The following is a 70,678-nucleotide window of genomic DNA, read 5'->3' as shown; positions in this document are numbered from 1 at the left end:
GAAAGATTGAGAAAGCAAGAGAGCAGGAAGCAGAGGCGGGAGAAAATCGTCAGCTTGCGCGCACCTCAGTGCCACCACGATCGCGGGGATGGTTGTAACGGCAGCGGTCCCTGAAGCCGCAGGCGCCCGTGCAGAGGTAGTAGCCACAGTCCGCCTCGCTAGGCCGCTCCGGTATCCGTGCGTCCGCCTCCTGCCCTGCCCCCAGCTCCCCGTCCTCCCCTTCCCCACCGCCGTCCAGCCCCCGCCTAAGCACCGGCCCTGCAAAAAACGGGAAGCCACCAGAGATCCGCGCGGCCGTACGCCCAGCCGGAGATCTGAACGAAACAAAAAAATGTTAAGCAGGCAGCACCTTCGAGGCCGGTGCCCGGGCTTGCAGTGCCACCCTCTCCTCCTGCTGCTACAGCGGCGACGGCGTGCGGCGGCTCCATGGCGTCGTGGCGTCGCGGCGTCGCGGGGGCGGGGAGGGAACAGAGAAGCTCGGCGATCGGTCAGGCGATCAGAGTGGGAGGAGGAGATCGGGGGGCCTGGGGCGGTAGAGAGAGAAGAGAGAGAAAGGGGGAGGGAGAAGGAGTGGCGGCGGCTTGGGAGAGGGAGCAGGGTAGTGGCGGCTAGGGTTGGGGGCATGGCCGGTTTCATGGGCCCTGGTGGGCCGGCTAGATTAGGTTAGGTTATTTTTGTCGGCGTTTCGAGACCGGGGGGTCCCTCGGGCCGACGAGTGAGTGTCGCCGCGTGCCCCAGCCCAGATGGGTCGAGCGCGTGGGCGAGCGCGAAGGGGGGAAGGAGCGAGGCGTCCGGCGTCCGGCGTGAGAGAGGTGGGAATCCCGCGGCCTTCGTGTTCGTCCCGCGCCCAGGTCGGGTGCGCTTGCAGTAGGGGGTTACAAGCGTCCACGCGGGAGAGGGAAGCGAGCGGCCCCAAGAGAGCGCCTGTCCCGTCCTCGTCCCCGCGCGGCCAACCTTCTCTAAGAGGGCCCTGGTCCTTCCTTTTATAGGTGTAAGGAGAGGATCCAGGTGTACAATGGTGGTGTAGCAGAGTGCTACGTGTCTAGCGGGGGAGAGCTAGCGCCCTAAGTACATGCCGATGTGGCAGCCGGAGAGATTTTGGCACCCAGCTGGTGTGATGTCGTGGCCGTCGGAGGAGCGACAGAGCCTGGCGGAGGGACAGCTGTCGGAGCGGTTGAGTCCTTGCTGACGTCCTCCTGCTTCCGTAAGAGAGCTGAGAGCCGCCGTCGTCACAGAGCATGCGGGGCGCCATCATTGCCTATCTGGCGGAGCTAGCCAGATGGGACACCGGTCTTGTTCTCTGCGGCCCGAGTCAGCGCGGGGTAGGGTGATGATGGCGCTTCCTGTTGACGTGGCTGGCCTGCGCCCTAGGTTGGGCGACGTGGAGGCTCCTCCGAAGCCGAGGTCGAGTCAGTCTTCCATGGCCGAGGCCGAGCCCGAGCCTCTGGGTAGGGCGAGGCGGAGGTCGTTCGGCAGAGGCCAGGGCGGAGTCCGAGCCCTGGGGTCGGGCGAAGCGGAGTTCGTCGTCTTCCGGGGCTGAGCCCGAGTCCGAGCCCTGGGTCGGGCGGAGCGGAGTTCGTCGTCTTCCGGGGCTGAGCCCGAGTCCGAGCCCTGGGTCGGGCGGAGCGGAGTTCGTCGTCTTCTGGGGCTGAGCCCGAGTCCGAGCCCTGGGTCGGGCGGAGCGGAGTTCGCCGTCTTCCGGGACCTAGCCCGAGTCTGAGCCCTGGGTCGGGCGGAGCGGAGTTCGCCGTCTTCCGGGACTTAGCCCGAGTCCGAGCCCTGGGTCGGGCGGAGCGGAGTTCGCCGTCTTCCGGGACCTAGCCCGAGTCCGAGCCCTGGGTCGGGCGGAGCGGAGTTCGCCGTCTTCCGGGACCTAGCCCGAGTCCGAGCCCTGGGTCGGGCGGAGCGGAGCTTCCTATGGTGCCTTTGGCAGGGCCTGACTACCTGTCAGTCTCACTCTGTCAAGTGGCACTGCAGTCGGAGTGGCGCAGGCGGCGCTGTCCTTTTATCAGGCCGGTCAGTGGAGCGGCGAAGTGACGACGGTCACTTCGGCTCTGCCGGGGGGTGTGTGTCAGGATAAAGGTGTCAGGCCACCTTTGCGTTAAATGCTCCTGCGATTCGGTCGGTCAGTGCGGCGATTTAGTCAGGGTTGCTTCTTAGCGAAGGCAGGGCCTCGGGCGAGCCGGAGATGTGTCCGCCGTTGGAGGGGGGCCTCGGGCGAGACGGAAATCCTCCGTGGTCGGCTGCCCTTGTCCGAGGCTAGGCTCGGGCGAGGCATGATCGAGTCGCTCGAATGGACTGATCCCTGACTTAATCGCACCCATCAGGCCTTTGCAGCTTTATGCTGATGGGGGTTACCAGCTGAGAATTAGGAGTCTTGAGGGTACCCCTAATTATGGTCCCCGACAGTAGCCCCCGAGCCTCGAAGGGAGTGTTAGCACTCGCTTGGAGGCTTTCGTCGCACTTTTTTGCAAGGGGACCAGCCTTTCTCGGTTGCATTTTGTTCCGGTGGGTGCGCGCGAGCGCACCCGCCGGGTGTAGCCCCCGAGGCCTCGAAGGAGTGGTTTCACTCCTCCGAGGTCTTAATGCCTTGCGTAACGCTTCGGCCGGTCTGGTTGTTCCCTCATGCGAACTGGCCGTAGCCCGGGTGTACGGTCGGGGCCCAAGTTCTCGGGCTGGTACGTTGACGCTGTCAACGGTTCGGCCGGAGCCGGGTTTGCGAGAGCAGCCCCCGAGCCTCCGCACAGGGCGAGAGGGCGATCAGGGACAGACTCGGCTTTTTTACATACGCCCCTGCGTCGCCTTTCCACAAGGAGGAGGGGGGAAAGCGCCATGTTACCCTCGATGGGCGCCGAACATGGTGTCTCCGGTGAGCTGCAAGCGGGTAATCCGAGTGGACGTCCGTGCCCCGTTCGTTAGGGGTCGGCTAGGGGCCCAGAGGCACGCCCAAAAGTACCTGCGAGTGATCTGCCGGACCCGGTCCCCTAGCGACGGGGTCCGAGGGCTCGATGCCTCCCTCTGATGGGATTCCATTACAAGATCGCTCCCGCTGGTCTCGGAAATGTCCTAGGGTACCTCGGGAGCGCAGCCCGAGCCTTGGTTATGTATCGAACGTACCCCTGGTCATCCCTCGCTCGGCGTCTGAGGCGGCTGTGAACCCTTCGGGGGCCAGCCTTCGAACCCCTGATCAGTAATGGGCGCGGAGCCCGAGTAGCCTGAGGCGGCCGTGGAGCCCTTCGGGGGGCCAGCCTTCGAACCTCTGACCAGTAGTGGGTGTAGGGCCCACGCGATCTGAGGCGGCTGTTGAAACCCTTCGGGGGGCCAGCCTTCGAACCTCTGATCAGTAAGGAGGCTCAGAGCCTGGTTCCTTCACGGGGAAGGATCTTTTTCGAGGCATCCCCCTTTCCCGGTCCCTGTTGCAAGAGATAGAGAAAGAGGAAAAAAGGAAAAGGATACGAAATCGAACGACGCGGCGTACCTTTTTTGGCGCGGTTATTACGGCGAAGGCGAAGCGTCGCCCGCTTCTCCTGCCAGAAGCGCCGCCTGTCCCGCCGCGGAGTTAATGCGACGGGGCGAGTGGTTGGCGGGGCGGTCGTCGCGCGTGCGCGAGCCGTTCGAGGAATGGATCACGGACGCGTTGTCTTCACGCCGTGAGAGGGGGTTCTCCTGCTGCCCCGGATGGGACGTGAGCTAGGCTGACGACGTGACCGCTGCTCCCGCCCGCCTGCCACCGTCATTACTGCCGGCCCATTTTTGACCGCATTGACCGCCGTGCTAGGCTGGCGCTGCTGGGTCGTGCGCTGGGTCACCTCGAGTCGCGGTATTGGTTCCGCAATCGAGGAGGCGAGGTGGTGGCGCAAGTGGCGGTGCAGTTGCTTGCATGAAGCATCCGGCGCGCCGGTTGCATGACGCGTGGGCCTGGGCCTCCAGGCTAGGCGCGTTGGGAGTCGGAGAAGCGCGTCCACTTGGCGCGGTTGCATGCCGCCTGCATGGCTGCCTGCCTCTTTCGCCCGTTGGTCTGGGCAAAAGTGGAGGGTCACTTGTAACCGCTGGGCGGTCGTGTGTGCCGCGCGCGGCGGTTTGGCTTCCTCTGCTCTGAGCTGGTTTGTATGACATGCGGGACCCAGCCCCCGCGCCGCAGGGGAGGGCCTTGGAGCGTGTTGGAGAAGACTCAGCCCGTGACGGTTGGGGGCGCAAGTAGGGAGAGTTGCCTTTAAAAGGAGGGCGACCCCTTTCGGAAGGCGACCATGTCTTCTCGCTCCCTTATGCATCGCGTCTCTCCACCTTCCAAGCCCCCGGATGGGGGATACCCGCCGTCTTTTCGCCTCATCGTTGGAGGAACGCAACTCCATGGGAGTTGGTACCTTTCAGCCATCGTTCGGCTTCAAGGATTTTCATCATGCAGCCCGGCTGCACCCCTCCACCGGCGGTCACCCAAGATGGTGACCTCCAGCTTGATGGTGGGGGAAAGCGAGCCGGGCTGCGGCCTCTGCCCCTCCCTCAGCCTCAAGGATTTTCATCACCAGGGCTGGGGAGGGGAGTGTGCCGAGTTGGGGTCGGCCCCTGCGTGGGCGGCGGCCCGCTCCTTCACTCAGTGATCGGAGGGAAGGGCGGTCGTCGTCCGTGGCGCCGGCAGCTGCACCGTGCCTGGCTCTCGGACGCGAGTGGCTTCGGAGCCGCTCGTGGCGCCGGCGTCTGCCACGGCAGCTGGAAGAGGTTCTCCCACCGACGAGATAGCCAAGGCTGGCCACGGACCGACCTCCAACTCTACGGCCTTCTGCCCGTCCTTGCCTCACAAGTTTGGGCATGGGCGGGGGCCTCCTAGCAGCAGCATCCGCCCTGAGGTCAGTGTTGCCGCTGTTCGGCCCCCCGGAGCAGAAGTTGTCATCGTCGCCGCTGCAGGAGCGGGTGACGGCGCACCGTTCGTCGGTCTTCTGTTGCTCCACAGGCCCACCCCTATCGAGTGGGGTTGTTCGTACCTGCGGAGGGGGAACCGGAGTTTCGTTTGTAATGGCACTTTGAATGACAGTGTTTTTGTTCCTTATGGCTGTCGAGGCCTGAACATGTATGTAATTTTGGCACGGAGCCGTGTTTTTTCCTCATTTTCGAGCACTAAGACTTGCCTGTTGATTATCTGAACCGCTTCACCAAGCATGAGTCGCCCTGTGTCAAGGTGACGAGTGAGGTATCCGTATCCCGGAGGCGTAGGAGTCCCTCGGCTCGGTCGACCTTGTTGTTTGAGGCTCCTCTAGCTTAGTTAAAGGGTCCCCTTGGCCACTCTTCGACGAGCCGAGGCCAGGGATAGCGATATCAGCATGAACAGAGGCGGAGTTGGCTCGAAAATGAAAACCTGGTTGGCCGGAGCCTAGCCGGGTTGTCCGTTAGCGGGACCGACGCCGGAGTTGACCAGCCGAGGCCTCGGGTCGGGCTGGCGCCCTTGGAAGATGGTTGGCCGAGGCCCCAGAGGTGACCGGCCGAGCCGCCTGCTCGAGCCGGATTCCCGGAGAAGACCCTGGTGGCGATGGCCCGGGCGTGGTGATGACGTCGTCCTTCAGAGTGGAGGTCTTCGGACCGCGTCGCCGTCCGAGGCTAGGTCGAACCTCGCCGAAGTTGTCGTCGATGCCGAGGGTGCTGCTGCCCCCTTCCAGCGTCAATACCCGAGCCTGCAGGATCAGATTGTCTTGTAGCGTGTGCCTTCTGCGGCCGCCGAGGCCAGAACACACACCCTCGCTGCGTTGTAAAGCTGCGTCTCCTTTCCTCTTGTTTCGAGTATCTGGACTTTTTTGTCGGTAACAGGGATGTTTGTGCGAGCGAGAGTTGCTTCTCTCGGAAGGTGATGAGTGAGGTATCCGTATCCCGGAGGCGTGGGAGTCCCTCGGCTCGGTCGGCCTTGCCGCTTACGCGCACTTTCACCCGTCCATGAGGCCCTGTCACCGACTCAGTCGAGAAGGCTCGAAGGATCGCTTCGGCAGAAGAGCTTCCGAACGTGAAGACTTGTCCGGTCCGCGGAATCACTTTATCCGAACGCGAGTTACTTATCGCAGAAGGTGATGAGTGAGGTATCCGTATCCCGGAGGCGTAGGAGTCCCTCGGCTCGGTCAGCCTTGGCTGCTTACGTGTACTCCGTCGTTTTCAGGATCCACTTTTCGAAGTAGTCAGAAAGCACGAAAGATATTCTGGCAGAAGAGATCTTTTCTCGAGGAAAATTTCAACGCAGAGGGGGTTCCCCCCCTTTTAGCCCCCGAGGGAGGGTCAGGCTTTGTCGAGGCGAGGCCGACCCTTCCTTGATGACTAAACTTTGCGTGGGTGCGAGGTATATGAACAACTTGAAAATATCTTAAGGGTAGAAGCGACGTAGCTGTTGGATGTTCCAAGCGTTGTCGTAGACCTCGCCTTGACTGTTGGCCAGCTTGTACGTTCCGGGCTTCAGAACTTTGGCGATGACGAATGGCCCCTCCCAGGGGGGCGTGAGCTTGTGCCTCCCTCGGGCGTCTTGCCGCAGCCGAAGCACCAGGTCGCCCACCTGGAGGTCTCGGGGCCGGACCCCTCGGGCGTGGTAGCGTCGCAGGGACTGCTGGTACCGCGCCGAGTGTAGTAAGGCCTTGTCCCGAGCCTCTTCCAGCTGGTCCAGCGAGTCTTCTCGGCTAGCTTGGTTGCTTTGATCGCTGTAGGCCCTCGTCCTCGGGGAGCCGTATTCCAGGTCAGTGGGCAAGACGGCCTCGGCCCCGTAGACCAGGAAGAACAGCGTGAAACCCGTGGCTCGGCTCGGCGTTGTCCTCAGGCTCCAGACCACCGAGGGGAGTTCCTTCATCCATCGCTTGCCGAACTTGTTGAGGTCGTTGTAAATCCGAGGCTTGAGCCCTTGTAGAATCATGTCGTTGGCACGCTCTACTTGCCCATTCGACATGGGATGAGCCACGGCGGCCCAGTCCACCCGGATGTGGTGATCCTCGCAGAAGTCCAAGAATTTTCTGCCGGTCAACTGGGTACCGTTGTCGGTGATGATGGAGTTCGGGACCCCGAAGCGATGGATGATGTTGGTGAAAAATGTCACCGCCTGCTCGGACCTGATGCTGTTCAGAGGTCGGACCTCGACCCACTTGGAGAATTTGTCGATGGCGACCAGCAGGTGCGTGTAGCCCCCGGGCGCCTTCTGCAAGGGGCCGACAAGGTCCAGACCCCACACAGCAAAGGGCCAGGTGATGGGTATCGTCTGCAGAGCCTGAGCGGGCAGGTGGGTCTGCTTCGCATAGAATTGGCACCCTTCACAGGTGTGGACAATTCTAGTGGCGTCAGCCACCGCCGTTGGCCAGTAGAAGCCTTGCCGGAAAGCATTCCCGACAAGGGCTCGAGGCGCTGCGTGATGGCCGCAAGCCCCCGAGTGTATCTCTTGCAGGAGTTCCTGACCTTCGGCGATGGAGATGCATCGCTGGAGGATGCCCGAGGGGCTGCAGTGGTAGAGCTCCTTCTCATCGCCCAGCAAGACGAACGACTTGGCGCGTCGCGCTACCCGCCGAGCCTCGGCTCGGTCGAGGGGTAGCTCTCCTTGGCGGAGATATTGTAGGTACGGGGTCTGCCAATTCCGATCAGGCGTGGCCCCGCTCCGCTCCTCCTCGATGTGCAGTGCCTCGCCCTCGGAGGCCGAGGGTACCTCGGGCTGAACCGAGGGCGCCTCGGGCCGAGCTGAGGGTGCCTCGGGCTGTGCCGAGGATACCTCGGGCTGGACCGAGGGCGCCTCAGACTCGGGCGAGTCATCGATCTTGACGGAGGGTTGATGCAGATCCCAGGAGAAGACGTCCGGGGGAACCGTTGTTCGCCCCGAGGCTATTTTTGCCAGCTCGTCCGCAGTCTCGTTGTAGCGCCGAGCGATGTGGTTAAGCTCGAGCCCGTAGAACTTGTCTTCCAGGCGCCGAACCTCATCGCAATAGGCCTCCATCTTCGGGTCGCGGCAGTGGGAGTTCTTCATGACTTGGTCGATGACGAGCTGCGAGTCACCGCGGGCGTTGAGGCGCCTGACCCCTAGCTCGATGGCGATCCGCAACCCGTTGACCAGAGCCTCGTACTCAGCCACATTGTTGGACGCCGGGAAATGGAGGCGTAGCACATAGCGTAGGTGTTTCCCGAGGGGCGAGATGAAGAGTAGGCCCGCGCCGGCTCCCGTCTTCATCAGCGACCCGTCGAAAAACATGGTCCAGAGCTCTGGTTGGATCGGAGCCGTCGGTAGCTGGGTGTCGACCCATTCGGCTATGAAGTCCGCCAATACCTGGGAATTGATGGCCTTCCGAGGGCGAACGAGATTGTCTCGCCCATGATTTCCACCGCCCACTTTGCAATCCTGCCCGAGGCCTCTCGGCACTGGATGATCTCCCCCAGGGGAAGGATGACACCACAGTTACCGGATGAGACTCGAAGTAGTGTCGCAACTTCCGCCTCGTCAGGATCACTGCATACAGCAGCTTCTGAACTTGTGGGTAGCGGATCTTGGTCTCGGACAGTACCTCGCTGACGAAGTAAACTGGCCTCTGAACGGGCAATGCATGCCCCTCTTCTTGCCTCTCGACCACAATCGCGGCGCTAACCACCTGAGTGGTCGCGGCGACGTAGACCAAGAGGGCTTCTCCGTCAGCTGGAGGCACCAAGATAGGCGCCTTTGTGAGGAGCGCCTTCAGGTTCCCGAGAGCTTCCTCGGCCTCAGGGGTCCAAGCGAAGCACTCGGCCTTCCTTAAGAGGCGGTACAGAGGCAGGCCTCTTTCGCCGAGGCGTGAGATGAAGCGGCTCAGTGCCGCGAGACATCCCATGACCCTCTGTACGCCTTTTAAGTCCTTGATGGGCCCCATGCTGGTGATGGCTGCGATCTTCTCTGGGTTAGCTTCGATGCCCCGCTCGGAGACGATGAACCCTAAGAGCATGCCCCGGGGGACCCCGAAGACACACTTCTCGGGATTGAGCTTGACGCCTTTCGCTCTGAGACATCGGAATGTCACTTCAAGGTCAGAGAGGAGGTCGGAAGCTTTCCTTGTCTTGACTACGATGTCATCGACGTAGGCCTCGACCGTGCGACCGATGTGTTCGCCGAACACATGGTTCATGCACCGTTGATACGTCGCGCCCGCATTCCTCAAACCGAACGGCATGGTGACATAGCAGTACATGCCGAAGGGCGTGATGAAAGAAGTCGCGAGCTGGTCGGACTCTTTCATCCTGATTTGGTGATACCCTGAGTAGGCGTCGAGGAAAGACAGGGTTTCGCACCCAGCAGTGGAATCCACGATTTGATCGATGCGAGGCAGAGGGTAGGGAACCTTCGGACATGCTTTGTTGAGACCAGTGTAGTCTACACACATCCGCCATTTCCCCCTTTCTTTCTCACAAGCACAGGGTTGGCAAGCCATTCGGGATGGAATACCTCTTTGATGAACCCGGCTGCCGTTAGCTTGTGGATCTCCTCGCCTATCACTCTGTGCTTCTCGTCGAATCGGCGCAGAGGCTGCTTGACGGGTCGGGATCCGGCCCGGATATCCAACGAGTGCTTGGCGACATCCCTTGGTATGTCGGGCATGTCCGAGGGACTCCACGCGAAGACGTCGGCGTTCGCGCGGAGAAAGTCGACGAGCACTGCTTCCTATTTGGGGTCGAGCCCGGAACCGATCCGGATCTGCCTGGAGGCGTCGCCACTAGGGTCGAGGGGGACGGCCTTGACCGTCTCCACTGGCTCGAAGTTGCTGGCATGGCGCTTCACGTCTGGCACCTCTTTGGAGAGGCTTTCCAGGTCGGCGATGAGGGCCTCGGACTCGGCGAGGGCCTCGGCGTACTCCACGCACTCCACGTCGCATTCGAACGCGTGTTTGTACGTGGGGCCGACGGTGATGACCCCGTTGGGGCCCGGCATCTTGAGCTTCAGGTAGGTGTAGTTGGGGACGGCCATAAACTTCGCGTAGCATGGCCTCCCTAGCACCGCGTGGTAGGTTCCTCGGAACCCGACCACCTTGAACGTCAGAGTCTCCCTTCGGAAGTTGGAGGGCGTTCCGAAGCAGACGGGAAGGTTGAGTCGTCCGAGGGGCTGGACGCGCTTCCCGGGAATGATCCCGTGGAAGGGCGCAGCGCCTGCTCGGACGGAGGACAGATCGACGCGCAGGAGCCTGAGGGTCTCGGCGTAGATGATGTTGAGGCAGCTGCCCCCGTCCATAAGGACCTTGGTGAGCTTGACGTCGCCGACGACGGGGTCGACGACGAGCGGGTATTTCCCCGGGCTCGGCACGTGGTCGGGGTGGTCAGCTTGGTCGAAGGTGATGGCCTTGTCGGACCAGTCTAGGTAGACTGGCGCCGCCACCTTCACCGAGCAGACCTCCCGGCGCTCTTGCTTGCGATGCCGAGCCGAGGCATTCGCCGCATGCCCTCCGTAGATCATGAAGCAGTCGCGGACCTCGGGGAACTCTCCTGCTTGGTGATCTTCCTTCTTGTCGTCGTCGTGGGCCCTGCCACCCTCCGCGGGTGGCCCGGCCCTGTGGAAGTGGCGCCGAAGCATGACGCACTCCTCAAGGGTGTGCTTGACGGGCCCCTGATGATAGGGGCACGACTCCTTGAGCATCTTGTCGAAGAGGTTAGCACCTCCGGGGGGCTTCCGAGGGTTCTTGTACTCGGCGGCGGCGACAAGGTCCGCGTCGGCGGCGTCGCGTTTCGCTTGCGACTTCTTCTTGCCTTTCTTATTGGCGCCGCGCGGAGTAGACGCCTTGGGAGCATCTTCCGATGGGCGGCCCTGGGGCTGCTTGTCCTTTCGGAAGATAGCCTCGACCGCCTCCTGGCCAGAGGCGAACTTGGTGGCGATGTCCATCAGCTCGCTCGCCCTGGTGGGGGTCTTGCGACCCAACTTACTCACCAGGTCGTGGCAGGTGGTGCCGGCAAGGAACGCGTCGATGACATCCGAGTCGGTGATATTGGGCAGCTCGGTGCGCTGCTTCGAGAATCGCCGGATGTAGTCCCGGAGAGACTCTCCCGGCTGCTGCCGGCAGCTTCGGAGGTCCCAGGAATTCCCGGGGCGCACGTACGTGCCCTGGAAATTGCCGGCGAAGGCTTGGACCAGGTCATCCCAGTTGGAGATCTGCCCCGGAGGCAGGTGCTCCAACCAGGCGCGAGCGGTGTCGGAGAGGAACAGGGGGAGGTTGCGGATGACGAGGTTGTCGTTGTCCGTTCCACCCAGTTGGCAGGCCAGGCGATAGTCCGCGAGCCACAGTTCCGGTCTCGTTTCCCCCGAGTACTTTGTGATTGTAGTCGGGGGTCGGAACCGGGTCGGGAACGGCGCCCGTCGGATGGCCCGGCTGAAGGCCTGCGGACCGGGTGGTTTGGGCGAGGGACTCCGATCCTCCCCGCTGTTGTAGCGTCCCCCACGCCTGGGGTGGTAGCCTCGGCGCACCCTCTCGTCGAGGTGGGCCTGACGGTCGCGATGATGGTGCTCGTTGCTGAGGTGGCCCGGGGCTGCAGGCGCGGTGTTGCGCGTGCGCCTGGTGTAGACCGAGGCTTCCCGCATGAATCGGGAAGTCGCGACATGAGGTTCCGAGGGGTATCCCTGCCTTCGGGAGGCAGAGCTCTCGGCCCGTCGGACCACAGCGCCTTCCAGGAGATTCTTGAGCTCTCCCTGGATTCGCCGACCCTCGGTGGTTGATGGCTCCGGCATCGCGCGGAGAAGCATCGCTGCTGCAGCCAGGTTCTGACCGACCCCACTGGATGCGGGTGGCGGCCTGACCCTAACGCCGTTGGCGACGCGGTGCTGGAGACCCTGGGGCAGGTGACGTATTTCTCCGGCCGGGGGTTGGCCCGCCCATGCCTGCCCGACGTCCCGGCGGATCGGCTCAAGCGCTCATGCTCCCTCGTCGAGCCTGGCCTGCGCCCCTCGGACTTGCTCGAGCTGTGGGTCGTAACCCCCCGCCGGAACGGGGACCACAGCTAGCTCCCGTGGGATGTCAGCGCGAGGCACCGGCCTAGGGAGATCACCGCCCTCCGGCATGCCGAGATGATTGCCTTCGGAGGGATCCCCTAGATCGACGTGGAAACATTCACGGCTTGGGCCGCAGTCCTCGTCGTCGAGGCTGCGGCTACCGTCGGAACAGTCGGAGAGGCAGTAGTCACATGCGGTCATGAAGTCCCGCATGGCACTGGGGTTGCCAAATCCAGAGAAATCCCAACAGATGTTGGGGTCGTCGTCTTCCTCAGACCCAGAGGGCCCGTAGGTCGAGACGTCTGTCAGCCGGTCCCAAGGCGACCGCATGCGAAACCCCAGAGGGTTTGATCTCGCCTTTACGAGAGAACCCGCCAAAGCAAGGTCGCTAGGCGGGTTGTGGCTGAGTCCAAATGACGTAGGATGGGAATCGGTCGGTACCTTTCGGTCGACGAGCGGCGAAATAGTCATGTCGGGGACTGATTGCACCGTCGTCTCAGGTACGAGGGCGACGTCCCGCAAGCTCTCCGCGAGCGCACTGGCGTCGTCCGCTTGCTTGGGACTGGCGTGTCGCGGGGAGACGGCGCTCGCCTTCGTCTCAAACGCGAGGTCGACGCCCGACGCGCCCCCCGTTGGGGCGCTGGGGACGTCGACTCGCTCGACAGCCGACGAGGCGCGGCCTCCCGCTTGGCCTTGGTTGCCCCGCCTCCTCCTCCGTTGGCGGGGGAGAGGACGGGGCGAGCTCGAATGTTGTTCTTCCACCATGCGGGGAAGACGTCGTCGATTCCGCCGCCGGCGGGCAGGCTGTCGGCCGCCATTGTCGTTGTCGCGCGGCGGTGGAAGGAGTATCATGTCGTAGCTGCCGTCGAAGGACATGAACTCAAGACTCCCGAAACGGAGCACCGTCCCGGGTCGGAGAGGTTGCTGGAGACTGCCCATCTGGAGCTTGACGGGAAGCTGTTCGTCAACACGCAGCAAGCCCCTACCTGGCGCGCCAACTGTCGGCGTTTCGAGACCGGGGGGTCCCTCGGGCCGACGAGTGAGTGTCGCCGCGTGCCCCAGCCCAGATGGGTCGAGCGCGTGGGCGAGCGCGAAGGGGGGAAGGAGCGAGGCGGCCGGCGTCCGGCGTGAGAGAGGTGGGAATCCCGCGGCCTTCGTGTTCGTCCCGCGCCCAGGTCGGGTGCGCTTGCAGTAGGGGGTTACAAGCGTCCACGCGGGAGAGGGAAGCGAGCGGCCCCAAGAGAGCGCCTGTCCCGTCCTCGTCCCCGCGCGGCCAACCTTCTCTAAGAGGGCCCTGGTCCTTCCTTTTATAGGCGTAAGGAGAGGATCCAGGTGTACAATGGGGGTGTAGCAGAGTGCTACGTGTCTAGCGGGGGAGAGCTAGCGCCCTAAGTACATGCCGATGTGGCAGCCGGAGAGATTTTGGCACCCAGCTGGTGTGATGTCGTGGCCGTCGGAGGAGCGACGGAGCCTGGCGGAGGGACAGCTGTCGGAGCGGTTGAGTCCTTGTTGACGTCCTCCTGCTTCCGTAAGAGAGCTGAGAGCCGCCGTCGTCACAGAGCATGCGGGGCGCCATCATTGCCTATCTGGCGGAGCTAGCCAGATGGGACACCGGTCTTGTTCTCTGCGGCCCGGGTCAGCGCGGGGTAGGGTGATGATGGCGCTTCCTGTTGACGTGGCTGACCTGCGCCCTAGGTTGGGCGACGTGGAGGCTCCTCCGAAGCCGAGGTCGAGTCAGTCTTCCATGGCCGAGGCCGAGCCCGAGCCTCTGGGTAGGGCGAGGCGGAGGTCGTTCGGCAGAGGCCAGGGCGGAGTCCGAGCCCTGGGGTCGGGCGAAGCGGAGTTCGTCGTCTTCCGGGGCTGAGCCCGAGTCCGAGCCCTGGGTCGGGCGGAGCGGAGTTCGTCGTCTTCCGGGGCTGAGCCCGAGTCCGAGCCCTGGGTCGGGCGGAGCGGAGTTTGTCGTCTTCTGGGGCTGAGCCCGAGTCCGAGCCCTGGGTCGGGCGGAGCGGAGTTCGCCGTCTTCCGGGACCTAGCCCGAGTCCGAGCCCTGGGTCGGGCGGAGCGGAGTTCGCTGTCTTCCGGGACTTAGCCCGAGTCCGAGCCCTGGGTCGGGCGGAGCGGAGTTCGCCGTCTTCCGGGACCTAGCCCGAGTCCGAGCCCTGGGTCGGGCGGAGCGGAGCTTCCTATGGTGCCTTTGGCAGGGCCTGACTACCTGTCAGTCTCACTCTGTCAAGTGGCACTGTAGTCGGAGTGGCGCAGGCGGCGCTGTCCTTTTGTCAGGCCGGTCAGTGGAGCGGCGAAGTGACGGCGGTCACTTCGGCTCTGCCGGGGGGCGTGTGTCAGGATAAAGGTGTCAGGCCACCTTTGCGTTAAATGCTCCTGCGATTCGGTCGGTCGGTGCGGCGATTTAGTCAGGGTTGCTTCTTAGCGAAGGCAGGGCCTCGTGCGAGCCGGAGATGTGTCCGCAGTTGGAGGGGGGCCTCGGGCGAGACGGAAATCCTCCGGGGTCGGCTGCCCTTGTCCGAGGCTAGGCTCGGGCGAGGCATGATCGAGTCGCTCGAATGGACTGATCCCTGACTTAATCGCACCCATCAGGCCTTTGCAGCTTTATGCTGATGGGGGTTACCAGCTAAGAATTAGGAGTCTTGAGGGTACCCCTAATTATGGTCCCCGACAATTTTTTATTTCTTTTCTAATTCCTCTCTAATTTCAAAATATAATTTTAAATAACCATAAAATTTATAACAATTAACTAAAAACTATTTATAAATAAAATATTTATTTTTGGGACTAATAATTATATTATTAATTTACTAGGATTTTTATTGAACAAGAAATGTTTATTAAATATCCAAAAAATCAATTATAAGCAATCAAAAATCATTCCAAAGGTAAATAAATAACAAGCACTTTTTTTAAAATTACTCAAAAATTCAAAAAAAGCTAGAAAATTGTTCACCCCTTATTTATAAACCTTTGTCTCCCTAGAAAAACATTCACTTGTGATCCATGATTTATCCATACTCTTTATGTAGGATTTGAAACGACTTTCAACTCGAATCTAATATCATATAAGCACAAAGAACATAATTGCTTACTATAGTCATGTCCATACATAAACAAATCATGAAATAAACATACAAGCAATATAAAAAAGAAATAAATCACCACGCAATTTAGCGATCAATGTTTACTTGTTTTAATTAATTTTTAGTCACTAACATCTATAGGTACGTTCAGGCTATAAGATTTGATAGTTATCCTTGCTCTATAGCGACCCACCGCTAGTCTCCGACGACATCTATAGCGACCAACCATAAGTTGTTAAATTTCTAAACTTTTAGCGACCAACCGACCGTTGCTACAAAAAGATTTAGCGACTGACCGTCGGTCCCTAACCTTTAGCAACCAACAGTTGGTACCTAATAAGGGTCGCTAAAGATCAACCGTCATGTAGTGCCTTTAGAAGCTTATGAAGATTCTTCATCCCAACATGGGCTAGTCGGCGGTGCCAGAGCCAACCCATGTTAGTCTTAGCAATTAAGCAAGTGTCGAGTTCAGCTCTATCAAAATCTACTAAGTATAGCTGACCCTCTAACACTCCCTTAAATGCTACTGAATCATCACTTCTTCTAAAGACAGTGACACCTACATCAGTAAATAGACAGTTGTAGCCCATTTGACACAATTGGGAAACGAAAAGCAAGTTATAATCTAAAGAATCTACAAGAAAAACATTGGAAATAGAATGGTCAGGAGATATAGCAATTTTACCCAATCCTTTGACCAAACCTTGATTTCCATCCCCGAATGTGATAGCTCGTTGGGGATCTTGGTTTTTCTCGTAGGAGGAGAACATCTTCTTCTCCCCTGTCATGTGGATTGTGCACCCGCTATCGATGATCCAACTTGAGCCCCCGGATGCATAACCCTACAAAACAAGTTTAGTTCTTGGTTTTAGGTACTGTTGGAGACTTGTTCTCAAATGCTCTGAAATAAGAACAAGGCAACATAAAATGTTAAATGTTAACGTCCTTCGTCCACGAAACATTATTCCCTTGAGGATAATGTACCTTGGACGAAGGTTAATGAGAATATGATTACGAAGGTTAAGCCTTCGTAATTGGATTTTGATAAATTGTATAAGATAACATAAAATAAAGGGTATCAAAAGTAAATAAATCATAAACGAATCATATTATATTTATTTACTATAGCGAATCATTGAATACAGTTATACCTCTGCCTTGGCAAAGATTGATTCCGGAATGATGCGATTGCAATTACCAGAATGCGTGAACAGTAAAGGAATACTGTTCACTATTTATAGGCACAGGACACAGCCTGTGAGGAATTACAATTATGCCCCTCATAAAAGTTTACAACATTGACTCAGACCTTTATGGACTAAAAGGTCATTCTATCTTTAAGTCGGTTTGTAATACCGAAGCTTCATGAAGAGGAACCTTCGGCCATCTCATACAAACAGCTTCAGCCGTAAACCGCTTCTTCCTAGAAGACCTTCGGCGACGAAGCATAGACCCAACAGTAGCCCCTTTCGCGGTGCTAGATCGTTTTTCGTAACGAGCTTGATCCGTGAAAAAAGTCTCTTAAGCTTCGGGGAGCCGAAGGTCCAAAAAACACCTTCCCTGAGCTCGTTGTCGAGAAACGATTCAGTTTCCCAGCGCGTAGCGGTCCCACCTTGCAGAGTTACTGTTTGGTCTCTGCGGTCCACCACGCAGCGAGTGCGAGCGGGTGTCCGCCTGGTGTAAAAATCCTGGCGCTTCGCCTTCTTACCTGCAGTACTATATAAACAGACGAGTAGGTGTGAAGTTACCACAGCATTCATTGCTATTTGCACTGTTCTGCTGCCAAAATTTTTAACCATCGCCGAAGCTTGACTCTCGGAATCGAACGAAGCTCCAGCTTGAATTCTGCTTCGTCAGAAGAAAAAACTTCGGAAGAAAAAAGTATTTAATTTCCACAAATTCAGAATTAAATGGCCAGAGTGCGTTCTACCGCTAGGGTTGAGCGTGAGGGGGCGAAGCTGAAGGTTCGGAGACTGTTCCTATCTCCGAAGCAATGCGACAATCCGGGCTGGTAACTTCGGAAAAGATCCCCAGTACTGATGCAGAACAAGCAATTGCCGAAGCAGAAGAAGAAGATATTGAGGAAACTGATCTCGAAGACGATTATCGTATTGCCATGCCAAGCAAGCCCAGCCACTTGGACTTCGGAAAGTCTACTGTTTCGAAGGCTGATCTCTCCAAAATGGTAAAGTCGGGCTTTTTTAATGAAAATCAGAAGAAGCTATTACGCTTCGGGGGAGAAGAGACTACCCCAAAGCCGGAGAAGGATGAAATTGTCATTTTCAAGAGCTTTCTAAAGGCTGGATTAAGATTCCCCTTACATGGGATTATTGCAGAGGTACTGAAGAGGTTTGGTATCTACTTTCATCAGTTGACTCCTAACGCTATCGTTAGGCTTAGCGTTTATATCTGGGCCCTCCGAAGCCAAGCGGTGGAGCCGTTTGCGGACAGCTTTTGCCGAGTTCATGAGCTGCACTATCAGACGAAGGCTAGAAAGGATGGATTGCATGACAATTTTGGTTGATATAATTTTGCTTATCGGAAAACCACAAAGTTTCCTGTAATCAGCTACCGAAGCAAATGGGCAGCAGGCTGGAAGTCGGAGTGGTTCTATGTCAAGGTTGATGACGACAAGGAGAAGCTTGTGCAAAGTCCACTTGAACTAATCTTCGGAGAAACCCGCCCCCATTGCAACATGACACCAGAAGGTCCAACTCAAAAAGCAATGAATGAATTCAGAATTATTGCAGAGCATATCAGTACAAGAGACCTGGTTCAGGAGTTTTTGGCTTTCAAGGTTTTTCCTAGTTTAAAAGAATGGGAAATGCCGAAGCTAAAGGGGGAAAAGAAAGAAGGTGAACTTGTGCGTTTACCTTACTATTTCAAGTTTAAGAAATACTTTAAAACACCTTGCCAAGAGTGGCTGGATACAATTGAAGTAATGTGTAATGAAATACTTGGCAACTACTCCAAAAAAGAAGATCAATTGATGACTGCAGCCTTCGGCACCCGTCCGAAGCGAAGATTGAACCGAGTGCTGGACGCCCTGGGTTTCGAATACCCTGACTATGAAAATCTGAACAAAGGTGTCGGGGGCCAGAAGAGGAAAAGGATAACTGAAGCCTTAAATGAAGATGAGAAAGATCCATCAAAGAAGAAAATTCCGAAGAAGAGGAAAGCGTCTTCTCCGAAGCAAAAAATGTCCGACGAAGAAGAAACCCCCGCATCACCCTCTGCCGCTGACGTGGAGGAAATTCTGAAGGTAATGACTGAATCCCTGCCTGCGAAGCTAAGTCCATTGGGGCCTCAACTGACAAAGTTTTTTCAGAAGGAAAAGGAGCCCGAAAAATCGAAGAAAACAACTAGAGCAAAGAGACAAAGAATTATTACTGTGACAGAGGTCATTGACAAGACACCACCAAGAGCTTCAGCTCAGAAGACACCAGCGGCTGAGGAAAAAACAAATATTGAAATCACACCTTCGGAGGTCGCGGCTGCCGAAGCTGCCTCAGTTGAAGATTTGAACCTGGAAAGCACAATCGAAGACATCGACAAAATGCTGCTAGACATGGCCACAGAAGAGGCTACCACTGCCGCCGAAGAGGCTATGGCCGCAGTGCCGGGGAAAGAAAAGGAAATTGTTGACGAAGCTTCGGAGGACGAAGCCTTCATGTTTCAAAATTTAGTTGGAGAAAAATTGTCAAAACCCGAAATAGAAGAGCTTAAAGAGTATGCCAAATCTTGCGGGTACAAACCAGGAGCACTCCTCTTCGGAGGTATTGATGATGAAAAATTAGATTGTATCCGAAACCAAACTGGAGCCAAAGTTATCGGTACTCTGTCAAAGAGTATCGGTTTTCCGAAGCTAGAAACGGACATTAGCCGCTACCGACGACAACATATCGTTGGTAGTTTATTTTATTCCAATTTCAAGGTGAACTACTTTTCCCTTAACTTTTATTGTTTTTAATAATGAAAACATGTCTAACGAAGGTTGTTTTCGTGCAGAGTATGCTGTTGAGCAAAGCCTTGAAAATGCAGCAAGATTTTGAAGACAAAAAACACGAAGTTTTAATTGAAAATTTAGAAAGCAAAATAAAGGAGCAATCAGCTGCTATCGAGAAGAAGAACTTTGAGCTCCAGGCAACTGAAGGTTTATTGGCAGAAGCTGAAGCAAAAATAACAGAACTGAACACGAAGCTTCTCCGCCAATCTGAGCAGTTTGAACAAGAAAAGCAAGAACTTAATACAAAACTTGAAGCCGAAGCTCAACAAAATTCAGATTTGAAAAAACTATTGGCGGGCCTTCAAGAAAAATGTTTGGAATTTGGCAGCAAATGCATTCAACGACTAAGAAAAATTTTCCACTCAGTTGGAGCCAGCAGTGAGAAATTCACTCCCTCAGCTGAAGATTTATCGAAGACCTTCGAACATATTGAAGGTGAAATTGACGAGCTCGACGAAGTTATAGCTGGGCATGGTGACTTCTGTGCCTGGGTAGCTTCTCGGGGCACTGCTGCAGCTTTCCTAAAAGCTGGCTGCGATCATGGAAAGATTGTCAATAGGCCCAATTTCACTTTATCACCATCAATCCTAGATGACATTCCTGATCTCGCCCGAAGTATTTCCAATAGATTTGTAAAAATGATATGGACAAAAGGCGGGCGAGAGAAGGCTGGAGACGAAGCTCGGAGTCATCTTGAACCAGTAAGAAATCATACCTTGTGCTTACCTCTTCCTTCAAGCTCAATTTTGACTTACAACAACTTAATTCATGTAGGATGACGAAGCCGAAGTCGATGATTGAAAAGAATGACGCCGAAGCTAAAATCCCCCGAAGATTAAGTAGGAGTAGACTGTAGACAGACTCAGGAAACTTTTGAGATAACTTTTGTAAATGTAAATAAACTTGTCTTTAATGAGTTCTGTTCATACCTTGTATCATGCTCTTACCCTTCCATTAATGTATGTGAAGTGCTTTGTTGTGGACGAAATTATCTTTTTTGAGCCGAAGGCGAAAAAACACCTTCCCTTCTTTTCGTACACAGCGAAGCATAGAAAACAACATTTCCCTTTCTTCCGAAGCTCTCCTTTTTGTACGCGAAGAAGCTCTTCTCTTATGCCGAAGCAACCACTTATGCCATGATGATGATTATCCTACATATGCCTGGATGAATGTTTATGAATGCAAATGCTATGATGTAATGTGATGTGCGAATGAATGTCCAAACACATATCCGAAGCCATACTGTCAGCCATTATTTTCTTAGAAACAATCACACATCAGCTCTGCATTCCCTTAGGAACGTCTTTGGAGCTTCTTCGCCTTTTACTTTCGGCGTAATCAGCGTTGACTTTTCGCTGTAAGCTCTGCATTCCCTTAGGAACGACTTTGGAGCTTCTTCGCCTTTTACTTTTGGCGGAATCAGCGTTGACTTTTCGCTGTAAGCTCTGCATTCTCTTAGGAACGACTTTGGAGCTTCTTCGCTTTTTACTTTTCGGCACTCGATGGTGCGTTCTCAGCTTTTACATTTACATTCTTTGGGGGATTTTGCTCTTATAGAACTAAAAAGGAAATTACATATGATGGCCCCATTAAAAACCTTTCTCCCCCTTTAGAAAGGAAAAGGGTGCCATGAAAAAGAAAAAACATAGAAAGTTACATCAAGTTACACATAATATCGCCGAAGCTCATCCGCATTCCAAGATCTAGGAATGTCGATGTCGTCCATATCCTTCAATCTGTATGAACCGGGTCTTGACGAAGATGCTACTAAGAAAGGTCCCTCCCATTTCAACTGCAACTTGCCCACTGTGTCTGGGTTGGCCACTCTCCGAAGCACCAAATGTCCTGGTTCAATATTCTTTAGCCGAACCTTTCTATCTCGCCATTTGATTGTTTCGGCTTGATATTTGTTGATATTCTCCACAGCTTGAAGCCTGATTCCTTCTAAAGCATCTTTTTCCACAGAACAAACATCTTCAGAACCTGATTCTGCCGAAGCTACTACTCTTATTGATCCAGTTTTAGCCTCCTCCGGAGTTATTGCTTCGTCACCAAACAATAGTTTGAATGGAGTAAAGCCTGTTGACCTTGATATTGTTGTGTTGTGGCTCCATACCACTTTGATTAATTGATCTGGCCACTTTTCCCTAGGTTGATTGAAGATTAACTTCATTATTCCTGTCATTATAATGCCATTGGCTCTTTCAACGAGTCCATTTGACTCCGGATGCCTGACTGATGCAAAATGGATCTTCGTACCAATTTGATCACAGAAATCTCTGAAAGCTTCGGAGTCGAACTGTGTTCCATTATCTACAGTGATGGCCTTTGGTACCCCGAAACGACAAACAATATTCTGCCAGAAAAACTTTTGGACGGTGGCCGAAGTTATTGTGGCTAAAGGCTTTGCCTCAATCCATTTAGAAAAATATTCCACAGCCACTACAACGTATCTTAAGTTCCCTTGGGCCGGTGGTAATGGACCTAACAAGTCAAGGCCCCACCTTTGCAATGGCCAGATGGGTTGTATGAGCTGTGTTAAGGACGAAGGTTGTTTTTGATCTCTTGCACATTTCTGACAACCTTCGCACTTTTGAACTAATTCCGCTGCATCCGAAGCTGCCTTCGGCCAATAAAACCCTTGGCGGAAAACTTTTCCAAGTAACAGCCTAGATCCAATGTGAGATCCACACAGGCCTGCATGTATTTCTTTCATCAACTCTATACCTTCGGTTCTAGATAAACACTTGAGTAGCGGAGCACAAACTCCATGCTTGTACAACTCCCCTTCTATCATGACATATGGACGAGCTCTTGCCTCTATCCTCCTGTTATAAGTTTCGTCATCTGAAAGGAATTTACCCTAAAGGTAGGAGATGATCTCGGTTCTCCAATCTTCGCTATAAACAGGAGATATATTGAGGACTGCTCTTTCAAGAAGTTCCACCGAAGGTGCTTTTATTGTTTCGAAGAACACATCCGAAGGTAAGGGCAGCCCCTGTGCCGCTGACTTAGCTAGCAAATCAGCATGCTCATTTTGCCCTCGAGGGATATTTTTGACAGAAAATCCTTCAAAGGAAGCTTCGACCCTTCGAACCATGTCCAGATATTTTTCAAGCTTCGGATCTTTAGCCTTGCAACTCTTGTCGATATGACCCGAAACAACCTGGGAATCAGTTTTAAGAATGGCCCTTCTGATTCCCATTGCTTTTAGCTTCCGAAGACCCAAAAGCAGGGCTTCGTACTCGGTAATATTGTTTGTACAACTGAAATCGAGTCTTGCCGCATAACAAGTTTTAACTTTGGATGGCGAGACCAACACAGCAGCTGCTCCTGCCCCGAAGGTTCCCCAAGACCCATCGCAAAACACTGTCCATACTTCGGCATCTTTATTTGTTTCTTCATCCTGAGCCCCTGGCGTCCAGTCAGCAATGAAATCTGCTAACGCCTGGGACTGGATCGAAGATCTATGCACATAATCAATGCAAAATTCATTGAGCTCTGCAGCCCATTTTCCAATCCGCCCAGTAGCTTCTCTATTTCTCATAATATCCTTCAACGGCTGCGAAGAAGGAACAACTATGTTGTATGCTTGAAAGTAATGCCGAAGCTTCCTGGATGCCATCAAAACAGCATATAACACCTTCTCTAATTCTGTATAGTTTTTCTTTGATATACTAAGAACTTCAGATACAAAATACACTGGGACCTGCTTCTTGACTTGGCCATCAAGCTTCTCCTGGACAAGTGTTGCACTTACCGCTGAGTGCGAAGCTGCCACATATAATAACAAAGGAGCCCCTGGCGTTGGTGGAGTTAATGTTGTTAAATCTATCAGATATTGCTTCAGTTCCTCGAAGGCTTTCTGTTGGCTTGGTCCCCATTGAAAGACTTCGGCTGATTTCAGCACTTCGAAGAATGGTAAATTTCTTTCTGCTGATCTTGATATAAATCTATTAAGAGATGCCAACCTCCCTGTTAATCTTTGGGCCCCCTTTTTTGTAGTTGGTGGTTCCATTCGAAGTATAGCTTCAATTTTACTTGGATTGGCTTCAATTCCCTTTGTTGAAACCAAGCATCCAAGAAATTTCCCCTTCTTTACTCCGAAGACACATTTTTCTGGATTCAACTTTAAGCCAGCTTGTCTGAAACTGGCGAAGGTCTCCTGCAAATCAGCAATATGATTTTCCTGTTTCGTGCTTTTTACAATGATGTCATCAACATAAGTTAGCACATTTTTGCCTATCTGAGACTGGAGAACCTTCGCAGCCATTCTGCTGAAACTTCCTCCAGCGTTTTTGAGCCCCTCAGGCATCCGAAGATAGCAATATGTGCCACTTGGGGTTATGAAGCTAGTCTTTGGCTCATCTTCCTTCTTCATCCAGATTTGGTGGTAGCCTGAGTAACAGTCTAGCAAACTCATGAGCTCTGAAGAAGCTGCTGCATCAACTAAAGAGTCTATCCTTGGCAATGGGAATTCGTCCTTCGGACAAGCCTTGTTGAGATCTGTAAAATTGATACACATTCGCCACTTGCCATTGGCCTTTTTTACCATAACAGTGTTAGCTAGCCATTCTGGGTACTTTACTTCTCTGATAACTCCTGCACTGAGGAGTCTTTTGACTTCATTACGAGCACCTTCGGCCTTATCATCAGACATTTTCCGAAGCCTCTGCTTTCTGGGTCTGAAGGATGGGTCAACATTGAGCGAGTGTTCAATAACATCCCTATTAACTCCGCAGAGATCATTGGCTGACCATGCAAAAACATCTTTGTTGTTGAACAAAAACCTTATCAAGGTTTTCTCCTGTTCTTCGGATAATTGAGAGCCCAACAGCACCTTCTGCTCTGCTATGTCTTCACATAAGAGCATGGGCTTCGGCTGATCTGCTGAAGCTGCTTTCTCCCTTCTGAATTTGTACTATTCACAAACTTCAGCTCCATCTATGTTATGGATTGCTTTTGAGTCAGTCCAGTTTCCTTCGGCCCTTCTGGCAGCTTCCTGACTTCCATGAATAGCGATGGGTCCTTGATTCGAAGGTATCTTCATGCAAAGATAAGCAGGATGAAGAATTGCTTCGAAAGCATTGAGGGTACCACGACCAATAATTGCATTGTAAGGGTATTCCATGTCAACAATGTCAAACACAACTTGCTCAGTTCTAGTGTTGTTGATGAACCCGAAGGTCACTGACATGGTGATCTTGCCCAGTGCTACAATCTGTCTTCCTCCGAAGCCACAGAGAGGATGTGTAGCATCATGAATCTTATCTTCTGGCTCTTGCATTTGTCTGAAGGCCTTAGCAAATATGATATCAGCTGCACTGCCTGTGTCAACCAAGACATTGTGAACCAGAAATCCTTTGATAACACAAGAGATAACCATGGCATCGTTGTGTGGGTAATCCTTGAGTTGAAGGTCCTCTTGGGAGAAGGTAATAGGAATGTGAGACCATCTTGACTTGATGAAGGGTCCCTGCACCCCAACATGTTGTACCCTTCTCTGCGCTTCCTTCTTCTGTTTCTTGTTGGCTGGCTCTGAACATGAACCGCCTGTTATCGGGAGTAGCAGCTTCGGAGCCGAAGCAGCTCCAGCTTGATCGTTGAACGAAGCCATCAGCTCAAAAAAAGTGGAAGTGAGTTCACCGGAGGTGGGCGCCAATGTTGGAGACTTGTTCTCAAATGCTCTGAAATAAGAACAAGGCAACATAAAATGTTAAATGTTAACGTCCTTCGTCCACGAAACATTATTCCCTTGAGGATAATGTACCTTGGACGAAGGTTAATGAGAATATGATTACGAAGGTTAAGCCTTCGTAATTGGATTTTGATAAATTGTATAAGATAACATAAAATAAAGGGTATCAAAAGTAAATAAATCATAAACGAATCATATTATATTTATTTACTATAGCGAATCATTGAATACAGTTATACCTCTGCCTTGGCAAAGATTGATTCCGGAATGATGCGATTGCAATTACCAGAATGCGTGAACAGTAAAGGAATACTGTTCACTATTTATAGGCACAGGACACAGCCTGTGAGGAATTACAATTATGCCCCTCATAAAAGTTTACAACATTAACTCAGACCTTTATGGACTAAAAGGTCATTCTATCTTTAAGTCGGTTTGTAATACCGAAGCTTCATGAAGAGGAACCTTCGGCCATCTCATACAAACAGCTTCAGCCGTAAACTGCTTCTTCCTAGAAGACCTTCGGCGACGAAGCATAGACCCAACAGGTACCCAAACGGTTTTGGGTCCTTTAGCATTAGAGACAAGAACTTTGGGTACCCAAACACAAGTCTTGGAGCTCTTGTGTTTGCCCCCAATATACTTGGCAACTACCTTGCCTGATTTGTTTGTTAGCACATAAGAAGCATCAAAAGTTTTAAATGAAATGCTATGATCATTTGATGCACTAGGAGTCTTCTTCTTAGGCAATTTTGCATGGGTTGATTGCCTAGAGCTAGATGTCTCACCCTTATACATAAAAGCATGATTAGGGCCAGAGTGAGACTTCCTAGAATGAATTCTCCTAATTTTGCTCTCGGGATAACCGGCAGGGTACAAAATGTAACCCTCGTTATCCTGAGGCATGGGAACCTTGCCCTTTACAAAGTTGGACAATTTCTTAGGAGGGGCATTAAGTTTGACATTGTCTCCCTTTTGGAAGCCAATGCCATCCTTGATGCTAGGGCGTCTCCCACCATAAAGCATGCTTCTAGCAAATTTAAATTTCTCATTTTCTAAGTCATGCTCATTAATTTTAGCATTAAGTTGAGCTATGTGATCATTTTGTTGTTTAATTAAAGCCATATGATCATGAATAGCATCAATGTTAATATCTCTACATCTAGTACAAATGGAAGTATGTTCAATGGTATATGTAGAGGGTTTGCAAGATTTTAATTCTACAACCTTAGCATGTAATATATCATTTTCACTTCTAAGGTTAGAAATAGTAACACCGCACAGTCCGGTGTGCACCGGACACTGTCCGGTGATTCACCGGACAGTCCGGTGAATTATAGCGGAGCGGATTCCCGAAGCTGGCGAGTTCAGAGTTGCTCTCCCTTGGGGCACCGGACACTGTCCGGTGGTGCACCAGACAGTCCGGTGAATTATAGCGGAGCTCCTCTGAAAATTCCCGAAGGTGAAGAGTTGGGCGTCGAGTTCCCTGGTGCACCGGACACTGTCCGGTGGCACACCGGACAGTCTGGTGCGCCAGACCAGGGCACACTTCGGTTATCCCTTGCTCTCTTTGTTGAACCCTTTTCTTGGTCTTTTTATTGGCTTTTTGTGAACCTTTGGCACCTGTAGAACTTATAGACTAGAGCAAACTAGTTAGTCCAATTATTTGTGTTGGGCAATTCAACCACCAAAATCAATTAGGAAATAGGTGTAAGCCTAATTCCCTTTCAGTTACACACAGAGACAGGCTCACTCAGACACTCACAAGTTCATACAAGCTCTCAAGCAATACATCACACAGTGGAGTAGGGTGTTACGCTCTGGCGACCCGAACCACTCTAAATCCTTGTGTGTTCTTGTGTTCTTCCCACTTTTCCAACTAACAAGCAAAACGCTTAGGCCCCTCCTCATCTTAGGATCTAGGGCGGGTGCACTCCGCCACCCGGCCCGAGATTTGCTCTCTGACACATTCCTTGTCAAAAATGATTACAAAAAGGGAAACTAGTGCTTGTGTTACTAATGACATATCTCTTGAGCTTACTTATGAAAATCTACGAAAAAGTAAGTGCAAGCCACAAGCCTCAAGGGTTACTCTTCACCCAAAGGAAGAAAGGAAAAAGCAAAGGTATGGAAACTCATCTTCTTAATCAAATATAGTTCCCATCAATGGTCATTTACTCTAAATTATCATATTCTACCTATGAAGAATAGATTCCTTATTGGACTTAAGTCAGCTAGCTGTGCATTCAATCTCAATCTCATTCTCATAAATGCACTTGTCCATTAGAATCTAATTCATGCCTTTGCTATATTTGTTCTCATATTGATATGCTTTTAAGTTGTGATAATAAAATCAATATGAAGAAGTAAATTTCCTATGATTGATCAAAATGTTTTAAAAGGTGCATATTCCTCATTTCTAATGATGTGCACTAATGATAAGGATTTTACTTCATGTCTGTGTGACGTATGGATGATGAATTGTTTATATTTCTTATCTAAGGAAATCATCATTCATCATATACTCTCTTGTGCTATTAACATCTCTCTTGAGTATTTTCAATAAGTTTGGAAGGAAAAAGAGACAACTATAAAGGGAGGACACTCAAATGAAAGAGAAAGACATCAAGAACAACAACACCTATTTGGACAATAAGGTCTTCACAACAATCAATGGTGTGGTTGTAAGCATTCTAAATCTTTTTTCATTGTGAGAATACTAGGCATAAGTTATTTATTGCAAATCTTATAAGCCTTGATCAAGATGAATAATGTTTCTCCCTATTTGTCTTTAAAAGTGAGTGCATCTGTCCAATTCTTTCAAACTTTGATGCATATCTTCAGGGGGAGCCTATTTTTATATCTTGATTATCTTAAGACTAATTCTTCATATTAGTAATCTCACATAGTCTCAAGTATGAGAATAAGTTTCTCATGAAGTATGCTTCTACATTTCAATCCATCTTGGTAAAGTAATATCACCTTTATCAAGGATTGTAACTTTCAATGTTAAAGTAGCATATTTACTGGATTCTCCTGTTTTAAGCTTGTTTGATAATATAATGCCTATGTTGTTCTTTTGATCGCATCTGTTGTTTGTTTGATCATTGAATAACTTCAATTAACACTTATGTTTCTTAGTGCCTCATATAATTTCAATCGATATCTCTCTTGATGTGCACTAAGTTAAAAGGAGAATTCATGATACATTTATGCAATTTGTGATCTACTTGATATATAATAACAATGACTTAGAAAAGGATCACTAGTTGTAGAACTCTCTCTTGTGCAAAATATTTCCATACATTGTCTTGTATATAGGTCTTAAGTAACTAAGACTAAAGACAAAGCACAATGAAGAGAGCATCTCTATGTGAAGGTACAAAAAGGGTAAAACTACTTCCTCTCATTTACACATGTACCTAAATCTTCTATACATTCCTTGCATATCTTGTATAAAAGGAAGAGAAAGCATGTCTATGCATATCCCTGCTTCATACCTAGTTTAACCTCTCAAAAATTTCATTCATGCATTTATGCATTTTTGCTAAAACTAGGTGAAGTGATTTTATTGTCAAAGAGCTTAAAGCTTAACCTTGTAACGAGGATAAGGTACCTTTGTATCAAAGGTGGAAGGTCCTTAAGTCTCTTTGAAATCCTTAAGGGTAGTTGCTTAAAATGTTTCCAACATGCTTTCATAAGTGCATAGTCTGTCATGAGCATCACACTTTTATTATGACACATTCACTTCACAGTTTCTATGATATAGATATGTTCTCATTAACCTAATTATGTACACTTGGCATTTAAGGCCAAAATATGTATTCATTTCAAGGCACATATTCAGAGGGAGCAATCTATATTATATAGAACTGTTTGCGCTTAATTGACATATCCTTTTAACCATGTCTCTTTCCCTTGGTACATTTGCATATTTTCTATCTCTCTTGTGCCAAGGCTAAGACTAATATGTTTTCATGAGTATCTTGTGTATTAAGTCTTAGATTGAAAGGGAAATGGAGTATTCGACAAAGACATCGCTTCCACTCTACACCATCGGTATTATCTATCCTTTGCCGGTATTCCGCCATCTCTCAAAATTGGTATAATCTTCACTCATATTCATTTGTACCATTGGGGAGAAAGTAAAAAGGGCTCATATTTCACTCACAAAGTCTCCGTTTTTGGCGATTCATGCCAAAGGGGGAGAAAGTATTAGCCCAAAGCAAAAGGACCGCACCACCACCACCACCACCAATTTCAAAAATTGCTTAAATGAAGTCTTTCATTTTGTATTAAAGAAGTTTTTCAATTGGTATCTTATCCTTGATATAATTTAAAATTAGTATGACCTCTTTCAAAATTAATATCTAAAACCCTCTTGAACACTAAGAGGAGAATTTCATTGAGGGAGAGTTTTGTTTAGTCAAAGGAAAAGCATTTGAAACAGGGGGAGAAAATTTCAAATCTTGAAAATGCTTCTCGAAATCTTATTCATTTACCTTTGACTATTTGCAAAAGGACTCTGAAAAGAATTTCCAAAAGATTTTGCAAAAACAAAACAAGTGGTGCAAGCGTGGTCCAAAATGTTAAAATGAAGAAAGCAATTCATGCATATCCTATGAAAATATAAATTGGTTTAATTCCAAGCAACCTTTGCACTTGCCTTATGCAAACTAGTTCAATTATGCACTTATATATTTGCTTTGGTTTGTGTTGGCATCAATCACCAAAAAGGGGGAGATTGAAAGGGAAATAGGGTCAAACCTTTTCCTAAATAATTTTGGTGGTTGAATTGCCCAACACAAATAATTAGACTAACTAGTTTGCTCTAGATTATACATTCTACAGGTGCCAAAGGTTCAACACAAACCAGCAAAAAGAACAAGTTAGGCTTCAAAAGAAAGGAGCAAAAAGGAAACCGAAGTGCTCCCTGGTCTGGCGCACCGGACTGTCCGGTGGACCACCAAACAGTGTCCGGTGCACCAGAGGTCGTACACTCCAAACTCTTCAGCTTCGGGTTTTCAGGCGCAGCTTCGCTATAATTCATCGGACTGTCCGGTGTGCCACAGGACTGTCCGGTGCACCAGCGGAGCAACGGCTACCTGCGCACAACGGTCGACTCTGACAGATGAATAGTGCAGCACAGTGTCGCGACAGAAGTCAGAGCAGCAGGTCAGAGGGGCACCGGACTGTCCGGTTCCACATGAGGACAAAGCCTCCAACGGTCGACCAGCTCCAAGCCCTAACGACAGGGTGACGTGGCGGCGCACCAGACACTGTCTGGTGCGCCTATCGCCAGCGGCCTTCTCCAACGGCTACAATTTGTTTGGTGGCTATAAATACCACCCCAACCAGCCACTTCAAGGTGAGAGAGTCCAAGCAACATTCCAAGTCATATAGTTGACATATCCAAGCCCTCCCAACCACCTCTATTCATTGATCCATCCTATACACAAGATTTAGACCACTACAACCCACACAAGTGCCACAAAAGAGAGAGCAAGCAAAAGAAAGCTTCTCGTGTGAGTTTAGCAATAGTGCCTTGTGAGATTCATCGAGAGAAAGTGTGTGCTACATATTGTGATCATTCGTGCGTGGAGTTTTGACTCCTATTGAACTTCCTCCAAAGTTTTGGAGGCTTGTAAAGCTAGCAAGAGACACCTAAGAGTGTCGTGATCCTTGCGGGGTCTTAAGTGATCCTTGAGAACAAGAAGAGCTCGCCGGTCTTGGTGATCGGTGGAGAGAGGGAAAGGGTTGAAAGAGACTCGTCCTTAGTGGACTCCTCAATGGGGACTAGGCCTTCAAGGACCGAACCTCGATAAAACAAATCACCCGTGTCTCTTGTGTTTATTGCTTGTGATTTGTTTGTTCTCTCCCTCTCTAAGTTCTCTTGCGCTACCCTTTGCTAATATTATTTTGTGTTGCTTCAAGTTAAATTCTCATTTAGAGAAGCAACTCTTTGCAAGAAAGAACTTGTGTTTAACCTCTTCTTATCTAAGCTCTCTTCCATTATTCTCCACTAACATTTCTAGTAGTATTGCTATTGATTAAATTCCGCACTCTATAAAAACAATACTCGTTGCAAGCAAATGACTTAGTTTTTATTCTACGATAATTGTGAATCTTGTTCTAACCACTAATCAAGGGATCTAGTTTGGATTTAGAATTATAATTTTCAGGTTTCGCCTATCCACCCCCCCCCTCTAGGCGACTTTCAGGAACCCCCTTACTCCCACTGCCTTTCTTGTTCATGTAGTGTGTCTGCCATGCAAACTCTCATGTTTCAAAGCTAGTCGAGCGTCCATAGCCACCATTTTAGGAATTGCATCTCCACCCCAACCTTCAACTCGTGTTTGAGACCCAAAACAAATCGTGTCACCAAGAATGTCTCACTCATAGCCTTGTCAAACAACCTGATGTTGTAGACAAGTTTCTCAAATTGTGTCTTATATTCAAACATTGTCCCTGTCTGCCTTAGTGTTAACAATTCCAACATCTTGTCTGAATGTGTAGTCAGATCAAATTCATTCAGAATCTCCAACTTGAACTGAAACCAATCTACGAACCTGACAGAATCTCAAAATGATTGGTACCAACGAGCAGCAGGACCCTTAAGATGGAGAGAGACAATGCTTACTCTGAACTCCTCTGGAATCTGATACAGCAAGAATTAGGCTTCACAACTGTCTATCCATCCCTAGCTTCTTCCCCTTCAAATATCGTAAAATCCCACCTAGGTAGTCAAGTCCTTCGGTGATGGTGATCTGAATCTGTTCCTCTTCTATTAACTTCTTCTTGTCCCAATCTTGCCTCCTCACCTGACGAATGGTTCCTCGAACCTCCGATCGGATGAGACCCATGAGGGGCGGTCTGGGATGTCTGGAAACTGGGTGTTATTGCCTGTGGATGAGCTCCCATCATCCCGTCACCAGTTCCTCCCCTCTACGCGACGCTTCCTCATCGGTTTGCATTCGCCACCACATTTGACAGTCGTGCTTGATCCTGGGATAGCTATGCCAGAGGCTTCATGGAGAGATTCATTTTTGTTGGGCACTGGTTTTCTGTGATATCTGGTGGATTATCACCAGCAATCACCGGAGAGAAGAGATAAGAAGGGAAAAGAACACAGGCAAAGAGAAGCAGACAGAGGTCTGGATATTTGGTTTTTGTTCTTCAATGCCTTCTTCATTTCAGACATTTGCCTCTTATACGCGTGGCCAACTCGCCTGCGAATACACGACCACATTACGACCTAATACCAGAGATTAACAAAGTCTAACAACTGAGATTACAAGGCCAAATCCGGCCCAACAGGATCCACTAAAACCAAACCTTGTTAGTAAACCTCTCCCACCGCCTCCTCAGTCATCTGCGGCGATGTTTGTCTGATCCTGATGCAGTACCGATGTGACAATTTCTTCCTCGTGGTTCTCTCCCATCCGACCATCCGTGAGTACACGCTACACACGTGCTCATGAAAACACCATGCGTCTAGGGTTCGCAGACGGCCGCTGAAAACTATGTGTGGTTTTAGTACTTGAGATAACTAATGGACTAATGTCTATTCTCTCCATCCCATATTAAAATTTGTTGTAATTAATTAATAGGTTCTTCGTGTATGTGTTTTATGTGTGTTTAGATTCATCCTCATCCATTTGAATATAAACATAAAAATTAAGAACTAAAATGAATATTGTTTAAGGATAGAGGGGTACTTGAATATTGTGAATGCGTTTGATTAAGTTCGCATCTAGGATTGAGTAAGATGACAACCACATTTGGTCACAAAAGATATTCAAGCGCTCGACATGTAAAGACAACAATAGAAAGGATCGTTGTAGTAGTCGTTAAAGTGCAAGCTAAGAGTGTGTTTGTTTCCCTCCTAAATTATATAAATTGGATTATATTGAAAAGGTAGGAGGATAAAATATCACTTTGGAACTATAAATAAATTGAAATAAGTTAGTGTTGGGTAGCTTATATCAGCTTATTTGTTATCCAAAATGATATTTTACTCACCTACCCTTCTATCATAATCCAACTTATATAATTTAGGAGGGAAACAAACATGGCATAAGAGTATAGATGGCCGATAAGCACACGGCCCGCGAGCCCGGCACGAAGCCCACTATTTGGACCCAATCCGAGCCCGACACGGTTCGGTTCTATACGGGGTCGGGCCTAGCCCGGCACGGAAGGCGTGTCGGGCTCGTTCCGAGTTTTGGGCCCGCCGGGCTAGCCCAAGCATGAATCGTTTCTAAACGGACTAGGACTCGCCCCGTTTAACAAGGCAAACATACAAAATAGCTCTATTTTTTATTTAATGTCTATCGTTTATTTGTGAAATGTGTATTATTTGTAATATATGTTATTTTATTTAGTTATATCCTTCAATTATGATTTATAAATATGTTCAATTTTTTATGGTGATATAATTTTAAGCTTGATTTATGCGTTGGTGGGCTCGAGCAGGCACGGTGAATATTTTCGAGTCGGGCTTAAGGGGCAGAGTCGGTCCGGTTAGGCCTATCCCGTGCTGGGCTCGTTCGACGAGTTGAACCCGTCGGGCAGCCCGGATAATCAGACCTAATCGTGTTGTGCTTCAACGGGTTCGGGTCGGGCCAGGCAGCCCGTTTGGACATCTCTGCCTAAAGAGGTCATTCAATACGGATAGTTTCATACGCATCTCCCATCTATGCACCATCCGTCGAGGCTACACCACTTCGACGGTCTACACACCTTCGTGTCTCTATTTACCTTCCAGAAGGACAGTCTCCGGCATAGCAGAGAACCGCCTCACCAGCACCACATCCACTTGTTCCGCGAGAGGGACGAGTTTGAGGTACAAGTACAACAAATCCAGGACGACCGCTGGCGAAGGACATGTTATGGGGCCTGTTTGATTCGGCTTTTTTCTGAGAAGCTTTTCTGAAAAGCTGGCTGTGGGGAAAAGCTGGCTGTGGGGAGAAGCTTATGGTTAGAATCCGGGTGTTTGAATACGCAGATTATGAGATTATAGATTCTGATTGAAAAAAGGAAACAGATAAATACACACAAGCAACACATCATTACGGGCCTGTTTGGTTCGGCTTTTTTAGGTGCTTGGCCGACCGGATTATTAGATATCATAGCACTAACTTATAATGTAGTTAACACTTTATGATATATGAAAATACTTTAACTTAATTTAATGCATTACAGTACAACACGTCCTTCAGATGATACAATTCTAATATAAAACATTTTTACTTCCATAATTATTCAAAAACGCCATACAAAAACCAAATTATTACGTAATTTCACAAATAACGACGCATGCAACCTCGTAATTATCAATGATCCTATACTATATGTCAATTATCATGCTAATGATGTTTACAAAACAAAACAAATAAATTATGAATATGAATAAATAAACATGACTCGGGTAACTATGATGAGCACGCATGGCAAACAGGAGACGAGCAGTCAGCTTCCCTGAGACGCGCCTTGTTACCTGCTTCCGCGGTGGAGTTCAAATTCAGCGTCCACGAGAAGCGCCTTGTCTCAGAAGCAGCACGACAATCCGAGCGTTTGGTTGAGATAAGCAGCTTTTGATCGCCATAATCCGCAAAAAACAGATCCAAACGGGGCCATGATCTACTATGGCAGCTGCATTACCTTAAATTTTAAAATTAAAACAATGCATGCTTGACGCAGTGGTTGACTTGTTGTCCACCGAACGATCTTCAGCTATTGGATCTAGGGCTGAACATTCGGTCTACTAGAGTAATTTAGTTGATTAATCGGGTTTGTGAAATTTCAGAGTTCTGGAAAATGAGATCAGATCCCTGCATGGCGCTCAGTTGGCCATGGGGGAGGGAGGCCCAAAGACGATCAAAGCGATTGCCCTCCAGCTCCAAACAAACCCTTGTGGCTCACAGCACAGGCTGCTGATACCAGTAATAATCAGCTACACATGAGCGAAAAGTTGTAGAAACAATTGTTAGGAATGTCTGGTACAATGAAATGCCACTTCAAAACTAGCTCAAAATAGAAGGGCAGACAACATAAAGCAGAAAGGAACTGAATCTACTTTCTGATTTCCGATAACCTGATGTATGATACAACTCACCCTATACAGAGGCATAAACAACCAGCCAAGCCTCGTCGCCGCAAGGCAAACTGGAAGGTGAAACGTGTAAAACAATCCTCTTTTCCCTATAAATATGAGGCATGTATGAATAGAGCATCTCTACATCTGCAACGATGCAAAAAAATTGTGGCCAACACGGAAGACAGTTGCTGGCCCAGCCATTATGAAAATGGGCAGGAGAACTATCTTCAGATCAGCGAACCGTATCGCGCTATTCAAACGAACTGCGGCGTTCCCGGTAGAATGAGATAGGTATGTATGTCAGAAAATGATCTCCTTCAAAATCAGAAGGACTATCATGATGAAGATTAGAATGACAAGGACAGTGGCACACATCACCATGCCCCCTTTCTTCTGGGTCCTCTCAGCCTGCAGAACAGACGAACCAATATATTATTCGACTGCAAGCTTCTTGTACTGATGCAGCCAACTATTTTTTTCTCCATTTCAAGAAACGCTATTGAATTCTGCAAGCACACATGGCCTCCATGGAACCTCTAACATAATGTATATAGCTAACAGTAACAATCGAATGCAGAGATAGAGAGATCGTAAAGGCATAAGAAAGTGCCTGCGGACTGCGGTAAACAGTAAACTGGAGGGTCGGTTCAACATTTACTGCCCCAGTCGCGGGAAGTGTCATATTTTACAGACATGGAAATAAACAGGGTGTTATGTTTACTTGTTTAGTGACAATCAGGATATTTAGAGGTAAAGTACAAGCTAAAAAGGTGAAATGTTTGAATCGCATGATTTCACCAATGAAAAAGAAAAGTGTACCCTGAAGGCATATAACAAAAGACCAAATCATGCTACTCAAAAAAGCAATCAAGCACCATACAGCTTGGAGTCCTATCAGCAGCATAAAAGATTGGTTCACCATTACTAAAGGTCCACTCTACAGAAATGTGTATAGCGGGAACATTACTACCAGTGAGGGTAAATATGGTTTGAGAATGAAACCTTTTGCAATTGTTTGTAACCCTCCTCAACTGAAGCTGCAACATTCTGTATGTTGTAGTCTATCCGATCGATGATGGTTCCCTGTTTGAAGTAAGAAATCAAGAGTCTGGTCCCAACTAGTCATCTGAAACCAATATTGACAATCAATCAGGGTTTCATATACCTGATCAATCACGAGAACTGAAAGATCCTTCATGATCTGTGCAAGTTCGTTGACTGATTCAACAACCTTCAAGCCACAAACATACAACAATAATAAACAGACTTCAGAACATGTGCTGTCAAAAAAGAATGCATATGTGATTGACAGAACCATCAAAGAAATAAATAAAAACTCACCTGCTCAATTTCTCTCTCCCTTTCTCTAGTGAAGGCTTCGCTTTTCTTAAGTTTTGACATCTGAACCTCAGTGAAACCCTAGTAACAAAATACAATTATGAATTACACCGATAACCTAAACTTCAAAGAACTAAGTACATTTCTCATCATCTGCTGGCCTGGACCCCAACAAGAATGTTCTTAACACAATAGATTCAAAACCCAACCAAATCTATCATGCATGGATAAACAAAAATTCCAAACAAGGAAGAAATGAAATACTGACAAAATAAAGGATAGATTGTGCCGAAGAATTTCCTAAAGCATCTTTGCAGCAGTTTTAGTTTTAGTGAACCAACCATCTAACACTGTTAGTCCTTCTTTGCAGACTATAAACTGGATGGTGACTATGGTTGTACTGTTATGTTTAATTGGACCAATGTAGTTTGCTACAACAAGATAAGGAGGTAACACAAACTTATTGCATTTTACTCACATATATCATATACGATATATATTACTAGTCAAGTGTCCATCTCTTACGATAACACAGCATTTAATGAAACAGAGTGGACCATGCCCTTTTCAATCAGTTCGAAGTTCCTAGGTAAAAAGGACAGGGGATATTCTAGGATATCCATGGATAAAGAGTTAAACACCAGGTACTACTACCCTGGCGCTTGCCATAATATATAGCTTAGTATCCAATATTATCCTCCATTCATAATCAATTTTATGATATCCAAAGCAATGTGTTTGCAGCTAAAAAACAAAAGAAAAGGAAAAGGCAAAAGAAAGTTGCGTGTGTCAGTGTGTGGCAGGGTGGGAAGTGTTCTCCATACACAGATGTGGATATCAACAGTGCTAATATAAGAATTGAGGGAGGTATAATACAGAGTTATCCAACACCAATAAATGCAATACCAGCATCCAGCTCCAGCCACAACAAGCATCATGGAGGGGGAAAACTGAATTACCCATATCAAAAACCCAACTTCAAAAACTGGCTTATGAACTGTATAACTAACCCAAATAAACGGAAACACCAGTACCCCATAAGGCAGAACTTTGTCGTTATTATTTCATCCTTTACCTGCCATTTTCCGATTTCTGTTTATTATAGAGGCAAACATGTTCTATCAAGCAAATATTTATTTCACTAGTATGCAAGTCTCAAGGAGTCCTGGAAGCGGGCAAGTGTCAAACATACCACATCGTCAAACTCATCATCTTCAAATGTAGACTTTGCTCCGTTTATATTCATTTCCAAATCAACACCGTCCTGACCCTGCAAAGGTATTCGTAGATAAAGCATACCAGTCGGAGTTGGGCAACCATTCTATCAGTACCAAATTATCTGATGACAACAGAAAGGAACCTCTTTTTGTTGACGAAGCTGCTTTAGATACGACGACTGCTTTTTCCGGAACTCCATTGACAGGTTTTGCAGGTCTGTAGCAAGAGAACGCTGCACATAAACAGCCAGGGGTGTTTTGCCCATCAACCGGGGAACAAAGAAGCACGAACTGTCACTCTTAAACTTGTAACTGCCAATGCTAAATAAGGTTCTATTATTACCTGGACATTCTTCCGGACATTTGAGTCCTCTGACGAATCTTTCATGGACAGCTTCTGCAGCCTCTTCTCCGACCTCTTTAGCAAGTCCGTTACCTCGTGCGTGAGAACCTCAATGGCTCGTTGGTCGTCTCTGCCATCACCAAAGGACGGCATCAAGGCTTTGGCATGCGCCTTAGCCAGCTCCGCCATTTTCGTCCTTGCCCGCTGCATGTTTGCGGATATCTCTTCAGAGACATCCACCCAGGCTGGGGGTAGCCCGACCGTCGCAGCGCCTCTACTGCAACACAGAAACCAAATGTCAGTGCTGCGTTCGTTTCATCTCACCAGTGGGGTCCAACCAACCAACGCTAGTAGTTAACCTTTGCGTTTGCAAATCAGAACAGAGCACTACAGCTTTACTGCCTAAGCCACTGATCACCGTCGACCGACATGCTATGGCAAGCCTTACATTTGCTCGATCTAGTGGTGGAGATTCCCATCCCCAGTAAGGTTACACACGTCATTGCCTCGTAGTAATAAGCAAATACGCAAAGGCTTGACTAGATCAGACAATCTAATGGGCGAGTCTAGTGATCTGCAATTCAACCACTTCATTTGAGTCACCGGCCAATTAGCTCACTCTGTCTACTCGTTAGCACGGTCAGACGCCTCTCGATCTAGCTGAGAAACTCCCGTCTCGCAACTAGTTACCTTCACTGATATTCCCAAACGTCCGAGAGACCAGACGAGATGTGAGGAGGGCTGTGGAGAGTTGGAGGTGGTGGCACCTGGAGGCGGAGGGGTCGTCGGTGCTGAGGGGCGCGTAGGGGCGGTCGGAGCGCAGGAGTGAGGCCATCTCGATTACCGGCCCTCCCCCGCCGCCGCCGCCGCCGGACGACGACGGCGCCCCGGGCGGCGCGCGGACGTGCCGCAGCGCGTCGCGGTACTTGCGGTAGAGCGGCGTCCGGTTGCGCGTCGCCATGCCGCCGCGGGCGCGCGAGATCTCAACGGCCGAGGCGAGGCGTCGAGGTGGGTGGGGGCGCTCGGAGAGGAGGAATTGGAGTTGGTGCGCGACGCGGCTGTGGGCGGGGGAGGACACGGTGGCGTTGGGGCCTGGGGGAGTCGAGGGAGGGGGCGACTTCCGCTCCCTTCACCCCAAAGGAAAGCAATGGGGGCGCGTGTTGGGCTGTTTATTCGGGCCTTCGGCTGGATCGTGCACGTTCGCTGTTAAGCATTGGGCTGGGCCGTGATCGCACATCGCTTGCGGGCCTGCTGCGACAGTTGCAGCCTTTGCCTTTCAAATGCATTTGTGGACTAGGACGGTACCTCGGTAGCCGCCAACTTTTTTTTTGCAATTTAGCTATTTTATTTTATTTTCATAAATATGTCTTTTTGAGTTTCATTTTAAAAAATAAGTCCATGGATCGGCGCTAATAACATTGACGCCTATCTAACACGGACCAACGCCATTGCTATTGACGCCTATGTCTCGACGACGTGGATTGACGCGGTGCTTGCATGACGACCACGTGTCGGTAGGTCGGCGCCAACCCTTGACACCATAGATCTTGGCGTCAAACTCCGTATCTATGTTTACAGTCAAGGTTTAAATCTTCCTGATCTATATTTTTGTTTCCTTTTTTGATATTTGTAGCAGCTGGGTCTACCACTCCTTGTTCCCGTGTCGTAAATGCGGTGCGGCGCGGCCTACCCCGGTCCCATCCCGTCCGTCCTTCCTAGTACCACCACTGAACCACCGGTGACGTCACCGGATATTCTTCTTCTCAGCCGCGCAGCCCCATGCACCATGGTCACGCTCTTAAGTACCACCTGCTACGGGTCGTGGTCTCGTTTGAGATTGAGGCTGTCTCCAACAGCACCCTGTAAAGGGTCTTGTCCTCTAAATATAGAGGACTGTCAGGTCCCCTACGGCTCCAGCAAGGCACTCTATACCGTCCTCTAAATTTTAGAGGATGTGGCAGGCACTCTAAATGTGGAGGGCTCCGGGAGTGCGCTATCCGCGCTCTTCGTCCACCAGCCGCCGCCAGGAAACTTCCCCGCATTCCTACCCCGCGCTGGCGACTGCATCTTCCGGGGCCGAGCCCTCGATCCGGCGCGCTTCGCCGCCGGCATCGAGGCAGGAGGGCGAGAAGCGGCCGTGCGGAGGCGGGTCTGTCGGCGTAGAGCTCGCATCCCTTGGAACCGAGGCCGCGCGACCCCCCGTAACCGAAGATCCAAGCCAGCTTCCCCCTGTTCGTCGCCGGAGAGTCGCCATCGGCAAAAGGCTTCGTCGTCCGCCGACTTCGTCGAAGGCAGCCGACAAAAGGAAGAGAACCTCCTCGCCGCTGTCGTCTTCGTCTTCGATTCGGTCCACCAAGGCAGATCCGCGAACAGCGAGGTACGAACTACACAAATCCTTTTTTGTTTAGTACTTAATCATTACCGTATTGTATTGTTCGTATTCGGTAGTATGGATTAGGGTTTCTGGGCTGTTTAGGGTTTACGATCTTGAGCATTGTAAATAATGCGCATGAATTTCATGCATCAATGGCTTATTGTTGTGTCCGGATGCTTCAATTTAGACCGGATTTGCGGGATCCATTTCGGGTTTGGGGGGTTGTTCGTCCCCTATGATTCGGTTCTGTCCAGATTCAAATTACTCAACATGAATTTTGTATGCGACCATGGTAACCTAATCTGCAAATTTATAACAGGTTGACATAGATGCAACAGGTAACCTAATCTGCAAATTTGAACTCTGTACTCATAGTTTGGAATCCCTTCGATTGAGTAGTTTGTATAACATACTTAAATTGTAGTCGATGTTAACTAATTGAACACTGTGTTTGATGTAGCCATGGATTCGGAGAACGAAAAGCTCCGTAAAGCACTGGCTACTCTGCTCAGAGTTGTTCAAAAGCGTAGTTGTGACATCGTTGATGTCGTCAAATCAGCCTTCCAGCCTTTCAACTCACCTTTCCTCGACGAATTGAACCGAGCACTAGTTGAGATTGACGACCTCGCCAAGGATCTTGAAGACGTAGCAGTGCAAACTCAGTGGGAGGTAGAAAATATGGCTAAGAGTGAAGTGAAAGAACATCCACAACAAGAGGAAGCAGTAGAGGAGCTTCTCATACAAGATGATTCAGAAGACGAGCTGCTGATAGACGAAGAGTCACCAATTAAGTATGAAGACCTTGTGGGCTACGACGATGGTCGTGACTACTCAACCGACGACACATATCCGTACTAGTGTTCTAGGTTAAACTTCAGTACAAGTATTGTAGCATGTTTAGGTCTATGTTCAGGTGTACTTGTCGGTTGGTATGATCATGCTTTTGGGGGACTTTAATGTTCTGGTCTATGTAAACTGAATCCGATTCAGTTACTACAATAATTTATGTGTTTTCTTCGACTATGTTTGCCTTACTTTATACCATGTTACATGATGCCTACATACTCATTTATATCATGTTTCATCTGCCTGTATTGCATAGAATGGGGAGTGATTGGAACCAGGTGATGTCTCAATATGGAAGCTTCCTTAGCCAGATTGACGAGCAGCCTATCGGAACACAATACTCTGAATTTCCAGTTGATGGGCAACCCGAGGGATCAAGAACACCAGCTGTTACTAAAAAGCCAACTCAAAGAACTAAGCTAGCAAACTTCACTGCTGAAGAGGACACAAGGGTATGCCATGCATGGCTTGCTGTTAGTTGCGATCCCATTATTAACACAGGCCAGAAACGTCAAGGATTTTGGAGTAGAATTACTCAAGCATACAACTCAAGACGAGGAACATTGCCAGAAAGGTCCACAAAATCTTTGATGAGTAGATGGGATACTATCAAAACACAGTGTTCCACTTTTGCTGGATACATGATGGCAGTCCTCCGACAGAATCCTAGTGGACTCAGTGACGCGGACAAGGTAAATCTTTCATGTAACATTTTGACATCACTATTTAGAGGTTTGTTAGTAGGTTCCTGTTGTAACCATTTGTTATATGTGGCAGACATCACTGGCAGCTTCTAGGTTTGCAGCAATTGAGAAGAAGCCTTTCCACTTTTTACACTGTTGGGCCATTCTTAAGGACCAACCAAAATGGATGGACAACCACATGGGTCAACAACAACAGCAAGCCAACGCTAATCCCACACATTCTAACACTGTCGATTTGGATGCAGAAGAATCTGTACCATCAAGCTTCACATCCAAGAGGCCCCTTGGTCGAGATTCTTCGAAGGAAAAGGCAAAGAGGACTAAATCTGTGGACACATCTTCATCAGATTCTGAGTTTATGACACGCATGGGTGATCTTTCTTTGGAGCGCCTGTCAGTGTACAAAACAGCTGTTACAACTGAGGAAAAGAAGTTGGATTCAATGAACAGAAATGAGAGGCAGAAATTGCTCCTTGAAAAGAAGAAGTTGAACCTAGAGAAATTAAGGCTTGAAAGGCAGAAACTAAAGGAGGACAAGGAAGAGGAGATAATGATCTTAAGCATGGATTTGAGCAAATGTAACCCTCTCCTCCGCCAGTACTATGAAGCCAAGCAACAAGAGATACTGGCAAGGGTTACTGGGTCTACTTCATCTGGCCAGTGAAGGTTCCTTACTTAATATGTTTGTTTGTCGTTTATGAATGAGGCATACTCGGACTTGTTACTGTGAGGTTGCTGTCGTCAGATCGTAATCTGGTTTGTACCAGATTTTTAGGTCCTCTTTGAACTATTTGTTTTCAAGTTATTGTTTTGAACTATTTGTCATGGTTTGTACCTGAATGTTTTACTATATGTGTTGAACTATTTGGTTTCATGAACTGTGAGCTTGGTGCAGTTTTTGTTTAGCATTTGTACACACATGTGGTTGCATGACAGTAGTACTCCTTCTTATTGAATTCAAACACCAGCATGAGACACTACGACACTTGGACACTAAGACACACAGTACACACACTTGACACATGAAGTAGAACAGACATGACACTAACACAGACATTAGAACAATGAAAAGTAAACAAAGACAGTTCGATAGTAGATAAGAACAGCCATGACAGAACTTGTTTCATTGCGTCCTATGCAACTCCGGATCCATGTCGCGCCCAGTGATGGTGTATCAGATCTACCTGAAGCTGAGTATATTTGTTGCGGTCTTTCAGTTGGTTGTACCTTTGATTGACGAAGTCATTGCGCTCTTCCATTGAACCTTGAGTTGTGTCTGCCAGCACTCCGATGTTTTCAAAGGTTGTGTTGAAAGACAATGGACCTTCGTCTTCTACTATCATGTTGTGCAATATTATGCATGTTTTCATGATGTCCCCAATGTGTTCAGGACTCCAACCGTATGCAGGTCCACGGACCACACCCCATCTCTTCTGGAGTACACCGAAAGCTCGTTCTATATCTTTTCGAGCAGACTCTTGAATTGTTGCAAAGTGTTGGGTTCTAACGTCGTAGGGGTTACGGATTGTCTTCACAAATGCGGGCCAGTCAGGGTAAATCCCGTCTGCTAGGTAATATCCCATATTGTACGTGTGACCATTCACAGTGAATGAAACAGGAGGTGTGTCACCGCTCAGATGCCTTTCGAAAAGGTTTGAACGGTGAAGAACATTTATGTCGTTGCAACTACCTGACAGACCAAAATATGCATGCCATATCCACAGGTCATACGACGCAACAACTTCCAAGATCATGGTAGGATGTTTACCACGCCCTGTAAACATCCCCTTCCATGAACTTGGGCAGTTATGCCACTCCCAATGCATGCAATCAACACTACCAAGCATACCAGGAAACCCACGTGACTCGCCAACGATATTATACTATGTGGCGCGTTACCGACAACAATTACACAACAACAAAACAATCAATGTAATTATTATTGATATTTCGAATTTATTGCTTTCAAATTTAATAAATACAATTTTTTCGGATCATTTATATAGTGTCAAATGAGAAGAAAACAAAGAAAAATGAAAAAGAAATGGAAAATGTGAATCTGTTAACACTGTAGCTTTAGGGGATGGAATTTAGAGGACGCTGCTGGAGACGGAGAATATATAGAGGACAGAATCTTTTAGAGTGTTCTGTAAAGGACAGAGAATATTCCTTTAGGGGACGAAATTTAGGGGACGCTGCTGGAGACAGTCGACACGTGAAAAGTAGCTCCATACTGTATCAAGCACCCTTGCCAACTATGATAGCCTAATTTATTGTTCAAAATCAACTATGCAGTTAATAAAAGATATTAACCAGAAGATTTAAATGTGGTTTAGATAAATAGTCATGCTAATAAAAAAACTACGACTAGCTACTCTCTCGATTTTCGATCCATGGGATGTTTTGTCCGGATATGTAGTTTTTTCTATATAAAAATTAATTTATTGAGAGAAGGAGGTGGTGGCCTTTTTCTAGCTACTCTCTATGAAACTAGACTATAATCAAAATCTTACACTTCTAACGCAGAGCACCACCTATAAATCTAAACTCCAATTCATTAACATCCAAACAGTAGAATTAGAATTACATCCTATTTCAATATTATAGCCGATTTGATATTGACCCAGTTTAATTTCATATCCTAAATTATCGACATCCAAATGGAGCATTAACGGTTAGAAAAATGTGGCTCTTTGTAATGAATCCATGGGGTGTCTGCCAAGGGACACACCTCTTGAAATTGCACACTTTCATGTACATATAAACAGGAGCACTCATGCAATAAACAACATCTGCTGTCACTTTCTCCCTAATCTCGTTATCAGCACATGTTCGTGAGAACACTGGGAGAAGAAGAACACTCGTTGTTTTGGAGAAGAACGGAGGTACCAGCCTCCAAATCGTCAGGAAATGTATAGATGACCGATGCATGACCTAGGATGCATAAGGGGTTGTTTGGTTCCATGGCTAAATTTTAGTCTATCCTATCAAATATTTGATACCCGTTAGAAGGGGCCTTGAGTTCTAAGTGGGAGGTGTGGAGTGACTAGGAGTGATAATGATTTTTTACACTATAAAAATTAAGGATCTTGTTATAATAAGATCGGATCATAATAAAATTGACTAAATTTTTGTTTTAAACTAAAATTAATTAAGGGCTCAAACGAACCGCGAACTACTACCCTAGAAAGTGACTACTCAAATCCAATGTTACAATTGCTTAGGTAGTGTTTGGTTGAAGAGCCAAATAGAACGGAGCCGTTCTGTCCCAGTTTTGTTGTTGTTTGGTTACAAAGTAACTAGAACAGAATGGCTCCAATTAGGGAATATTCTTCTCAGATCCGGAACCATCCCGCTCCAAAAAATCAACCGGACGGAACCGCTCCGTTCCCAGCTCGCTCGCACAATCACGCTCTGTTCCGTTCACTCTCCAACCAAACAAAAAACAGAGCCGCTCCGTTCCAAATTACCAAACACAGAACAGACCGGCTCCGTTCCTAGAATCAGTGATGGAATGACTCCGTTCTATTTGGCTCCTCAACCAAACACTTAATGATCGAAGTTTTCCACTTTTACCCGAATATATGGATGGGTCATGGGTGCAAGTGTTTTTTTTTCAAATGAAAGATAGGCACGAAAAGCACGAACCATCTTCAAAAAAGAGTAAAAGCTACTCAGGGACCCACCTGCAATTGTGCTTTACTTCGCGCGAGCAAAGAGGGGAGCTGGGGAGGGCAAACACGCACTAGACCCAAATCCTCGTAGCTCCAGACATCCAGAACGGCAGAACCTTCTAGACCAAACCTTCGACCCATCACCTCGAGCTCCAGCCATGTCGCTCTCGTCGGCGCGCCAGCGCCGGGCCACTGCAGCGTCGCCACCGACAGATGATGGGTACGCCAAGGACGCCAAGGACAGGAGGCGGCGGCCCGGCGGAGACGGGGACAGCGAGGACGAGGGTATCAAGTGGTTCCTCCCGTTCCTGGCGCTCGGGCTCCTCCGCCACATGAGCGCGTCCTCCAACCTGATCCACGACTGCGACGAGGTCTTCAACTACTGGGAGCCCCTCCACTTCCTCCTCTACCGCTCCGGCTTCCAGACATGGGAGTACAGGTAGCCTCTCCGACCTCACCCCCATAGACCCGCCTGCGCCTGCCATTTCGGCTACTTGATGCTCCTGGGCGTACTGGCAGAGTTTGGACTTGTGCTCTGATTCGGAGTAGATGGTTTCCGGGGAAGCTTGGACAAGCAATCGTGAGTGGTTTGAGGGGCATTGGAAGATCTACGCCGTCATTAAACGTGTTTTGCTTTAGGCGGTGCGATTGGGTGGCTGTGGGTACACGAAGGATGGTTTGGCTTGGAGTATGTTGTAGATTTATCAGTGGAATGATTTGAATGTTAAAGGGCTTGTTTGGAAACATTGTTTATCTCCTTACAATCCATAGTTTTGGGAGGTATTGAGGTAGAATTAGGTCCTTTCCCACTCCAATCCACATGGATTGGAGAAATTTGGTGTAGACAAACAAACCCTAAGGCCTTGTTTGGCTGCACTCTAAATCTCTAATCCACACCAACCCACATGTATTGTACTTTTCGCCCCAGTTCAGGCCTTGTTTGGTTATTCCCTTTCCATGTGGATTGGATGAGATTGGAAAAAAATAAGAAGAATTTTGACTTGCTAGAAATTTAAACCCACTCAATTCCGTCCAATCCACATGGATTGAGATTAAAACGAACATGCCCTCATGTGGATTGAGGTCGATTTAAAGACCTTGTTAGGATGTAGTCCTATCCACTTCAACCTACTTGTGTTACGGTGGATTGGGGGTGGAAACTAAGCTAAGGTCCACCCCAATCCACTTCAACACATGGATTAAGGTCGATACCACTGCATCCAAACAAGGCCAAGGTGAAAAACACACACTGTTTATGGTTTTGAGGGATTGGTGAAGCAGTGGTAGTTTCTGTATTGTCTGTTGCTTGTGTATGATTCTTTTTTCTTGAGGAAAGGTGGTGAGTGTTCTACCAGTGATGATGGTGAGGTTTGAGGCTGGGCAAGTTTACAACGCGACCATTTTTAGAATTAAGGTAGGCTGCTAATAGTCGTACAGTCAAGCAGTGGCGGAGCTATGTGTAGGCCAAAGTGACCCTCCCCCCTGGCAATTGAATTTTTTTAGTTATGTCAATGGTTGATTGTTAGGACTTAGGAACTAATGTATATTTGCACACCAGAGATGACTTCTGTGCTATTGCCCTCCACTGCAACTGCAATCATGGGCACTAATGGTTTCAAAATAGGCTGCCTGGCCTGACTAGACTCGACTTTACTGCCTTACTTCTGATTGCCACCTACCTAATCTCTTTGCATGCCATCGTTTAGAACAGTCAGAGTCACAGTTGGTGCAACTGTACCATGATGACTTAAATTTGGATTGAGTTACCATAGATTATTTCTTTAATCATGTCATACAGTAAAGATATTTTATTGCGGAAGTTCTTCTGTGTTTAACGTTCAGATACTCTGTATTTTGTTTGAGTTTCTGCTGGAAATTGTATATTATGATATTCAGTAACATTTCTGGGACTAAAAAAAACTCGGCCGGGGAGGGAAAGACCGCCCTCCCGGTATTATATTAAGAAGAGACCGAAACAATGGTCCCGGCCGAGAAAATCCCCGAACCCTGGCCCCCCATCACTAACGGGCCGGCGTCAACTGTCCACTCTGGGACTAACGAGGCTCGTTTTAGCTCTTACCAATAGGGGGATTGCTGTATATTGTGGTTTGGACTGGAAGAGTGATATAACTATATATAAGACATCTACATGTCTTCTATAACTGTTGCTGAAACTATTTTTCAAATTAATAAGCGTCCCTTTGTCCCCACCCCCACCTCCCACATCTTAGGACTAAGCGGTTTATTCTATATGCTTAGGTACCTTATGTTGAATGTTGGCCTGATATTTTACTTTTAAATTGATCCAGCTTGCAAGTATTGCTGTGATAGCATCTTGATTTGATGTTTTCTTCATAGCATCTTGGAAGACTCTAGCCTTTTAGGGAAACCAAACCGATTAAATAATGTAATTTGTCTACAATGATTTTTTGTATATTATGTTCTGCATGGCACAAGAGGTTAGTAAATAGGACCTCGATTTTAACTTGGGACTAAAAGGCTTTGTTGTTTGATTTTGACTTCCTGCAAAAACGTTTATTGCAGTTCCGACTTTGCTCTTCGGTCATATTTGTACCTTTTCTTTCATGCTCTTGTAGCTGGGCCTGCTTCATTGATCTTTGGTGAGCATAAGGTTTGTGCTCTCTTACTCCTTTGGTTTCTTCACATCCTTATATGCTGGCTATCCCTTTACCTATTTGTGCTTACTAATGATATCTCACCTATTCTGCTGTGAAGGTTCGTGTGTTCTACTCAGTGAGAATCTTTCTTGGTCTCATTTCAACTATTACCGAAACTGTTCTGGTGGTTGCTCTTTCAAGAAGATATGGGAAGCGGCTTGCTTGTTATGTTCTTGCAATGCTATGCTTATCCAGCGGTTGCTTCTTTGCTAGTACCAGTATGTATCTTTGTAAATTCAGTTTTCTATTGTTGTTTGGAAATTATATTGCAGACGTGTGATTGCTCCAACTGGATGCTACCTTAATTATATTTACTTTGTTCCAGGTTTCTTGCCAAGTTCATTCTCCATGTATGCAGTAACACTTTCGTCTGCACTCTTCCTTCTTGAGAAATATGCTGGTGCAGTCTCAGTTGCAGCTGCTGGAGTGATCCTTGGTTGGCCTTTCTCAATTTTGGTCTTCCTCCCTGTTACCGTTTATTCTCTAATTAGAGGATCTTTTAGAAGGGTTTTTCTATCTGGATTTGTGACTTCACTGTGCTTTCTTGTAAGTAAATCCCTCACAATTGACTGTTTTACAACATGTATGAGTTTGACTGATCATGACAAGTTTATGCTAGGTTCTTTCGTTTGTTGCTGATTATTACTGCTATGGTCGATTGACATTCTCGGTGTTCAATCTTCTGAAATATAACGTTATTGGTGGCGGCGAAAGTCACTTGTATGGAACCGAGGGGTTTTCATTTTACTTCAGGAATGGATTCAATAATTTCAATTTTGCCTTCATCCTGGCTCTTCTTTTCTTGGGGGTTGTACCATTTGCAAGAAAGAAATATGCTCCTGATCTCCTGATAGTTGTCTCTCCTGTCTATATCTGGTTGGCTTTCATGTCTTTGCAGGCACACAAAGAAGAAAGGTAAGAAGGAATTTCACAATATGCACATCTGATCAGTTGAACACTGGAGCATGCAATATAATATAGGAAAGAGTCTTCTTTTGATCTTTTTTGCAGAACATCTTGGCATCTTGCCACATGGAGATTATGTAGAGACTAGAAATGCCATTTCTGTTTGACTATGAACCTAGCATATAAGTAATTTAATTTGAACTATCTGGAGCACTTGCATGTATTGGAGATTATCTCTGTTCTCCCTTTAGACTCCATGAACTCCCTGAAGTAACCAGTTTGATTTAAACACAAAAATGAGGTGCCCTGTATTTTGTTTTGACCTACATCTTCCAAGTCGCTGATTTGTTTAGCTTACTTGTATTGCTGTTATCAAGTTTCATTTATAAGTCGAATTCACAGCATTTCTCACATGGTAGCCATGAAATTCACTTAAGGTCTTGTTTGGATGCCTATGTATCCACATCAATCCATATGTGTTGGTGTGGATTTGAGTTTAAATTACACAGCAACCCACCCCAACACACATGGATTGAGATGGATACATGGGCATCCAAACAAACCCCTAAATTAGCTAAATTACAACCAAATCAGCCATGTATCCTTTGTACTATGTTGCAACTAGTTATTGCTACTGACTAATGCTAAGAGTAATGGCCATGTTTTCTGTAGTCCTCATAATTGTATGAAAATAGTAGTGCTGTAATAGGCTATGAAAAGAATAACAGCTAGCTTTTGAAGAATCTTTTCTTATATTCATCCAGTCGACCAGTCCTTGTTAATGGCAACCTACAGATGGAACATACTGAGGCTGACTGGCCTTTATCTGTTTGTGCAGGTTTCTCTATCCAATTTATTCATTGATATGTGTTGCAGCTGCAGCTGTTATTGACAGTTTACCTGATTTTTTCCATGACAAATATTCATCTGATCAGTCTATTTTTGAAAAGGTTAGCTTGGAGAGTTTACTGACATTTGCACCTTCTTGTTTATTAACTGGGAATGATGGTAAAGTTGTTTCATAATGCTTGTGACAGATAGCGAAGGGTCTGCGTCCTTTGATACTTGGTTTTATTCTGTGTGCTTCCCACAGCCGAACATTTTCCATGTTAAATGGATATGGTGCTCCCCTGCAGATCTATCAGCATCTAGAACATCATGATGACACTGGACCCGGTAAAACTCTACAATCTATACCTGTCACAGCAATTGATTATGGTCTTGGTTGGTATGCTATAGTATTACGCCTGTCATGCTAGACGTGCCAGAGACCCAGAGCGTTGTCTTATGTCATTGATTCCATTTTTCTTGTTAAGGTACTTATATAAATGAAGATGCAAAACTGACTCTAAACAGATATTACCAGAAAAGAAGATGCTTGAATGAATTGTTGGTAGCTAATTTTGTGTACCTGTATGTTTGCAGGGTCTATTCTGTGTGTTGGAAGTGAGTGGCATCGCTATCCATCATCGTTCTTCATACCCTCTTATATCAGTGAAGTCCGGTGGATAGATGATGGCTTCCGTGGGTTACTTCCATTTCCCTTCAACGAGACACTGGGTGGGACCACTGCAGCTCCGTCCTACTTCAATAACAAGAACAAGGCGGCTGAAGGGCAATATGTAGTTTCCTTTTTCCCTGAACTTCAACAAGGCAATCGTCTAATAATACACTGAGTGCAACCTGTTTTTATTTTCCGGTGCAGCTGAAAGACATTGGAGCATGTAACTTACTGGTGGAACTTGATCTAAGACGGCCTTACCCCTCGCGCGGGAGTGACTTGTCGACATGGGAGGTAGATCAACACACAACACATAATCTGAATATAAACGCACATGATCCTACTAGTTCTGTTTTCACAATCTAACAACTCTTTGCAAACTGACAGGCATTGGCCGCACTGCCGTTCCTGGACAGAGAGCTTTCCCCTGCATTATATCGGTCCTTCTTCATACCATACCGATGGCAACAAAACAATGTGTTCGGCCTGTACAAGCTACTGAGGAGGTTGCATCCTGACCATGCGTAATCAAGGGAAATGTGGGGTTTGCTTCAATGAGCTTAATCACGTGATTTCTTTTAACAAACAGCTTGCAGATTTTTACTGCCATAGATTTTCTGATCCCAATGTGTAATGGCGTACCTATTTTTGTCCCACTGATCCTTCCATCATACAAATTCATCACGAGATGACGAGGATGAGAGTGCTCAACTGCTGATGTAGGGAGGGATGTTCGAGGAGAATCATGTTGTGAAACGGCTGCTTCGCCAGTTGTTACCTTTTTGGATTGTTTGTTGAATATTAGCCAATGACAGACTGATAGATCTATACCTTTTTATGTTGAGCATTTTTTTCCTCCTGCAAAATGCCTCTATTGTTTCTCCGCATATGCTGTGCAAAGTAGCCAATACCTGGTCCATGGGCCAACCGGCGCACGGCCCATCGTATTTAGGGACGCCTAGCAACCGTCTCCCTCGCGGTTTCCTTCGAAATCGCTGCCGTTTCACGCGCGAAAGCACACCAGGCACCGGCGCCCAACCATGGGCCGGGCGTCCGCCGATCCCTCCACCTCCCGCCACGGCACGCCTGCGCGCCGCCGGCGACACTTCTTCCGCCACCGCTCACCGACCCCCTCCATCGACGGAATGTCCCAAGAACTCAGCCCCTCGCACACCGCCACTTCATTCTTGGAGCAACCGTCCTTCATCCCCGCCCCCTACGACTACGACGACGGGGACGTCATGGGCTCCTACGTCGCGGTCGCGCCTCTCCCCGTCTTCCGCGGCGACCCCGGCGAGCGCCCCGACGTCCACCTCGCCCGCTTCGACCGCGTCCGCCTTGCCAACGGCGCCGCGACCCCGGCGGCCGCCGCCCGCATCTTCCCGGCGTCGCTAGACGCCGACGCCGCGCTGTGGTACGACATCAGGGTCTCCGGCGCCGATGTCAACTCGCCGGTACCGCCGTGGCACGCCGTCCGCGCCGCCTTCCTCGACTTCTTCCGCCCGCCGGGCGCCGCGGACCGCGCGCGCGCCGAGCTCGCGGCGCTGAGGCAGGGCCCCGGCGAGGCTGTCAACCGGTACCACCTCCGCCTGCAGGGGGTCCTCCGGCGGTGCTCAGGCGTCGGATTCGACGTGCCGAACGCGCTGTCGAAGGCCGCCTTCATCGACGGCCTCCTCGCCGAGTTCAAGGACTGGGTGAAGCCGCAGCATCCCGAGGAGCTGGACGACGCGGTGGCGCTGGCCCTAAGCTGGGAGCGCGCCGAGGGCGTGCGCGAGGCGTGGCGCGTGGCGAAGGCGGCCTGCGCCCCTGCCCCCGCCACACCCACCGTGGTAAGGTGCTCGTTGTGCGGTGCTGACGGGCACGAGGAAGCGCGGTGCGAGGCGCGGAGGAGCGGCGTCGTGGCGGAGGAGGAAGGAGGCGGGAGCGGGCCGCTGTCGCGACTCGGGAGCGCGGTGAGCACCCGCTCGGCGCAGTGCCAATGCAGGAGGCACCGGTGCGGGAAGAAGGCAGTGGCTCCGAGTGAGGTCGCCGGAGATGGCGACGCGAGCGGGGCACCTGCGGACAAGCCATCCAACCAACTGGCTGGCCTTGTGAATTTGATGCGTTCTTTACGCAGTTAATTGTTGTTTTCTTTGATGGAAGACTTCTAACGATCATGCGAATACTCCGTACTCCCTAACGGCATAACCATGATGTACTGTCAGCATTGCGTTCTACTAAGCACTCCCTCTACTCATATTATTAGACAGACGTTTTGATACATTGTTCATTAAGGGAAAATATCTTGTGCGATTAATTATATAGGTGCAACGTGCAATCAAGTGATCGGGTACATCTAATCTAGATCTAATGATGACTATTATTTTATATTTAACCCTTCTACCTAAAACCTAATAACTATTTTACTTGTACCTATTTTACTTTTAACTTCTTCCATATGAAACCGTTAGATTTAGATTGGATGTTTTTGATGGTTTGATTGCACGCTTGCACTAAATAATTGATTACACATAATATGTCTTTGTTAAGTAAAGACATATTTGGTTTGAGGGACTAAAGATTAATCCCTCCATTTTTATATTCATTTAGTCTCTAAATTGTTAAAAGTTGAGACTAAAATATGGATTAAATTGTTTTAATCCCTATCTCCTTAAAGGGTGACAAAAAGGACTAAATCATTGTTGGAACTTGCTCTCCCGAACAAGTTGATCCAACGGGGGAGTGAAAGGGATGCAAACAAGGTTTTAGCTCAAGAAGTGTCGGGGACCATAATTAGGGGTACCTTCAAGGCTCCTAATTCTCAGCTGGTAACCCTCATCAGCATAAAGCTGCAAAGGCCTGATGGGTGCGATTAAGTCAGGGATCAGTCCATTCGAGGCGATTACGCCTCGCCCGAGCCTAGCCTCGGACAAGGGCAGCCGACCCGGAGGATTTCCGTCTCGCCCGAGGCCCCCCTCCAGCGGCGAATATATTTCCGGCTCGCCCGAGGCCCTGTCTTCGCCAAGAAGCAACCCTGACCAAATCGCCGCACCGACCGACCAAATCGCAGGAGCATTTAATGCAAAGGTGGCCTGACACCTTTATCCTGACGCGCGCCCCCCAGCCGGCAGAGCCGAAGTGACCGCCGTCACTTCGCCGCTCCAATGACCGGCCTGGCAGAAGGACAGCGCCGCCTCGCCACTCCGACTGCGGTGCCACTTGACAGAGTGAGACTGACAGACAGTCATGCCCGGTCGAAGGCACCATAGGAAGCTCCGCTCCGCCCGACCCAGGGCTCGGACTCGGGCTAAGTCCCGGAAGACGGCGAACTCCGCTCCGCCCGACCCAGGGCTCGGACTCGGGCTAAGTCCCGGAAGACGACGAACTCCGCTCCGCCCGACCCAGGGCTCGGACTCGGGCTAAGTCCCGGAAGACGACGAACTCCGCTCCGCCCGACCTAGGGCTCGGACTCGGGCTAAGCCCCGGAAGACGGCGAACTCCGCTCCGTCCGACCCAGGGCTCGGACTCGGGCTAAGTCCCGGAAGACGGCGAACTCTGCTCCGCCCGACCCAGGGCTCGGACTCGGGCTAAGTCCCGGAAGACGACGAACTCCGCTCCGCCCGACCCAGGGCTCGGACTCGGGCTCAGCCCCAGAAGACGACGAACTCCGCTCCGCCCGACCCCAGGGCTCGGACTCCGCCCTGGCCTCAGCCGACGGTCTCCGCCTCGCCTGAACCAGGGACTCGGACTCGACCTCGACCACGGAAGACAGACTCGACCTCGGCCTCGGAGGAGCTTCCACATCGCCCAACCTAGGGCGCAGACCAACCACGTCAACAGGAGGCGCCATCATCACCCTACCCCGAGCTGACTCAGGCCACGGGGAACAAGACCGGCGTCTCATCTGGCTCGCTCCACCAGATGGGCAATGATGGCGCCCCGCATATTCTGTGACGACGGCGGCTCTCAGCCCCCTTACGGAAGCAAGAGGACGTCAGCAAGGACTCGACAGCCCCGACATCTGTCCCTCCGCCAGGCTCCAGCACTCCTCCGACGGCCATGACATCACACCAGCTGGGTGCCAAAATCTCTCCGGCTACCACGACAGCATGTACTTAGGGCGCTAGCTCTCCTCCGCTAGACACGTAGAACTCTGCTATACCCCCCATTGTACACCTGGATCCTCTCCTTACGCCTATAAAAGGAAGGACCAGGGCCCTCTTAGAGAGGGTTGGCCGCGCGGGGACGAGGACGAGACAGGCGCTCGCGTGAGGCCGCTCGCTCCCTCTCCCGCGTGGACGCTTGTAACCCCCTACTGCAAGCGCACCCGACCTGGGCGCGGGACGAACACGAAGGCCGCGGGATTCCCACCTCTCTCACGCCGGTCTCCGGCCGCCTCGCTTTCCCCCCTTCGCGCTCGCCCTCGCGCTCGACCCATCTGGGCTGGGGCACGCGGCGACATTCACTCGTCGGCTCAGAGACCCCCCGGTCTCGGAACACCGACAGTTGGCGCGCCAGGTAGGGGCATGCTGCGTGTTGACAAACAGCTTCCCGTCAAGCTCCAGATGGGCAGTCTCCAGCGACCTCTCCAACCTGGGACGGTGCTCCGTTTTGGGAGTCTCGATTTCATGTCCCTCGACGGCAGCTACGACATGATACTCATTCCACCGCCGGGCGGCAGCGGCAACGGCGGCCGACAGCCCGCCCGCCGGCGGCGGAATCGACGACGTCTTCTCCGCGTGGTGGAAGAACAACCTTCGAGCTCATCCCGCCCTCTTCCCCGCCAACGGAGGGGAAGGCGGGGCAACCAAGGCCAAGCAGGAGGCAGTGCCTCGTCGGCTGTCGAGCCAGTCGACAGCGCCGGCACCCCAACGGGGGCGCACCGGGTATCGACCTCACGCTTGAGACGAATACGAGCGCCGTCTCCCCGCGACACGCCAATCCCGAGCGAGCGGACGACGCCAGCACGCTCGCGAAAAGCTTGCTGGACGTCACCCTCGTACCTGAGACGACGGTGCATTCAGTCCCCGACGTGACTTCATCACCGCCCGTCGACCAAGAGGTACCGACCGATTCCCATCCCACATCTTTCGGATTCAGCCTCGACCCGCCTAGCGGCTTCGCTTTGGCGGGCGCTCTCGTAGAGGCGAGTCCAAACCCTCTGGGGTTTCGTATGCGGTCACCTTGGGACCGGCTGACGGACGTCTCGACCTACGGGCCATCTGGGTCCGAGAAAGACGACGAGCCCAGCTTCTGTTGGGATTTCTCAGGACTTGGCAACCCAAGTGCCATGCGGGACTTTATGACCGCATGCGACTACTGCCTTTCCGACTGTTCCGACGGTAGCCGTAGCCTCGGCGACGAGGACTGCGGCCCAAGTCGCGAATGCTTCCACGTCGATCTAGGGGGTCCCTCCGAAGGCAACCATCTCGGCATGCCGGAGGACGGTGATCTCCCTAGGCCGGTGCCTCGCGTTGACATCCCACGGGAGCTAGTTGTGGTCCCCGTTCAGGCGGGGGGCCATGACCCACAGCTCGAGCAAATCCGCGGGGTGCAGGCCAGGCTCGACGAGGGGACAGGAGCGCTTGAGCCGATCCGCCGGGACGTCGGGCAGGCAGGGGCGGGCCAACCTCCGGCCGGAGAAATACGTCATCTACCCCAGGACTTCCAGCACCGCATCGCCGACGATGTCAGGGTCAGGCCGCCACCCACATCCAGTGGGGTTGGCCAGAACCTGGCTGCAGCGGCAATGCTCCTCCGCGCGATGCCGGAGCCATCAACCACCGAGGGGCGGCGAATCTAGGGAGAGCTCAAAAATCTCCTGGAAGGTGCCACGGTCCGACGGGCCGAGAGCTCCGCCTCCCGAAGGCAGGGGTACCCCTCGGAACCTCATGCCGCGACTTCCCGATTCATGTGGGAAGCCTCGGTCTACACCGGGCGCACGCGCAACACCGCGCCTGCGGCCCCGGGTCGCCTCGGCAACGAGCACCATCACCACGACCGTCGGGCCCACCTCGACGAGAGGGTGCGCCGAGGCTACCACCCCAGGCGTGGGGGACGCTACGACAGCGGGGAGGATCGGAGTCCCTCGCCCGAACCACCAGGTCCGCAGGCCTTCAGCCGGGCCATCCGACGGGCGCCGTTCCCGACCCGGTTCCGACCCCCGACTACTATCACAAAGTACTCGGGGGAGACGAGACCAGAACTGTGGCTCGCGGACTACCGTCTGGCCTGCCAGCTGGGTGGGACGGACGATGATAACCTCATCATCCGCAACCTCCCCCTGTTTCTCTCCGACACCGCTCACGCCTGGTTGGAGCACCTGCCTCCGGGGCAGATCTCCAACTGGGACGACCTAGTCCAAGCTTTCGCCGCCAATTTCCAGGGCACGTACGTGCGCCCCGGGAATTCCTGGGACCTCCGAAGCTGCCAACAGCAGCCGGGAGAGTCTCTCCGGGACTACATTCGGCGTTTCTCGAAGCAGCGCACCGAGCTGCCCAACATCACCGACTCGGATGTCATCGGCGCGTTCCTCGCTGGCACCACCTGCCGCGACCTGGTGAGCAAGCTGGGTCGCAAGACCCCCACCAGGGCGAGCGAGCTGATGGACATCGCCACCAAGTTCGCCTCCGGCCAGGAGGCGGTCGAGGATATCTTCCGAAAGGACAAGCAGCCCCAGGGCCGCCCATCGGAAGATGCCCCCGAGGCGTCAACTCAGCGCGGCGCCAAGAAGAAGGGCAAGAAGAAGTCGCAAGCGAAACGCGACGCCGCCGACGCGGACCTTGTCACCGCCGCCGAGTACAAAAACCCTCGGAAACCCCCCGGAGGTGCCAACCTCTTCGACAATATGCTCAAGGAGCCGTGCCCCTATCACCAGGGGCCCGTCAAGCACACCCTTGAGGAGTGCGTCATGCTTCGGTGCCACTTCCACAGGGCCGGGCCACCCGCGGAGGGTGGCAGGGCCCACGACGCCGATAAGAAGGAAGATCACCAAGCAGGAGAGTTCCCCGAGGTCCGCGACTGCTTCATGATCTACGGTGGGCAAGCGGCTGAAAGTCGCCTAGAGGGGGGGGGGTGAATAGGGCGAAACTGAAAATCTCAAAAATAATCACAACTACAAGCCGGGTTAGCGTTAGAAATATAATAGAGTCCGTGAGAGAGGGTGCAAAACAAATCGCAAGCGAATAATGAAGTGAGACACGCGGATTTGTTTTACCGAGGTTCGGTTCTTTTAAACCTACTCCCCATTGAGGAGACCACAAAGGCCGGGTCTCTTTCAACCCTTTCCCTCTCTCAAACGGTCCCTCGGACCGAGTGAGCTTTCTCTTCTCAAATGCTTGGAACACGAAGTTCCCACAAGGACCACCACAAGATTGGTGTCTCTTGCCTCAATTACAAGTGAGTTTGATCGCAATGAAGATTGAAAGAAAGCACGATTGCAAAAACCAAGCGACAAGAGCGACAAATAACACACGGATCACTTTCTCTCTCAAGTCACTAATCACTAATGATCTCTTTTCTCAATTGTGAAACTTGGAGAGATGGAGGCTTTGAATGTGTCTTGGAATGGATTGCTAGCTCTTGTATTGAATGTTGAAGGTTGGAATGCTTGGATGAAGTGAATGGAGGTGGTTGGGGTTGTATTTATAGCCACCAACCACTTCCTAGCCGTTACTCCATTCTGCTGAGCGCGGACGGTCCGCCCGCCAGGTCCGGACGGTCCGCCCCTGTAGATCAACGGCTGAAAATGCAACGGTCAGCAGTAACGGCTATATCAACGGCTATATTGCATTTAATGCGTCGTCAGATGTCAGACAGACCCAGGCGCGGACGGTCCGGTCGTGCACCCCGGACGGTCCGCGAGGCCGCTATAATTCATTCTTCCGAACCCGTCACCTTCGGGTTTTTCGAATCCTTGCCTACCGGACGGTCCGCGCCTGAGGTCGGACGGTCCGAGCGAGATCTCAGACGGTCCGCGTTTATCCTCCGGACGGTCCATAGTGCAGACTCGGATTTTTGCATTGGTTCTGTCCGAGGGTCATCCTTGTGTCGCGGACGGTCCGCCGCAAGGGCCCGGACGGTCCGCGCTTGGCCTGTTTTTCCAAAAAGCTTCTCCTGTCCGGAATAATATACGGTATTCCGGACAGTCGATTTAGTATAGTTGTAGATGAACCTTTGACACCTGTAGAACATATAATCTAGAGCAAACTAGTTAGTCCAATTATTTGTGTTGGGCAATTCAACCACCAAAATCAATTAGGAAGAAGGTGTAAGCCTAATTCCCTTACAATCTCCCCCTTTTTGGTGATTGATGCCAACACAAACCAAAGCAAATATAAAAGTGCATATTTGAACTAGTTCGCATAATGTAAGTGCAAAGGTTGCTTGGAATTGAGCCAATAAGAATTCTTGCATGGATTGTTTCTTTATTTTTAACATTTTCGACCACGCTTGCACCACATGTTTTGTTTTTGCAAATTATTTTTGTAAATCCTTTTCAAAATTCCTTTTGCAAATAGTCAAAGGTAAATGAATAAGATTTTTTTGCGAAGCATTTACAAGATTTGAAATTTTGTCCCCTTGTTTCAAATGCTTTTCCTTTGACTAAACAAAACTCTCCCTCAAATAAATTCTCCTCTTAGTGTTCAAGAGGGTTTTGAGATATCAAGTTTTGAAAAAACTACTTGCTCCCCCTTTAGAACACAAAGAGATACCAATTTGAAATTTACCAATTGAAAATCATTAATTTTTTAAAAAATTAGGGTGGTGGTGCGGTCCTTTTGCTTTGGGCCAATACTTTCTCCCCCTTTGGCATGAATCGCCAAAAACGGATACTTTGAAATGAAATATAGGCCCTTTCTAGCTACTATCTCCCCTTTGGCAAATAAAACATTTAAGTGAAGATTATACCAAAGATGGAGAGTGATGCGGAGCGACGGCGAAGGATGAGTAGTAGAGTGGAGTGGAAGCCTTTGTCTTCTCCGAAGACTCCAATTCCCTTTCAATATACTTATGACTTGGTTTGAAATATACTTGAAAACACATTAGTCATAGCATATATCAAAGAGACATGATTAAAGGTATATTTATAAGCTATGTGTGCAAATTAGCAAAAGAAATTCCTAGAATCAAGAATATTGAGCTCATGCCTAAGTTTGGTAAAAGTTTGTTCATCAAGTGGTTTGGTAAAGATATCGGCTAATTGATCTTTAGTGTTAATGTATGAAATCTCGATATCCCCCTTTTGTTGGTGATCCCTAAGAAAATGATACCGAATGGCTATGTGTTTAGTGCGGCTATGCTCAACGGGATTATCCGCCATGCGGATTGCACTCTCATTATCACATAGAAGAGGAACTTTGGTTAATTTGTAACCGTAGTCCCGCAGGGTTTGCCTCATCCAAAGCAATTGCGCGCAACAATGGCCTGCGGCAATGTACTCGGCTTCGGCAGTAGAAAGAGCGACAGAATTTTGCTTCTTTGAAGCCCAAGACACCAAGGATCTTCCCAAGAACTGGCAAGTCCCCGATGTGCTCTTTCTATTAATTTTGCACCCCGCCCAATCGGCATCCGAATAACCAATCAAATCAAACGTGGATCCCCGAGGGTACCAAAGCCCAAACTTAGGTGTATAAGCCAAGTATCTCAAGATTCGTTTTACGGCCGTAAGGTGTGATTCCTTAGGGTCGGCTTGGAATCTTGCACACATGCAAACGGAAAGCATAATGTCCGGTCGAGATGCACATAAATAAAGCAATGAACCAATCATGGACCGGTATACCTTTTGATCGACGGATTTACCTCCTGTGTCGAGGTCGAGATGCCCATTGGTTCCCATGGGTGTCTTGATGGGTTTGGCATCCTTCATTCCAAACTTGGTTATAATGTCTTGAGTGTACTTCATTTGGCTAATGAAGGTGCCCTCTTGGAGTTGCTTGACTTGGAATCCTAGAAAATACTTCAACTCTCCCATCATCGACATCTCGAATTTCTGTGTCATGATCCTGCTAAATTCTTCACATGTAGATTCGTTAGTAGACCCAAATATGATATCATCAACATAAATTTGGCATACAAACAAATCATTTTCAAGAGTTTTAGTGAATAAAGTAGGATCGGCTTTGCCGACTTTGAAGCCATTAACAATAAGGAAATCTCTAAGGCATTCATACCATGCTCTTGGGGCTTGCTTGAGCCCATAAAGCGCCTTAGAGAGCCTATAGACATGGTTAGGGTACTCACTGTCTTCAAAGCCGGGAGGTTGCTCAACGTAGACCTCTTCCTTGATTGGTCCGTTGAGGAAGGCACTTTTCACGTCCATTTGATAAAGCTTGAAGCCATGGTAAGTAGCATAGGCCAATAATATACGAATTGACTCAAGCCTAGCTACGGGTGCATAGGTTTCACCAAAATCCAAACCTTCGACTTGTGAATACCCCTTGGCCACGAGCCGAGCTTTGTTCCTTGTCACCACACCATGCTCGTCTTGCTTGTTGCGGAAGACCCACTTGGTTCCTACAACATTTTGATTAGGACGTGGAACTAAATGTCATACCTCATTCCTCGTGAAGTTGTTAAGCTCCTCTTGCATCGCCATCACCCAATCCGAATCTTGAAGTGCTTCCTCTATCCTGTGTGGCTCAATAGAGGAAACAAAAGAGTAATGCTCACAAAAATGTGCAACCCGAGATCGAGTGGTTACCCCCTTATGAATGTCGCCGAGGATGGTGTCGACGGGGTGATCTCGTTGGATTGCTTGGTGGACTCTTGGGTGTGGCGGCCTTTGTTCATCATCCTCCTTGTCTTGATTATTTGCATCTCCCCCTTGATCATTGCCGTCATCTTGAGGTGTCTCATTTGCTTGATCTTCTATTTCATCAACTTGAGCTTCATCCTCATTTTGAGTCGGTGGAGATGCTTGCGTGGAGGAGGATGGTTGATCTTGTTCATTTGGAGGCTCTTCGGATTCCTTAGGACACACATCCCCAAGGGACATGTTCCTTAGCGTGATGCATGGAGCCTCTTCATTACCTATCTCATCAAGATCAACTTGCTCTACTTGAGAGCCGTTAGTCTCATCAAACACAACGTCACAAGAAACTTCAACTTGTCCAGAGGACTTGTTAAAGACTCTATATGCCCTTGTGTTTGAATCATATCCTAGTAAAAAGCCTTCTACAGTCTTAGGAGCAAATTTAGATTTTCTACCTCTTTTAACAAGAATAAAGCATTTGCTACCAAAGACTCTAAAATATGAAATATTGGGCTTTTTACCGATTAGGAGTTCATACGATGTCTTCTTGAGGATTCAGTGAAGATATAACCGGTTGATGGCGTAACAGGCGGTGTTGACCGCCTCGGCCCAAAACCGATCCGAAGTCTTATACTCATCAAGCATGGTCCTTGCCATGTCCAATAGAGTTCGATTCTTCCTCTCCACTACACCATTTTGTTGTGGCGTGTAGGGAGAAGAGAACTCATCTTTGATGCCCTCTTCCTCAAGGAAGCCTTCGATTTGAGAGTTCTTGAACTCAGTTCCGTTGTCGCTTCTAATTTTCTTGATCCTTAAGCCGAACTCATTTTGAGCCCGTCTCAAGAATCCCTTTAAGGTTTCTTGGGTATGAGATTTTTCCTGTAAAAAGAATACCCAAGTGAAGCGAGAATAATCATCCACAATAACTAGACAGTACTTACTCCCGCCGATGCTTATGTAAGCGATCGGGCCGAATAAATCCATGTGTAGGAGCTCCAGTGGCCTGTCACTTGTCATGATGTTCTTGTGTGGATGATGAGTGCCGACTTGCTTTCCTGCTTGGCATATATTTGTTAGTCCTAAAATATGTTCTCCCTTTAGAAGCTTATGAAGATTCTTCATCCCAACATGGGCTAGTCGGCGATGCCAGAGCCAACCCATGTTAGTCTTAGCAATTAAGCATGTGTCGAGTTCAGCTCTATCAAAATCTACCAAGTATAGCTGACCCTCCAACACACCCTTAAATGCTATTGAATCATCACTTCTTCTAAAGACAGTGACACCTACATCAGTAAATAGACAGTTGTAGCCCATTTGGCATAATTGGGATACGGAAAGCAAATTGTAATCTAATGAATCAACAAGAAAAACATTGGAAATGGAATGGTCTGGGGATATAGCTATTTTACCCAAACCTTGATTTCCATCCCCGAATGTGATAGCTCGATGGGGATCCGGGTTTTTCTCGTAGGAGGAGAACATCTTCTTTTCTCCTGTCATATGGTTTGTGCACCCGCTGTCGAGTATCCAACTTGAGCCCCCGGATGCATAAACCTACAAAACAATTTTAGTTCTTCACTTTAAGTACCCAAACGGTTTTGGGTCCTTTGGCATTAGAAACAAGAACTTTGGGTACCCAAACACAAGTCTTGGAACCCTTGTGTTTGCCCCCAACAAACTTGGCAACTACCTTGCCGGATTTGTTAGTCAAAACATAAGATGCATCAAAAGTCTTAAATGAAATATCATGATCATTTGATGCATTAGGAGTTTTCTTTCTAGGCAACTTGGCACGGGTTGGTTGCCTAGAGCTAGATGTCTCACCCTTATACATGAAAGCATGGTTAGGGCCAGAGTGAGACTTCCTAGAATGAGTTCTCCTAATTTTGCCCTCGGGATAACCGGCAGGGTACAAAATATAACCCTCGTTATCCTGAGGCATGGGAGCCTTGCCCTTAACAAAGTTAGACAAATTTCTAGGAGGGGCATTAAGTTTGACATTGTCTCCCCTTTGGAAGCCAATGCCATCCTTGATGCCAGGGCGTCTCCCATTATAGAGCATACTTCTAGCAAATTTAAACTTTTCATTTTCCAAGTTATGCTCGACAATTTTAGCATCTAATATTGCTATATGATCATTTTGTTGTTTGATTAAGGCCATGTGATCATGAATAGCATTGATATCAACATCTCTACATCTAGTACAAATAGAAGTGTGCTCAACGGTAGATGTAGAGGGTTTGCAAGATTTTAATTCAACAACCTTAGCATGCAACATATCATTCTTAGTTCTAAGGTCGGAAATAGTAGTATTGCAAACATCAAAATCTTTAGCCTTAGCAATCAAATTTTCATTTTCTACTCTAAGGCTAGCAAGAGAATCATTCAATTCCTTAATCTTAGCAAGCAAATCATCATTATCATTTCTAAGATTGGGAATTGAGACATCACAAACATGAGAATCAACCTTAGCAATTAGTCTAGCATTTTCATTTCTAAAGTTGTCAATAGTCTCATGGCAAGTGCTTAGCTCACTAGACAATTTTTCACATTTTTCAACTTGTAGAACATAAGCATTTTTAACCTTAACATGCTTTTTGTTTTCCTTAATAAGGAAGTCCTCTTGAGAGTCCAAGAGATCATCCTTCTCATGAATAGCACTAATCAATTCATTTAATTTTTCCTTTTGTTGCATGTTAAGATCGGCAAAGAGGGTACGCAAATTATTCTCCTCATCACTAGCATTATCATCACTAGGGGATTCATATTTAGTGGAGGATTTAGATTTAACCTTCTTCCTTTTGCCGTCCTTTGCCATGAGGCACTTGTGGCCGACGTTGGGGAAGAGGAGTCCCTTGGTGACGGCGATGTTGGCGGCGTCCTCGTCGGAAGAGGACTCGGTGGAGCTCTCGTCGGAGTCCCACTCCCGGCAAACATGGGCATCGCCGCCCTTCTTCTTGTAGTACTTCTTCTTTTCTCTCCTCTTTCCTTTCTTGTCGTCGCCCCTGTCACTGTCACTAGATATAGGACATTTTGCAATGAAATGACCGGGCTTACCACATTTGTAGCACACTTTCTTGGAGCGGAGTTTGTAGTCCTTCCCCCTCCGTTGCTTGAGGATTTGGCGAAAGCTTTTGATGATTAAAGCCATCTCCTCATTGTCGAGCTTGGAGGCGTCAATTGGTTGTCTACTTGGTGTAGACTCCTCCTTCTTCTCTTCCGTCGCCTTAAAAGCCACCGGTTGTGCTTCGGACATGGAGGGTTCGTCAAGCTCGTTGATCTTCTTTGATCCTTTAATCATGCATTCAAAGCTCACAAAATTCCCGATAACTTCCTCGGGGGTCATTAGTGGGTATCTAGGATTACCACGAATTAATTGAACTTGAGTGGGGTTAAGGAAAATGAGAGATCTTAGAATAACCTTAACCACCTCGTGGTCGTCCCACTTTTTGCTCCCGAGGTTGCGCACTTGGTTCACCAAGGTTTTGAGCCGGTTGTACATATCTTGTGGCTCCTCCCCTTGGCGAAGACGGAAGCGACCGAGCTCCCCCTCGATCGTTTCCCGCTTGGTGATCTTGGTGAGTTCATCACCCTCGTGCGCGGTCTTGAGTAGGTCCCAAATCTCTTTTGCATTCTTCAACCCTTGCACCTTGTTGTATTCCTCCTTGCTTAGAGAGGCGAGGAGTATGGTTGTAGCTTGGGAGTTGAAGTGCTCGATTTGGGCCACTTCGTCCGTATCATAATCCTCATCCCCTATGGATGGTACCTGTGCTCCAAACTCAACAACATTCCATATACTTTTGTGGAGTGAGGTTAGATGAAATTTCATTAAATCACTCCACCTAGCATAATCCTCGCCATCAAAAGTTGGCGGTTTGCCTAATGGAACGGAAAGTAATGGAGTATGTCTAGATGTACGGGGATAGTGTAAGGGGATCTTACTAAACTTCTTGCGCTCTTGGCGCTTAGAAGTTACGGACGGCGCATCGGAGTCGGAGGTCGATGTTGATGAAGTGTCGGTCTCGTAGTAGACCACCTTTCTCATCCTCTTGTGCTTGTCGCTTTTCCGATGCGACTTGTGGGAGGAAGATTTTTCTTTCTTCTCTTTGTGGTGTGAGGAAGAAGATCTTTTCTCCTTCCGTTTGGAGGAGTCCTTCTTCTTCTCCTTCCTCTTGGTGCGGGACTCTTCCGATGAAGTGCTCCCTTGGCTCGTAGTGGGCTTGTCGCCGGTCTCCATCTCCCTCTTGGTGTGATCTCCCGACATCACTTCGAGCGGTTAGGCTCTAATGAAGCACCGGGCTCTGATACCAATTGAAAGTCGCCTAGAGGGGGGGTGAATAGGGCGAAACTGAAAATCTCAAAAATAATCACAACTACAAGCCGGGTTAGCGTTAGAAATATAATAGAGTCCGTGAGAGAGGGTGCAAAACAAATCGCAAGCGAATAATGAAGTGAGACACGCGGATTTGTTTTACCGAGGTTCGGTTCTTTTAAACCTACTCCCCGTTGAGGAGACCACAAAGGCCGGGTCTCTTTCAACCCTTTCCCTCTCTCAAACGGTCCCTCGGACCGAGTGAGCTTTCTCTTCTCAAATGCTTGGAACACGAAGTTCCCACAAGGACCACCACAAGATTGGTTTCTCTTGCCTCAATTACAAGTGAGTTTGATCGCAATGAAGATTGAAAGAAAGCACGATTGCAAAAACCAAGCGACAAGAGCGACAAATAACACACGGATCACTTTCTCTCTCAAGTCACTAATCACTAATGATCTCTTTTCTCAATTGTGAAACTTGGAGAGATGGAGGCTTTGAATGTGTCTTGGAATGGATTGCTAGCTCTTGTATTGAATGTTGAAGGTTGGAATGCTTGGATGAAGTGAATGGAGGTGGTTGGGGTTGTATTTATAGCCACCAACCACTTCCTAGCCGTTACTCCATTCTGCTGAGCGCGGACGGTCCGCCCGCCAGGTCCGGACGGTCCGCCCCTGTAGATCAACGGCTGAAAATGCAACGGTCAGCAGTAACGGCTATATCAACGGCTATATTGCATTTAATGCGTCGTCAGATGTCAGACAGACCCAGGCGCGGACGGTCCGGTCGTGCACCCCGGACGGTCCACGAGGCCGCTATAATTCATTCTTCCAAACCCGTCACCTTCGGGTTTTTCGGATCCTTACCTACCGGACGGTCCGAGCGAGATCTCAGACGGTCCGCGCTTATCCTCCGGACGGTCCATAGTGCAGACTCGGATTTTTGCATTGGTTCTGTCCGAGGGTCATCCTTGTGTCGCGGACGGTCCGCCGCAAGGGCCCGGACGGTCCGCGCTTGGCCTGTTTTTCCAAAAAGCTTCTCCTGTCCGGAATAATCTACGGTATTCCGGACAGTCGATTTAGTATAGTTGTAGATGAACCTTTGACACCTGTAGAACATATAATCTAGAGCAAACTAGTTAGTCCAATTATTTGTGTTGGGCAATTCAACCACCAAAATCAATTAGGAAGAAGGTGTAAGCCTAATTCCCTTACAGCGGCGAATGCCTCGGCTCGGCACCGCAAGCAAGAGCGCCAGGAGGTCTGCTCGGTGAAGGTGGCGGCGCCAGTCTATCTAGACTGGTCCGACAAGCCCATCACTTTCGACCGAGCCGACCACCCCGACCATGTGTCGAGCCCGGGGAAATACCCACTCGTCGTCGACCCCGTCATCGGCGACGTCAGGCTCACCAAAGTCCTCATGGACGGAGGCAGCAGCCTCAACATCATCTACGCCGAGACCCTCGGGCTCCTGCGTGTCGATCTGTCCTCCATCCGAGCAGGCGCTGCGCCCTTCCATGGGATCTTTCCCGGGAAGCGCGTCCAGCCCCTCGGACAACTCGACCTTCCCGTCTGCTTCGGAACACCCTCCAACTTCCGAAGGGAGACCCTGACGTTCGAGGTGGTCGGGTTCCGAGGAACCTACCACGTGGTGCTGGGAAGACCATGCTACGCGAAGTTCATGGCCGTCCCCAACTACACCTGAAGCTCAAGATGCCGGGCCCCAACGGGGTCATCGCCGTCGGCCCCACGTACAAACACGCGTTCGAATGCGACGTGGAGTGCGTGGAGTACGCCGAGGCCCTCGCCGAGTCCGAGGCCCTCAACGCCGACCTGGAGAGCCTCTCTAAGGAGGTGCCAGACGTGAAGCGACATGCCGGCAACTTTGAGCCAGCGGAGACGGTTAACTCCATCCCCCTCGACCTCAGCGGCGACACCTCCAAGCAGATCCGGATCGGCTCCGGGCTCGATCCCAAATAGGAAGCAGTGCTCGTCGACTTCCTCCGTGCGAACGCCGACGTCTTCGCGTGGAGTCCCTCGGACATGCCCGGCATACCGAGGGATGTCGCCGAGCACTCGCTGGATATCCAAGCCGGAGCCCGACCCGTCAAGCAGCCTCTGCGCCGATTCGACGAGGAGAAGCGCAGAGCCATAGGCGAGGAGATCCACAAGCTAATGGCGGCAGGGTTCATCAAAGAGGTATTCCATCCTGAATGGCTTGCCAACCCTGTGCTTGTGAGAAAGAAAGGGGGGAAATGGCGGATGTGTGTAGACTACACTGGTCTAAACAAAGCATGTCCGAAGGTTCCCTACCCTCTGCCTCGCATCGATCAAATCGTGGATTCCACTGCTGGGTGCGAAACCCTGTCTTTCCTCGATGCCTACTCAAGGTATCATCAAATCAGGATGAAAGAGTCCGACCAGCTCGCGACTTCTTTCATCACACCCTTCAGCATGTACTGCTATGTCACCATGCCGTTCGGCTTGAGAAATGCGGGCGCGACGTACCAGCGGTGCATGAACCATGTGTTCGGCGAACACATTGGCCGCACGGTCGAGGCCTACGTCGATGACATCGTAGTCAAGACGAGGAAAGCCTCCGACCTCCTTTCCGACCTTGAAGTGACATTCCGATGTCTCAAGGCGAAAGGCGTCAAACTCAATCTCGAGAAGTGTGTCTTTGGGGTGCCCCGAGGCATGCTCTTGGGGTTCATCGTCTCCGAGCGGAGCATCGAAGCCAACCTGGAGAAGATCGCAGCCATCACCAGCATGGGGCCCATCAAGGACTTGAAAGGCGTACAGAGGGTCATGGGATGTCTCGCGGCTCTGAGCCGCTTCATCTCACGCCTCGGCGAAAGAGGTCTACCTCTGTACCGCCTCTTGAGGAAGGCCGAGTGCTTCACTTGGACCCCTGAGGCCAAGGAAGCCCTCGGGAACCTGAAGGCGCTCCTCACGAAGGCGCCTATCTTGGTGCCCCCAGCTGCCGGAGAAGCCCTCTTGGTCTACGTCGCCACGACCACTCAAGTGGTTAGCGCCGCGATTGTGGTCGAGAGGCAAGAAGAGGGGCGTGCATTGCCCGTTCAGAGGCCAGTCTACTTCGTCAGCGAGGTACTGTCTGAAACCAAGATCCGCTACCCACAAGTTCAGAAGCTGCTGTACGCGGTGATCCTAACGCGGCGGAAGCTGCGACACTACTTCAAGTCTCATCCGGTAACTGTGGTGTCATCCTTCCCCCTGGGGGAGATCATCCAGTGCCGGGAGGCCTCGGGTAGGATTGCAAAAGTGGGCGATGGAAATCATGGGCGAGGCGATCTCGTTTGCTCCTCGGAAGGCCATCAAGTCCCAGGTCTTGGCGGACTTCGTGGCTGAATGGGTCGACACTCAGCTACCGACAGCTCCGATCCAACCGGAGCTCTGGATCATGTTCTTCGACGGGTCGCTGATGAAGGCAGGAGCAGGCGCAGACCTACTCTTCATCTCGCCCCTCGGGAAGCACCTACGCTATGTGCTACGCCTCCATTTCCCGGCGTCCAACAATGTGGCCGAGTATGAGGCTCTGGTCAACGGGTTGCGGATCGCCATCGAGCTAGGGGTCCGACGCCTCGACGCTCGCGGTGACTCGTAGCTCGTCATCGACCAAGTCATGAAGAACTCCCACTGCCGCGACCCGAAGATGGAGGCCTACTGCGATGATGTTCGGCGCCTGGAGGACAAGTTCTACGGGCTCGAGCTCAACCACATCGCCCGGCGCTACAACGAGACTGCGGATGAGCTGGCTAAAATAGCCTCGGGGCGAACAACGGTTCCCCCGGACGTCTTCTCCCGGGATCTGCATCAACCCTCCATCAAGATCGACGACACGCCCGAGCCTGAGGCACCCTCGGCACAGCCCGGGGCACCCTCGGCTCGGCCCGAGGCACCCTCGGCTCGGCCCGAGGCGCCCTCGGTTCAGCCCGAGGTACCCTCGGCCCCGAGGGCGAGACACTACACGTCGAGGGGGAGCAAAGCGGGGTCACGCCTGATCAAAACTGGCAGACCTCGTACCTGCAATATCTCCACCGAGGAGAGCTACCCCTCGACCGAGCCGAGGCCCGACGGGTGGCGCGGCGCGCCAAGTCGTTCGTCTTGCTGGGTGATGAGAAGGAGCTCTACCACCGCAGCCCCTCTGGCATCCTCCAGCGATGCATCTCCATCGCCGAAGGTCAGGAACTCCTGCGAGAGATACACTCGGGGGCTTGCGGCCATCACGCAGCGCCTCGAGCCCTTGTCGGGAATGCTTTCCGATAAGGCTTCTACTGGCCCACGGCTGTGGCCGACGCTACCAGAATTGTCCGCACCTGCGAAGGGTGTCAATTCTACGCAAGGCAGATCCACTTGCCCGCTCAGGCTCTGCAGACGATACCCATCACCTGGCCTTTTGCTGTGTGGGGTCTGGACCTAGTCGACCCCTTGTAGAAGGCACCCGAGGGCTACACGCACCGGTTGGTCGCCATCGACAAATTCTCCAAGTGGATCGAGGTCTGACCCCTAAACAGCATCAGGTCCGAGCAGGCGTTGGCGTTCTTCACCAACATCATCCATCGCTTCGGGGTCCCGAACTCCATCATCACCGACAACGGCACCCAGTTCACCGGTAGAAAGTTCCTGGACTTCTGCGAGGATCACTACATCCGGGTGGACTGGGCCGCCGTAGCTCACCCCATGTCAAATGGGCAAGTAGAGCGTGCCAACAGCATGATTCTACAAGGGCTCAAGCCTCGGATCTACAACGACCTCAACAAGTTCGGCAAGCGATGGATGAAGGAACTCCCCTCGGTGGTCTGGAGTCTGAGGACAACGCCGAGCCGAGCCACGGGCTTCACACCGTTCTTCCTAGTCTACGAGGCCGAGGCCGTCTTGCCCACAGACCTGGAATACGGCTCCCCGAGGACGAGGGCCTACACCGACCAAAGCAACCAAGCTAGCCGAGAAGACTCGCTGGACCAGCTGGAGGAGGCTCAGGATAGGGCCTTACTACACTCGGCGCGGTACCAGCAGTCCCTGCGACGCTACCACGCCCGAGGGGTCTGGTCCTGAGACCTCCAGGTGGGCGACCTGGTGCTTCGACTGCGACAAGACGCCCGAGGGCGGCACAAGCTCACGCCCCCCTGGGAGGGGCCGTTCGTCATCGCCAAAGTCCTGAAGCCCGGAACGTACAAGTTGGCCAACAGTCAAGGCGAGGTCTACGACA

At 49.7% G+C, this 70,678-nt stretch overlaps 3 protein-coding genes across 3 annotated transcripts; 2 read left to right on the top strand and 1 right to left on the bottom strand.

The window, feature by feature from the left end:
- Nucleotides 1-34,674: 34,674 nt before the first annotated feature.
- LOC100192536 (Syntaxin 43) lies at nt 34,675-38,862 on the bottom strand. Its single transcript, NM_001137755.2, has 8 exons — nt 38,490-38,862; nt 37,723-37,999; nt 37,523-37,612; nt 37,355-37,432; nt 36,166-36,243; nt 35,990-36,055; nt 35,827-35,907; nt 34,675-35,232 (listed from the first exon to the last, which is right to left on the bottom strand). The coding sequence occupies exons 1-8, from the start codon at nt 38,681-38,683 to the stop codon at nt 35,125-35,127; spliced, it is 972 nt and encodes a 323-aa protein (NP_001131227.1). The 5' UTR covers nt 38,684-38,862; the 3' UTR covers nt 34,675-35,124.
- Nucleotides 38,863-39,932: 1,070 nt separating this feature from the next.
- Nucleotides 39,933-41,053, top strand: LOC103649603 (uncharacterized). Its single transcript, XM_008675340.2, has 2 exons — nt 39,933-40,099; nt 40,557-41,053. Exon 2 carries the CDS (start codon nt 40,559-40,561, stop codon nt 40,952-40,954), a length of 396 nt encoding a protein of 131 aa, XP_008673562.1. The 5' UTR covers nt 39,933-40,099; nt 40,557-40,558; the 3' UTR covers nt 40,955-41,053.
- Nucleotides 41,054-45,439: 4,386 nt separating this feature from the next.
- LOC100282615 (Dol-P-Man:Man(6)GlcNAc(2)-PP-Dol alpha-12-mannosyltransferase) lies at nt 45,440-51,251 on the top strand. The gene is made up of 10 exons (NM_001155523.1): nt 45,440-45,759; nt 47,865-47,952; nt 48,057-48,216; nt 48,324-48,544; nt 48,618-48,913; nt 49,743-49,854; nt 49,942-50,080; nt 50,330-50,526; nt 50,610-50,699; nt 50,793-51,251. The coding sequence occupies exons 1-10, from the start codon at nt 45,479-45,481 to the stop codon at nt 50,931-50,933; spliced, it is 1,725 nt and encodes a 574-aa protein (NP_001148995.1). The 5' UTR covers nt 45,440-45,478; the 3' UTR covers nt 50,934-51,251.
- Nucleotides 51,252-70,678: the final 19,427 nt, after the last annotated feature.

The sequence above is a fragment of the Zea mays genome, chromosome 3 (genome assembly GCF_902167145.1).
Source record: "Zea mays cultivar B73 chromosome 3, Zm-B73-REFERENCE-NAM-5.0, whole genome shotgun sequence".
NCBI lineage: Eukaryota > Viridiplantae > Streptophyta > Magnoliopsida > Poales > Poaceae > Zea > Zea mays.
The sequence above is the reverse complement of the archived record's forward strand: the minus strand, read 5'-3'. Positions and strand labels throughout refer to the sequence as shown.

Excerpts from the sequence above, each read along its gene's own strand:
- LOC100282615 (NM_001155523.1), top strand. The coding sequence starts at position 45,479 with ATGTCGCTCTCGTCGGCGCGCCAGCGCCGGGCCACTGCAGCGTCGCCA. Across the intron at positions 45,760-47,864 it reads TTCCAGACATGGGAGTACAG|TTCCGACTTTGCTCTTCGGT; the intron begins GTAGCCTCTCCG and ends CGTTTATTGCAG. Across the intron at positions 48,914-49,742 it reads CAGGCACACAAAGAAGAAAG|GTTTCTCTATCCAATTTATT; the intron begins GTAAGAAGGAAT and ends CTGTTTGTGCAG.
- LOC103649603 (XM_008675340.2), top strand. The coding sequence starts at position 40,559 with ATGGATTCGGAGAACGAAAAGCTCCGTAAAGCACTGGCTACTCTGCTC.
- LOC100192536 (NM_001137755.2), bottom strand. The coding sequence starts at position 38,683 with ATGGCGACGCGCAACCGGACGCCGCTCTACCGCAAGTACCGCGACGCG. Across the intron at positions 36,244-37,354 it reads ATGATGAGTTTGACGATGTG|GGTTTCACTGAGGTTCAGAT; the intron begins GTATGTTTGACA and ends TTTTGTTACTAG. Across the intron at positions 35,233-35,826 it reads GTTACAAACAATTGCAAAAG|GCTGAGAGGACCCAGAAGAA; the intron begins GTTTCATTCTCA and ends TCTGTTCTGCAG.